Below are 57949 nucleotides of genomic sequence, written 5' to 3'. Positions count from 1 at the left end.
AGCTCAGGTCGTGATTCCAGGGTCCTGGGATCAAGTCCCACATTGGGCTCCCCATTGGGAGCCTGCTTCTCCCTCTGCCTACGTCTCTGCCTCTCTCTTTCTGTCTCTCATGAATAAATAATAAAATCTTTAAAAATTGGACAGAGGACCTGAATAGACATTGTTCAAAAAAAGACATACAGATAGCCCATAGGCACATGATGCTCAACATCACTTATCATCAGGGAAATACAGATTAAAACTACAAGGAGGTACTATCTCACACCTGCCAAAATGGATAAAATAAAAAACACAAGAAATAACCAGACTTAGCAAGGATATAGAGAAAAGGGAAGCTCCATGTACTATTGGTGGAAATATAAATTTGCGTAGCACCATGGAAAGCCTATGGAGATTCCTCAAAATTTTAAAATAGAAGTACCATATAATCCAGCAATTCCATTTTTGAGTATCTACCCCCTAAGATGAAAACATGAATTCAAAAAGATACACACACACACACACACACACACACACACACAATGGACTGTTACTCAGCCATGTAAATAAAACCTTGCTATTCACAACAGCATAGATGGACCTATAGAGTATCATGCTAAGTGAAATAAGTCAGACAGAGAAAAATAAATACCATAAGATTTCACTTATATGAGGAATCTAAAAAACAAAGCAAACAAACTAAACTAAACAGAAACAGACTCAGTTAAGCTGGGTCCTGGCAACTCCCACACAAACTCAATGTGTATGACTAAAATTCTTGGCCTTCTACTCACTTGTAGATACTCATTACCATTTCACCAAGGAGACCCACAAGACCTTGGACCTCAATTTGTGAAGATATTCTAATACCACATTTCCCTACCTTCAATCCCTTCCCTCCCCTTGGACCAGTAGTTAGTTTTTTGCATCTGAGGGGATGGGTTTTATTCTATGTAAGCACTTCCACTGAGCCTAGATTTTGAAAATACAAAGACATGTGCTTAACTGTTTAGCTTGTACATTTGAACAACTCCAAGCTACCACTGACATATACTATGGAGAGAGAACCCTCTTCAGAGTCATCGTGGATAATCTTACTCAACCCTGCAACAAATCAGCACAGCTGTGCCCACCTTGTTCTATTACATAGGAACCCCACAGCAAGAGTTGTTGTTCAAATATTATCTAGTATTTTAATCCTTAGCTAGATTTTCAACCATGGGCATCTACTCACTTAACCCTTCTAGCGGAATCTCTTTCCCATCCCTCAAAACGTAAGTTGATATCTTATCAAAATATGAAAATAAAAACATGGTCCCAACTTAAGTAATTCCTTCATTACCACACTATAAATCCCTTCAATTCACTGAATATTGCAACTGTAAAATAGTAAACACCATATACTGTTTCAGCAGAACAATTAGACCATAATCTTCCCATGCTAAGATGACTTATTACCTGACACCCAAGTCCCATCACATAATTATATGTCTTAATAATACCATGATTGATAGTCAGATTTCCCTCTTGTAGTCAACTTGAGAAAAATATGAATAAATATAGAAAATATCTATCTATCTTACAAGGGCTAAGATAGTCTTCATAGCCCAAGCTGATAAATAAAGAATCCTAGGAACGTACTTGCAGGTACAGCATCAAATGAGACCATAAAATTAATAGCTGTGCTCTTCCAGCATTGGAAAATCAAATAACATTGCTCTTTCCTTTGCACTTCTCTAGACTAAAATTAAGGCTTAGAAAGCACAAACCACAACCAATCAGCAGAAAGAGTGTGATATAGGACACTGAGCGTGAACAACATTGAGAGGAGGAGTACAGCACTGAGTCTCCAGGATGCACTCCCAGAAACCCCTGCAGAATTGGTCATCCAGGGGAAGCAGCCCAATCAGGAAAGTTAGGAACTGAAAAAGCAAGTGCCATTCAATACCCATTGGAGCTAGTGATCAGACTCAAACAAGGCTACAGAAAAAAGTCTCTCTACTACCAGATTTGCCAGCAGGGTGACTGCCTCCTTCTCATTTCTGCCTTCCAAACCTTACTGAGAAAGTCCAAATCATAAGGTCAACTGATTAAGGTTCTAGGCAGAAAGATGTCTCAGAAATGTACTTTTGGAATCTGCAGCCTCTGTAGTACAGGACAATGCAGTAAAAGGAGAGAAGATGTCCTCAGCCTTAACCTGCCACAGATTAAGTCATTAATTTAATCTACCTAATTTACCATATAGACCTGAAAACATTATTTTCCCAATAGTCTCAAACTGTATTCAATACTCCACAAAGTCTATCTTCCCTATGTCAACCTGGACCCATAACCACACCCACAGGTATAAACATGATAAATATAATAGCTAATAGTAACATGTACTTAATTCATTATTATTATCCCAATTTTAAAGTTGAAGACACTACGAAACAGAGAGCTGAAGTAATGTGTCCCAGATGACAAAGTTAAAAAGTGGCAGAGCAATCTGCCTCCAAAATTTGTGTAATCTCTATAAATGGAAACCACAGAAAAACCTGCAGTCCAGACTCTCCAGACAGGAGATGTATGAGGCATGCATAGGTTATGTACACACAACCAGGTATCCTTGAATTCAGATGTTCGGATATTTTACTAAGCTCAGTACCTTAATCTCTTGCCAAGAGGAACCCTAGATAGACAGTGCTTATCACTGTCCTTCCTCTTCACTCCCAGAAAGTGCTGGACCACAGAAGATGGATTGCTAAAAGAGAACATGAGGGGGGCATCTGGGTGGCTCAGTAGTTGAGCATCTGCCTTTGGCTTGGGTCACAATCCTGGAGTCCCAGGATCAAGTTCCGCATTAGGCTCCTTGTTGGGAAGCTTGCTTCTCCTTCTATGCATGTCTCTGCCTCTCTATGTCTCTCTTGAATAAATAGATAGAATCTAGAAAAAAAAAAAAAAGGAGAGAGAGAACATGAGGAGCTGAAGCACTGATTTCCTTGGACATATAGCCATATATCGTTGACAACACATGATCCACCATAAACAAGGACTCAGATATTTTTATTCATGTTCAGATTCTGTTTGAATAAGGATGGCCCTTTAGGAAGTTAGTTCTACCATGAGAGATAGAGGAGACATGAATTGTCCATGTAGAAGGGACAGCAAGAGAGCTCCAGTATGCCAGCAGAGAAAGAAGCCTTACTCATAGCTGACCTTGGACTCAGCACCAGAGCCTGCCTCACAGCTCACCAGCCTTAATCTCTGCCCGTTGGTCAGCAAAGGTCCCAAGCCCTTGGGCCAAGCCTTAAATTTCCCTTCATCCAGCAATCTTGCCTTTCCAGATTCCTGCCATTATCAGACTCTATCTTGACAACAATCTTCTTCCTTCCTTCTTTCTTTCTTTCTTTCTTTCTTTCTTTCTTTCTTTCTTTCTTTCTTTCTTTCTCTTTTAATTTTTTATTTAAATTTAATATACCAACATAGTATAACACCCAGTGCTCATCCCATCAAGTGCCCTCCTTAGTGTCTGTCACCCAGTTACCCCATTCGCTCCCCCCACATCCCCTTCGGCAACCCTTTGTTTGTTTCCCAGAGTTAGGAATCTCTCATGGTTTGTCTCTCTCTCTTAATTTAATCTGTGTTCACATTCTTGCCCTCCCAAACCTGCCACTGTCCCTCAAGGACTGGACATAGATACATATGAAACAGTTTTCTCCTGCTTCACAGTTTTCGGAGGATTAGTTTCATGTAGCTTCCATAACACAAAGACAGGCAAAGCGACCTTTTTGTGAGCAAAGAAATAGAACTCCCAAGAAAAATTTGGTCTTCAAGTGTTTGGGATAGTTTTACTCAAAAAATGTAATGTTACCATTTCAGGAAAGAAAAAAAAACAATCTTTAAGACTTTTCAAAGGCTCATTGGCCATCAAATAGTCCTTATAAAACTGGCTATAGTATAAATTAATCAAAATTACATACCTTTAATGTCCCTTAAAAATCTAGCATTTTATATTTTTTAAGGACCCACTGAACCTTCAAAGCTATCAGGGAAAGGAGAAATAAGAAGGTAAAGGATGAAGGATATAAGAATTTGGGGAGGAGTGAAGAGGACATTAGAAAGGGAGCAATTTATGGAGAAAGAATAATATAGGCACAGAATGGAGCAACTGAAGTGGAAGATAAGAGGAAAATGAAAGAGAATATGAAGAGGGTAATGATGGTGGCAGACAACAAGAAGGGAATAAACAACAAAAGATACTTGCTTACCTACAGAACACATATACACGTTGCTCATACACTCACACACAGTCCCACTTTGCTACTTTCGAAACTCGTTTATGCATTTCAGCTAGTGAATCTTCATCTAGCAAATAAATATAGCAGAAAAGGCTAGCCTGAAATTCAGAAAACCCAAAATCTAGCCTCCATTGTGCAAATGGCTAATTGTATGTGACTTTTAGCAAGTTGCCTAATCTTTTTTCATTTAATCTCTGTATCTAAGGGCATAGACTTAAACATTTCCAGGCATGGGAGTACTGGGTCCTTACGGACAAAGAGAGCAAGAAGACACTGAAAGAGAAAAAAATGAGAACCAATGTACAATAAATGAAGAATGAAGTTCATCTAATTGATTCAAAACCCTGGCCTTGTAGGCAAACTAGCTGGAGCCCCATGGTTAGGCCACCAGAGATGTGGTCCACGTTCCTGTTTCCACCAGGAGCCATCAGGCTGATGCTCCAGGGGGATCAGTATGAGAAGAGTACCTGCTACTCTCTTCCAAAAGAAGCCTTCAAAAAAATAAATAAATAAAAGAACAAGGGGTCAGAGGAGAGTCCTGAATGCCCTCTTTTCCCCCTAATGTCTTCTGAATGCCTTTCCGCAGTGCTCCAGCAGCCTTTTCTGTTAGCCTACCAACCTGGTTACAGCTGTCTCTAGCTATTCTGGGCTATTGTAGAGGTGATATTAGGTGATGATTGATTATTATAATTATCATGGTGATGATGATAATAATGATGGCAATTATATTCAATAACTATGATAAGTAGAAGGAAAAAAAGAAAAAGGAATGAAAATAAAAAGTATGAAAAAGAGAATAGTTACCATATTCTAGTAGCTGGGCTAATTACCTTGTTCCTTGATTCCTTCAATAAATGTTTATGGCATCCCTATGGTCTACTGTGCTTGCAATACAGTGCTGTCAGGGCAAACATGATTCTCCTCCATCAGAGAGCTCACAGGAGAGGAAAAATTACAAACAAACCTGTGTCCTAATACATCACAATTGGTGCCGTGACAAGGAAACACAAAGGTCATGTAGATGCACACAGCCCAAACATGGATGGTCTAGAAGTTTTCACATTTGTGTGTTGTAAACATGAACTGATGGGAAGGGGACACAACTGTGGAAGCAGGATAACCATTTACAGATTATCATGGAGAACAAGGAAAGAATGTTGACACTATGGACTAGGGTAGTAGAAGTGGGTAAAGGGAAGAGAGTGGATGAATTGACAAGGCTTAGTGGTTAATTAGGTCTGGAGAGAAAAGAGGAGGAAGAAATCACGAACAAATGCCCAGGTCATAGAGTGGATAGACATTTACTTAGCTGGAGGACACAAGAAGCAGAACAAGTTTAGGATAATGAGGTCAACCTTAGACACATTAATTTTACATGTATACATGTCACCTGGCTGTAAATAATCAGTGGACAGGTGAAGATATAGGACTGCTGTAGGGAATAGAAAAAGAGGTGCTATTAGGGAAACAGGATTTCTGAGTCACACTGAGGGCTCAGAGAAAATCAGAGATCGTGATAGTGGCCCTCATCTTTGCAGTAACACACATTATCTCTTCTAATTCTTTTTTCAACTGTGTATGGTATAAACCATTATTCTCCTTTTTCAGTGGTGAAAAACAAGTCTCAAAAATGTTTTTTGCCTAATTCTCAACTCTTGTCTAAGTTGATATGTAGGGATGCCTGGGTGGCTCAGTGGTTGAGTGTCTGCCTTTGGCTCAAGGCATGGTCCCAGAGTCCTGGGATTGAGTCCCACATGGGGCTTCCCACAGGGAGCCTGCTTCTCCCTCTCCCTATGTCTCTACCTCTCTCTCTTTGTGTCTTGCATGAATAAATAAATAAAATCTTTAAAAAAAAAATCAATGAAGTGTAAACATAAATCTGAGCCCAAAGCTTACACTCTGACCATACCATGCTGTTCTCAGCAAAGCGCTCATTTTTGTCCCTTCCCAGGGTAATTGTTCTAAGGATACAAAAATAATGATAATGAAATGTAGATCCCCCCCCCCCAAGAAAATCAGTCTAGTGGATGGAGAGAGACATAATGGCCATTAAAATGGAATGTGCTTGAGGCACCTGGGTGGCTCAGTGGGTTAAGCATCCAACTCTTCATTTTGGCTCAGATCCTGATCTCAGGGTCATGAGATGGAGCCCCACCTGGGGCTCCACATTTAGCAGGGAGTCTGCTTGAGATTTCTTTCCTTATCCCTCTGGCTGTCCGCTCCCTCTAAAAAAGTAAGTAAATTAAATTAAATTAAATTAAATTAAATTAAATTAAATTAAATGGGATGTGGTAAAAATACAATATGATCAGGTAGTATAAAATCTATAAGAACACAGAGGAGGGACTCCTGGGTGGCTCAGTGATGAGTGTCTGCCTTCAGCTCAGAGCATGATCCCAGCGTCCTAGGATCGAGTCCCACATCAAGCTCCCTGTGGGAAGCCTGCGTCTACCTGTGTCTCTGCCTCTCTCTGTGTCTCTCATGAATAAATAAAACCTTTAGAAAAAGAGAGAGAGAACACAGGAAGGGACAGTCAAGGGAGCAGAGAGAAAACTATAGCTGGGTTAGGGTATTTGAATCAACCTGAAGGAATGAATAATCCCCAAATATTCCTTGAATGATGATTTTTTTCCCACATTTACAAATGAGGTGAAAAGGCTAAACTAATAAACTCTTGCCAACCAAACACATGTCTTTCCACTAAAGTCCCCAACGGTTGCCTGCAAGTGCAGCCCAGATGGAGGCCTGTTTCAGGGCCTAACTCCATAGTCGTGACTGCTTTGCTCATTTTGAACAACATACACACATGTCACAAGTCAAACAGCTAATTTGCTAATGTCATTCTCTAACACTTCCTTTTTATAACACCCCTCTGTAAAAAAATGCTGTTCTGTAGACAGTAGGAGCTATTCCTGGTAAGAACATCTTCATATTGAGGGAACTTTTCCTCTGAACTTTCAATATCACCCTGTTAGAATAACCATCTCTTGCTTCAGACTGCAGTTCCCCCATGCTCCACATAAGTCTATTCATTACACGTTAATGATTGTCATTTATTACCCCCTTGTTCATTGCTAAAATTAGGAATAGCAAAGTAATAAGAATCTACTTGGAACATGCTCAAGAAATAAGTTCCACATTGTTTCAAAGTTCCTCTTCTGACTTTATTGTGTCTTTTAGGGATAATTTTTTTTTCTCTTGTATAGAAAGAAAAGTTGTCTCTCTTTGATCACTAACTTACATACATACATCCACTATTTTAGATTAGAGAAAAAGAATGACTGATTTATTTTTTTTTAAAAAAAAGATTTTATTTATTTATTTATGAAAGACACAGAAAGAGAGGCAGGGACACAGGCAGAGGGAGAAGCAGGCTCCATGCAGGGAGCCCAATGCAGGACTTGATCCTGGGTCTCCAGGATCACGCTCTGGACTGATGCTTAACTGTTGAGCACCCAGGCATCCCAAGAATGGCTGATTTAGAAGAATTTGTATGGTCAAATCCTATTGTTTTACAATTTTGAGGATAGTTTGTACAACACAGCCAGATTAATTTCCTACAGCACTACCTTTGTATCACATTCCTGCTTAAGTGGATCCCTACTGCTACCATATCTCATTGAAATTCTTCCTTGATTACCTTGATGGTACTATCCATCAGTGCCTCTCAAACTTGGTTCTAATATTCTCCGCACAAGTTCTGCTCTAGCCAGTGGCATTTCCTGACTGAGCCCATCTTCTCCTCTTTACCCTACACTTGCATATACATGACAAACTCACTTCCAGCTCTGAGTCTTACTCCCTTATGCAATCAGTGTTTATTAACTTTCTACTATGGGACTCCTAAATATTTAAGACAGGGCCTTCCCCCTGAATAGCTTACACCACTAATAGGGGAGATGGGGCATCCAGGTTAATAATTACCAGAGTATGACAGGCACTCGACAAAGGTATATGTAAAGGCTGCCTCAGGGTCTAAGTAGAGTTAGTGCCCTGGACACCCCTCACCTTCCTGCCTCGTGGTATTCTACTTCCAATATCTGGTTCAAATCCTACCTCACTCATGGTTTCACTAAACCGCATCTGTCTCCATCATTTTCTCTCTACTCCTAACTTAAATTATACTCCTAATCTTCAATAAAGAAATCTAATTCTGAATGATAAACTCTCTTATATGATCCTTAGTACTTTCATGTGGGTTGGCATCAATTCCCCATTTATATTGTAAACTTCAAGGGCAAGGTTTGTTTATTCCTATTTCTTTACTTATTTCTTTATACCTAGCAGAGCAGGTAATTATTAAAGACATTTATATTTTATTTAAGTTTATTGTATAATGTACTCATGTCATAAAGATTAGATTTCAATCATTTCTGAAAGAGTAATAGGAAAACTTAATAAATGGACTGAAATAATATTTTTAATAGGAAAAAATTGCAGTTTGCAAAGGGAAAATATATAGGTCATGTATGTCTAGTGCAAATAATCAATTGATTTGGTCCTTATTTTTTTTATTTGGTCCTTATTTTTAAAAGCTAATTATTCACATCATGGACACCTGGGTGGCTCTTTGGGTTAAGCATCAGACTCTTGATTTCAGCTCAGGTCATGATCTCAAGGTTGTGAGATCGAGCCCTGCATTGGGCTCTCGACTTAGCATGGAGCCTGCTTAAGATTCTCTCCCTCTGCCCCTCAAGCCCCTGCCATTCTCCTGCATGCTGTCTCTCAAATAAATAAGTAAGTAAATAAATAAAATAATCCACATCATTCATTCATTCAGCAATTGTGTACTGAGGATCTACCATGGGATAAGTGCTGGTATTTCCTTCATGAAGTGAGTCTACCTTGAAGAGCTTCTGATTTGGGAACTCTCCAAGAAGGACAAAATCCTGCAACTTTACCTTCAAGGGTTTCCTGATGCCACAGAACCATCACTTATTTGGAGCTAAACCTACAATAGGTCATTTTAAGAATTTCTAAACTAAGAATATGCAAGTGTGTGTGTGTGTGAGTGTGTGCAGTCCTTTGCAGTTTTTTCTCCTTTTATTTACTAGGTCATTGATACGTTATGTAACGTGACTGCCTCCTGGTCAGCTCCAGCATGGACCACAAACAATGGGGTGGCTGCAGAAAGCACAAATAAAACAGTGGTATGCCACACTCCATTATTTTGCACGAGATTTTTCATGATTTCCTCAAAAAAAAAAAAAAAAAAAAACATAGGAATTAGTGGTTCTGAACTATTTATGCCCATAGCATTCTACTCCAATTTGACCATACAAATAGCTTATTGTGGCACCTGCATTAGACAGCAACCTTTTTGAAAAGTTCCACATAGCATTTCCATCCACCTAAACCAAGGGTTGACACCCAAAACACCAAGGGAATGCACCAGACTCCCACCATAGTTCTCTACATTCCTTTGTGACCTTTGAGGATTTATTTCTCTTAAGAAAAAAAGAAAAATGATCTTTGTTTTCCACATAAGCCAAATTGCCAGAAAACTTCCAAGAAAAATTTGGAGGGAGGAAGGAAATTGGAGGTGTAGGGAGAAGGAACATAAACCTCCTTCCATCTTTTAAAATTCCAGTACTCAAGAGAAAGCAGAAGCTCAAAAGCAATTGGAAAAAATAATTCCTTTATAAGCAGCCAGGTAAAATCTTACTCTAATACAGTCGCAGAGAATACTGTGGTTATTCAAACAAAATAAAGCAACACAAAAATGTTTGACCCATGAAGTTCACTGTATGCATGATACCACCAGTCAATGAGTGCTAGGCATATCTTCCAGTTCTGCACTGTCATATTAAAGGGTCAGATCTGCAGAGAAATCTTGACAAAGAATTTCATTGACCTCACAATACATTTTATGTTTCTCCTCAGAAATGTTTAATGTCTGCAATTACATGTCAGCCACCTGAGAGCTTCAGAACACTACCCAACTGCAGTCATCTGAAAGGAAACCAGTCAGAAAAGAAAACTGGGACTTTACTGTCCTCTGGTGGATACCCAGACTAAAGACTATTTCTGAATTATCTTTAGAAGTTTTTTGAGAAGTACTGTGAATAGCTGCATGTGGCTGGAGGAGGTTCTTGTTACTTAAAACAAGCAAACAATGCTTAATCCATGCCATGTATACACGACCCTTTTGACAGCTTAAATAATCCAGTGCACATTCACCTACATCAGACTGGATTAATATTAAAATCAAGGAGTGATTTTTAAAATATTTTAGTTGTTCATTTTAAGAGCTCTTAATTCCAATGTTCACATTAAAAGCATTTTTTTGGTCAATGTGAAAGATGCTTATTGACATTTATTTCTAATACTAAATAATTACCACCACCATCTGTCGAAAGAAATGGAGACACCAGGATTAATTAAAAGAATGCTATTTCACAGGTCAACATTATACAAGCCATTAAGTACATTTGTGTATGTTGTTTACAGATTTGGTTTGTTTTTGAAACTAAAATTTCTTTAAATATTGTCTTTATGCTTAAATTTCAATGTGGCTGAAGACAACTCTGGAAAGAAGATATGCAGATGGCTAACAGACACATGAAAAGATGCTCAACATCAGTCATCATCAGAGAAATGCAAACCAAAACCACAATGAGATATTACTTCATACTTGTCAGAATGGCTAAAATCAAAAACACAAGAATCAACAAGTGTTGGCAACGATGTGGAGGAAAGGGAACCTTTGTGCACTGTTGGTGGGAATGCAAACTGGTGCAGCTATTGTGGAAAACAGTATGAAGTTTCCCCAAAAAATTAGAAATAGAATTACAATATGATCTAGTAATTCCACTACTGGGTATTTACCCAAAGAATATGAAAACACTAATTCAAAAAGATATATCCACCCCTATGTTTATTGCAGTGTCATTTATAATAGCCAAATTATGGAAGCGGCCCAAGTGGCCATTGATAGCCGAAAAGATAAAGAAGATATGGTGTGTGTATGTGTGTGTGTGTGTATATATATATATTATATATATATATATATACATTATATATATATAATGGAATATGAATAAGCCGCGAAAAAGAATAAGATCTTGACATTTGCAATGACATGGATGGATCTAGAGGGTACAGTGTGAAATAAGTAAAATAAGTCAGTCAAAGAAAGACAAATACCATATGATTTCACTCATATGTTGAATTTAAGAAACAAAACAAATGAAGAAGAAAAAAGGACAAACAACCATATTCTTAACTATAGAGAACAAACTCATGGTTACAGAGGGTAGAGGGGACAGATGGGTGAAATAGGATAAGGGGATTAAGAATACACTTATCTGGGGATCCCTGGGTGGCTCAGCAGTTTGGCATCTACCTTCAGCCCAGGGCGTGATCCTGGAAACCCAAGATCGAGTCCCACGCCGGGCTTCCTGCTTGGAGCCTGCTTCTCCTCTGTCTGTGTCTCTGCTTCTCTCTCTCTCTATCTGTGTCTCTCATGAATAAATAAATAAAATCTTTTTTAAAAAAAAGAATATACTTATCTTGATGAGCACTGAGGAATGTATAGAATTGCTGAATCACTATATTGTACACCTGAAACTAATAGTGTATATCATTTTTTTAATTCAATGGGGATGAATTATTTTGAAAATCATTTTGTGTCTGTAATCATGGCTATAAATTGACTGTGTCCTGGACACTCCAAATGCGGCCCAATGAAGACCTTCTATATTCAATAAACTGAAAAATCAGTATATTCCATTTCCAGCCATAATAACATCACTGTAAAGATGAGCCACTGATGTCTGTTTTTATCCAAACCTAGCCCATTTGGAAGACAAGGGAAACAATATTTACTGAGCCCCTTTTCTGCCCAAGTATTATCTCATGTAACCCCATAGCAATACTGTGAGGTACCCATTGCTATATACATTTCAGAGCTGAGAGAACAGACTCAAAGCCCACATACAAGGCAGCCTGGGTGGCTCAGTGGTTTAGCGCCGCCTTCAGCCCAGGGCCTGATCCTGGAGACCTGGGATCGAGTCCCACATTGGGCTTCCTGAGTGGAACCTGCTCTTCCTCTGCCTGTGTCTCTGCCTCTCTCCCTCTGTGTCTCTCAAGAATAAATAAATAAAATCTTTAAAAAAAAAAAAAAAAAAAAAAACAAAGCACACATACAGAAAGGACTGCTAGCATTTACCACTCCACCCTCCCAGCTCAGGCTTCAAAGACATGATCTCACCCCTACCTTAGACTCTCTCTCAACGAGACTTTTCTACACTTAATAGAGAAAGGAAAGTCAAGGAGAAAATATCTAGAGCTTCACCCTTGATGCTGCCACTGACATACGCATAACCTGGGATACATCATAACCTTTTTAAACCTCACTATCTACATCTGTACAAGGGGAATAGTATTAGTCCCATATCTTTCTCACTTCATAGTCATTTAAATGAAATGTTTTTACTAGCAAATTTTTTGTACTGAGAAGAACTTATTTCAATTAGTATTCTTTAAGGGGGCTGCTTAGGGCAAAGAGCTCTGACTCTGGAAGTAGACAGAACTGGGTGCGAACCCCAGCTCCACACCTCGCCCACCAAATAACACTGCTCAGCAGCAAGCCCAAGAATACTGGCTGCTAAAGAGATCAGTAACAACCCTCTGCCAGTGTTGTTCTGAGGATCAAATTAATGTGGTAAATGTTCAACATATACTCATTAATTTTTATCTCCCCAATATCTTTAACTTGATCGAAACTTCGTCTATCTGAAATTCTTAAATCCGGCTGGGAAAAGGGACTAGATTCTACTCAGAGTCCCTTCCAGTCCTGTACTTTTTTTTTTTTTTTTCAGTCCTGTACTTTTGAAACCATTATTATATAAGACTTTCTAAAGTGCTTAGGAAATAGGGAGGAATAAATAGGAGGCTTCCATGATCTCATCATGATTATAGGAAGTGAAAGAAACTTCAAGAACACCTAGTCCAGTTTCTTACTTTAGATACAAAAAACCTTGGCCCAGTCTATTTGCCCCAAGAAAGAGCCAAGACTAGAATCCTATCCCAGTGGGTTCCAAAAGACATCATGATGCTTCTCTGACCCTACCCGAGCCAAATCTTGCTGAAGCACACACTGCTGAACAAGCTGACTTATAATATGGGGTTGGTAGATCAATCCACCCCTCAAATCCTGAAAGGTAGTATAATAATCAGGCCTCAGCTGAGGTAATGCCTTAAATGAACATCATTAGAGATATTTTTTTTATATCTGGATAGAAATAAGCCTATAGTCTTAAACACAACTTTTAAAAATCTGCAGGATTTATGTTCTGTGTAGAGAATGTGAATACATTACCCAAAACTGCTGCTAAGCACATTAGTGTAAAACTAAATAAATAAATAAAACCGGAAGGTCAGAAGGAATTGTTGTTGGCAAAACTGAGAAAGAGATGGTGTTTAGCTACAGAAATGCCCCCATCTCTTGGCTTATCCTTGGCTCCATATCCCCCATCTTTGGAATGTTGAAGTATTGTTCACCCAGTCACATCATGCTTTGTAGAAGGCAACCTCATTATATTCTTTCCTGAATTCATTACAGAATTAAAAAGCCCTGCCCAGGATCTATAATAGAATATTACCACAATTTAGTCCTTGCCAACATTCAGCATCCGAAGCATCCTGTCTCCCAGAATATATTACAAAGATATTTCATCATAAACTTAGTTGTCTTTCAGAAATGAATACAAACAGCAAATAGCACCTTGTTTGATCTAATTAGGCTGGAAAGGAACTTTGATCTGTCTTCCAAATTTAATAATGGGTGACCCATCATGTGTCGATTCTGCTTCCTTCCCAGCAAGCACCCCCTACTCCCTCAGATTTCATAGGCTTCCCCATTACTCTTTGTGGTGTGTTGTTTACTTGGGTGATTAGTTTAGTAGAATCCCTGCCTGGAGAATGATTTTGGATTTACTAGGCCTGATTTATTTACGTGCCAATGCCGCAGCAGCAGTACCAGGCATTTGCATTGGAAAACAAAAATTATTACCATTACATCTTTGGTGTCATACCTGCACATACATATTAATTATGAATGAAGATACATTGCCTTTCAAAAACTGACAATATTTTTTTGGTAGTAGCCTATGTCCATGTGCTTTCTGAGAAAATGGTAATATAATATTTTTAGGAGTATTGACTTGTCAATATAGCACTGTACAACCCCAACATTCTCAAGTACTAACCAAACATATGTTTAAAAGAAATATTCCACCACAGAGAGTAATACATAAACACAAATCTAAACTTTCCTTTTATCTACCTCAGTTAACATACATTTTAGGTGTATCTCTCCTTAAATTATAAACCCAGAAGTCAGGTCTGCTGGAGAAGTTCATAATCAGCCAGGGAACATTCCTATATTACTTATAACTTAATGACATATGCATTTGTATAGTTGTCTACATTAGACAAAGACTTGTTTTCAAGCTTCTGGTAATCCCTAGAAGTAGGAAAATATGGGTAGGCCAATCCAAGATTTTATAAAAAGAGACTTACAATACCCCAGTGTCCCCAAGATCCATTCAAAATATCACCTTAGAGAAGAGGCCCTTTTAATAAAATAGTCACTCAACTCTTTGGATGAGATCCCAAGGAAGATCTTTCAAACATCAAATTATACTGCACAGCAAATTTGCAGAGTTGAAATACATTTATGTCTTGTATCATCTCTTGGTAAAACAGAAAGGCAGGGAATTTGACTTTTGACTATCTTTCAGTAAGAAAGCAAGCTATTCTTTCTCCTTCACTTATTTTTAAACCCACTAAGCTTTTACTGGTAGTAGAAACATGGAAATAGTCTAGGAAAGAAATTCTAAAAAGTAGAACTGCATCATTCATTTTAAAATATTTTTCTGAAATTGTGAATGTTCCTTCCCTAAAAATTAGGTTGAATTAACAAGGGGTGCTCTTTAGGGCTGATTTGCCTCTCCTCTGCATGTTCCTGCAATTCAGGGGACTCTCACCAGCTAGATAATTATGACTTGCATTTTATAGCAAGAGCCCCAACATCTCTACTTTGTAGGGAAGAGAGAAAATTTGAGAGATCAGCTGAAGCAGAAGAACCAGACATTTCCCTGAGATTTATCTATAAAAACCAAGTTCTCTGTTTGAAATATATCATATTGATTAACGTATAATACATTATCATTGATCAAGTATTAGCTGCTTATCATTTTATATTATCTTATAATAAGGTATAACTTGAAATATTTTTTAAAAATTATTTAGAGATGGATAAGTATAGTTCCTACTCTCCAATTATTCTCAACACTAGTTTTGCTTCTCAGACCTTTCATAGAATTATTTGGTATATTTAGTCATTAGTCATGATAAGCCATATTTTCCCATAACAGCAAATTAACCCCCCAAATTATCAGGGTCTTAACACAGTAAAGATGTATTTCTCACTCAAGTCCAATACAGGTCAGAGGGCCTCTGCTTGACCTAGTTATTCAGGAAGCCAGGTGATGGACACTCACATCTCAGCATGTGGTCTCACTACCAAGACAGAGAAGAGAAAACATGAACTCAGTCTAAGCTTCATCCCAGAACTCACATAAATGACTTTACAACATTCAGCCTCAGCCAGTACAAATGACATGGCTCCAACCTAAGTAGAATGGAAGCTGTGAACTGTAAGTGAGCAAATTGATATTCAAAGAGTATCCCAGCATACCTGGAATCCTTTTCCTGAAAGTCAGAGACTCTCACACTCTACTCACTCAAAATTAGGTTTGGTACTCTTCACTTTAGACAGATGAAAACTGTCTTGAAACATGATAGCTCTTCCTTGTACGTGCCTCCTGCTTTTATAATCAAAAGCCATTGGTCAAATTGATTCTTGTTTTTCAAAGACAAGTCCAGTGTATCATTTAATTTCTCATTAAAAAGGCACTAATGATAATAGCAAGAGCTCTTGCTTAAAATAAACAGCAGAATCAGAACATAGCTCTAGCCTTTATTAGCTAAGATGCTTAACTTTCTGTACTTCTGTTATTTCAGCTTATTATGGGGATTGTTCTATTATTTAATTCCTTTTTAAAGATTTACTTATTATTTTAGAGCAAGAGCTCACTTGAGTGTGGAGAGGAGGGGCAGAGGGAGAGGGAGAGAGAGAATCTCAAGCAGACTCAGCTGCTGAGCACAGAGCCCGAAGTGGGTTCAATCTCACCACCCTGAGATCATGACCTGAGCCAATATCAAGAGTTGGATGCTTAACAACCAAAGGACCCACGTTGGTGCCTAAATGATAACTTACTTAACAAAAGAATAGATATCCTAACACATCTCAGTATGTGCCATAACACCTAGCATATCACCCTGCCCAGGTGTTCGGTTGATTTACAGGTACATCAGGAGTCTTTTTTTCACATTGGGTATATCATATATTCATTCTCATCAGCATAGATCTGGCATTGACTTTTACAGAAAACTGCAAGTTGTAACCAAATTTTTGACAGGTAAGTTTCAGTATTTCTGATTCTGTCAAGTGAGCTTCTGGCTCAGGTGAACTCTCCCTTAGCTTAGGGCATGAGGCTTTGATTAAGATGTTGATTTGTGAGGTCTCCCACATTAACACTCTCAGAGAATAACTTTGGTGCATCTGATCTTCTTTTTATAAAGAAGATAAAATGTTCCACTCATTGCACATCATATATTTTCTCTTAAAAGCTAAGCCAATCTTCATTTTCTGACCTAATCACTTCTAGCTTTCTCCTCTTGGCTTTTAGACATTATTTAGTCTGACCTTACCCTAGTTCTCTAACCTCATGTGGACTAAGGCTTGCAAAGACTAGTATTAAAGAATAACATATTTTGGACTAAACACAGCTGTCTTTACAGAGGAAATAGTTACAGGAAATTGAGAATGTTTTAAAACATTGCACACATTGCCCTCCTTCACATTCAGCCTTGAATCTAGACAGGTTTGTAACTACCTAGACTAAAGGAGAATGGCAGAAGTAACTCTGGCTAACTCCCAAAATGGGTTCTACAAGGTAATGCAACTTCTGCTCATACACTGGAACATTCATGCTTGAAGTACTGAACCACCACGCAAGGGCAACTATCCTAAAGCCATTAAGATGTTATGGAAAGGCCACATGTAGGAGGAAACCAAGCCACATGGAAAGGCCATTTGTAGTGCTCAGTAGCTCCAGTCTTTGCATTGTCCCAGCCCCAGATCTGACGTGTGAATGAAGAAGGCTTCAGCTGATTCCATTCAACCGTCTCTTTAGTCTTTCCAGCTGAAGAGGAGATGTTATGGAATACAGACAAGTCATCCACACTGTCCAGTCTGAGTGCTTGACCTAAATAATCAATTAACGTAATAAAATGGTTGTTCTAAGTCTTAAAGATTTGAGGTAATTTGCTATGCAGCACTAAGAACTGAATGAAGTATATGCCTACAGCTCCTACACTAGTTTTCTAAGGATGCTGTTAAAAAAAAAAAAAAAAAAAAAAAGTACCACATACTGCATGGTTTAAACCCATGTCTCACAGTTCTGGAAGTTTAGAAGTCCAATATCAAGGTATCAGCAGGATTGTTTCCTTGAGTGTCAAGAAAGGATCTGTCCCAGGCCTCTCACCTTGGCTTACAGGTGACTGTCTCCTCCTTGTGCTTTTCTTTTTTTTAAGATTCATTTTTTGTTCATTTATTTGAGAGAGCAAGAGAGCAGAAGAGAGCATGAGTAGGGGGAGGGGCAGAGGCAGAGGGAGAAGCAGGCTCTCCGCTGAGCAGGAAGCTCCAAGTGGGGCTCAATCCTAGGATCCCGGGATCATGAACTGAGCCAAAAGTAGATATTTAACTGACTGAGCCACCCAGGTGCTCCTCCTCCCTGTGTCTTTACATTATTTTTCCTCTGTGCCTGTCTTTGCTCAAATATTCCCTTTATAAGTGGACAGTAGCCATATTGTATTAGGGCCCAACCTAAAAACCTCATTTTAACTTGATTACCTTTTGACAGAGCATTAAACATCTCTGTCTTATGTCTCCAGATAGTCACATTCTGTCTCCAAGTACAGTCACAGTCTGAGGTAAGTAGAGGTTAAAATTGTAACACATGAATTATTGGAGTATATAATTCAACCCATGACAGGTCCAAAGGCAATTTACATATGGCTTTATATTGAGAGGCATTTACATATGGTATCTCTGAGGTAGGGAAAGAAATTGCTTAAAAAGATTATTGGGCAAAGTTCCATCTTTTTATGCACATAAATATGGTGTGTGTGTGTGTGTGTGTGTTTTGAGACATGAATGGATTTTTTAAAGATTTTATTTATTTATTCATGAGAGAGAGAGAGGCAGAGACATAGGCAGAGGGAGAAGCAAGCTCCCAGTGGAGAGCCTGATGAGGGACTTAATTCCAGGACCTGAGTCAAAGGCAGATGATCAACCACTGAGCCACCCAGCCACCCAAAACATGGATGGATCTTGAGGGAATTATGCTAAGTAAAATAATGAGACAAAGAAAGAAAAATACTGTGCAATATTACTTGTATGTGGGATCTAAAAAAAAACAAATTTTCAGAAAAAGAATAGAATGGTGGCTACTAAGGGCTGACACACAAGGAGAAGTGGGGAGATACTAGTCAAAGGGTATAAACTTCCAGTTTTAAGATGAATAAATTCTGGGGAATATAATGTACAGCATGGTGACTATACTTAACAATACTATGTTATATACTTGAAGTTTCTGAGAGAATAGACCTTAAATATTCTTATCATATGCACACACATACACACACACACAAATGGTAATCATGTGAGATAATAAAGGTGTTAACTAACCCTACGGTAGTAATCATTTCACAATATATACATATATCAAATCATCACATTGTATACCTTAAACATACACAATATTATATGTCAATTATATGTCATTATATTTTGGGTGATGGGGGGGGTGAGAGGAAAAGCAATCAGATTCAAGTTCTAGGCATGAAAAACATAGTAATAAAGATGAAGAATATGTCAGATCCAAGAGCTCAGAGAAAACTAAGCTGGAATAAATAACAAAACACATGTGTATGCACAAATGCATGCACACCTAGGCACCTCATACTCAAACTATGAAAACAAAACACAAATAGGAAATCCTAAAGACAAGAAAAAAGGGAGAAATACTTTCAATTGGGAGACAACTCTCCATTTGTCTCTTGTTTCTAAATGTCTCACAAAGGGAGGCACTGATTGCCTATTGTTACAGACTATCTGTATAATTGTATACAAAACAACTTAAGACAGAAATGCTGTCTCCTGCTATAGCAAAGAGCAGGTTTGCTTCCAGTCATAGAAGATACAGTGTCTCTCTCCATAACAAAGGTCAAACAGGCTTACTCCTCATTATAAAAGATTTGGTTCCCCTAAATTAAGGTTTCCTCTCCTGAGGTCCCTCTGGGACCATTTGCCTTGTCATTGTAGGACTTGGGGGCAAGTGGAACACATGCAAATATACTGGTATTCATGCTACTTTCTGTGCCATGAGTAATAAAATTCTTTGTTTCTCCCTCAGGAGTCTTGTATCATCTGCCAGCTTCGATGAACCTGTAGTGAGCTAAACTTGTAGCCTGCAAGTAGAGTAAAATCCTGGACCCTTTACTGTTCCTTACAGTATGAAAAAATTATAGTAGACTTCTCATCAGAAAACATGCAACACAAAATACAATGGGGTACTGCTTAAAAGTGCTGAAAGAAAAAACTGTCAACCCATTGCTCTATTCTAAGGATGTCTTTCAAAAAATTAAGGAGAAATAGACTTTCTCAGATAAGCAAAACTGAAAAGACTCATTGCCAACAAATCTGCACTATAAGAAATAGTTTTTAAGGATTTATTTATTTATTTATTTATTTGAGAAAGAGAGCATGAGCAGGAGGGTCGGGGGGAGAGAATTTCAAGAATACTTCACACTAAGTGCAGAGCCCCACTCAGCTCAATTTCATGACCCTGAGATCACGACCTGAGCCAAAACCAAGAACTGGACACTTAACTGACTATGCCACCCAGGCACACTGGAGCATAAGAAATATTAAAAGAGTTCTTCAGAAGGAAAGAACATGATAGCAGACAGAAACTTGTATTTACACAAAACCATAAAGTATGTTAGAAATGGAATGAATAAATATTGGATCTCCTGGACACCAATACCTGCCCCAGTCATCCCTAAATTTGTCTTTTCCCTTTGGAGACTAAGTAGACAGTCACCCCAAGGGGGTGGGGGGAAGGGACAAGTCCTACAACCATGTCAGGAAACCCAGAAAAAATGTGCACAAATGGTATTGAGACCAACCACATCATAACAACATTGGATACCTTTACGATAGTGCACGGAAGATTCAGAGTTGAAGTAATTCCCATCTGGAGGTGTTGATGAATATATCAGTTCCCAGGGCTACAGCTTCTGCAAAAGGAATTCAGGCTCTGCCTAAGGACTTGAGCAGCATTCCTTTGGCTAAAACATAGAATAAGAGAAAAGGGAAAAAGCAGATATTCTGTGAGAGGAACTTCATCTTGGGAACTTCTAACGCTTCATAGAAACAAGAAGTGGACTTCACAATGGAAGGAGTTCCACTTAGTTTGTAGGGTGGCAGCAAACTTGGGAGTTTATCATGTTCACTTAGACTACATGCCATTTGGATTATGCTGATGTCTGGTGAGTTTCATTGGATAACATGTCTACGGCTGCCACTTTGTGCTCACCAATATCTAGTTCTCTTCTTTCTAGGCACATGGAAGACTATGCTTCCCAGACTCCTACAGTTACACAGGGTCACAAGAAAACTTCTAGCCAATGAAATAGCAGCAGAAATGGTATGTGTCACTTCCAAGCTGAAACCATGAAAAATTTCTAACAACCCGTTAGCTTCTTTTTATCTTCATCCAAGAATGTGGAGGTCTTGTATGGAGTTGGTAGACAAGATTAAAGCGGTCTGAACTGCTGAGCCATCACAAGGACCACGCTTGCCCTGGTAAGTTGCCTGGTCATATAAATTTTTTGTGTGTCAAGCCACTTGGGGAAAAAAATTAACACAGGAAATTAACAACTTTCTGAAGTTTGCTTTTACCTAAACCTCTCTCCATAGTTTTAAAATAGTTTCTAAGATACAAAAGGAAAGAAAAACAGAAGGCAAGGATTAAAAAACCACCTTGAGTAGAAATAGTTCTGAATTCTTGTTCAGTTTTTTTTTTTTTTTTCAGATATGTCAGCAAGCATGAGGCCATCTTTGGTTCTGATACAACTGTCATTGATCATGTTCATGAGTGTAGCTATGATACCAGGTCTAACCTGTATATCCTCACTTGTTTTCTATGTCAGAAGAACACAATAGTGAAAAGCGATGTTCTTAACGTGATGAAAATCTCTCCAATTCACAATCAGTTGAAAATGCTACGGGCCCACTGCCAGAGAGCATTCTTATGCTGGATCTTTTTCTCAGCACCCTAAATTAACCAGCTGGAATTCCCTTTTAAGTGCCAACCTATTCAGCCTTTCAAAATGCAGTTTTTCTTTTAGTGGGAGATCTGCCTCTCGTCATAGAGATGGAACAATGCATTCTTGACTTCTCCCACAAAGCAGACTTTTTTGAAACAATAAACTCAAAGGAAGGTAAAGACAGATCCCAGAGCACTTGTTTCAGGCAGGATATATGGACCCTGCCCATAGATCAAGGCAGACTCCTAGAGCACTGACTGTCACCTCACAAACGCTTCAGCAGTAACAGCCAGGCGTGCCTGCCTCATAAGTAATTCTTCAGGGCAAAATAAGTCAAGAGAGAAAGAGCTCTTGTAAATGACTAATTGAACTAATTAAGTCTACTGATGAAGAAGAGCTCCCTGGTCCAGAAGCAAAACACTTGGCACGATGTTTCAAAAATGAAGAAATGCATATTCTTCTGGTATATCTCAAATTCTTGTTTGGGAAAATACAACGCACTACTCAACATCATTGTAATGCCGAGATACCCAACATTAAAAAGAAGGACAGGCATATATAACACTATAAAACATACATTTCAAAAAGATTAAGTGATGTAAGAGAAGTTTTTTCATTTATTTGTTCAAAAAACATTTATTGCACATTTATTTTATGCCAGGCTTTGAACTGACCTAATTTACACAAGGGATAATATTTTGAGATATCAATACTTTGTCCTCCTTGCATTTTTCCCTTTTCCCAATATAACAGAGTACGTATCCTGCAGAGTGTGGCTACCGAGTCAAACTATCATGCTTCATTCCATAGCTGTCCCCCTACCAGCTATGTGACTTTAACAAGCTAATCTTTGCGTTTAAATTCCCTCATCTATACAATGAAGGATGATGAAAGAGTCAATATATGTAAAGTATTTAGAACGGTGTTTGTAAGACAATAGTAGCTCAGTACTACCCATTATTATTTGCTATTTTTATTTCCTTATCCCAAATTCAAACTGGTAGCTATTCCTTGTCTCAGAAGTATATGGCAGAGAATGGTGTAAATGTCCCCAAAAATCACTCTGAGGGCCTAAAGGAATCAATATCTTAGCATACTGTGAGGAGGCTCTGAGTGCTTAGCTTGCCGCTGGTCTGAACCCCTCCCTGGAGGAGCTTCGTCACATAGTTCCATTCCTGATTAGTACAACAGCCCTACATTCCTCTAGGGCAGCAGAGCTTGCTCCTGATTTTTGTCAATCTGCTCTCAGAAAACCTTCCCTCAGGGGCACAGCTTGTCATTCACGCTATCTCCTCTCTGGGCAACCGGAACCAGGCCTATGTCCTGCTGCTCCCTGGATCAAGTCCCATCAAGTGCTTGATGGCCTCAGCTACTTCTGGTGCAGAGTAGGTTTTGACCTGTTCCATAAAAATCAAGGTTTTGACCCACTTCCTATTATGTCCCTACGATGAACCAAATGTTTGTGTCTTCTCGAAATTCATATGTTGAAATCCTGACCCCCAATGTGATGGTACTGGGAGATAGGGTCTTTGGGAAGTGATTAGGCCTTGGAATTGGAGCTCGAAAATGGGATTAGTGCCTTTATAAAAGAGGCCCCAGAGAGCAATCTTCCCCTTCAGCCACAGGGGAATACAGTGAGAAGACAGCCATCTACAAATCAGAAATTGCGCCCCACTCCCCTCCCCCAGACACTGGACCTGCTAGCACCTTGTCTTGGACCTCCCAGCTTGTTATAGCACCCTAGACAGACTAAGACACTCACTTTGGCTTCTTTTCGCTTCTTTTCACATTAAAGGAAAGTCTCTTCGCCTCCCAGTAGTACGCTAGAGCCAGTTTGCACTCGCTGGGAGAATAGACCGTGCTAATCTCTTCCTAATTCTGTTCAGTAATGAGATGTTGGGAGCTTGAAAGTAGCCATAGTAGGCATATTTATGTACACCTCAGAGATTCTGCAAGTCCTGCAGATCAGGACTTTTTATTTTTCCGGAAAGCTGGTTTACCAGCATACCACTGTCTTTGCCTCAGACACAGAATTCCTGCATCTTCCCTGACTCTTAAAGACCCTACTGTAGGCCATACCTCGGCCTCTCAGTTAGGAAGAAAGGTTGAACAATATTCTCCTAAATTGGTCTCTCATGTAATTTCAGATTCTCCTCCACACTGCTGCCAAAGTAATCTTTCTAAAACACAAATCTCATCTGATATGCAAAGTTTAAACTTTAACATGACATTCAAAGTCCTTCTAATCAGGCACCAATTTTTCTTTTACCTGCTTTTATCTTAATATATATTCATCTCATTTCCTTCCACTTTCCTCCAGATCCCAAATATGCTAAAGCACTTATTATTCCCTAAAGATTCCACACACTTTCAGACTCTCCTGCCTCTAATCTATACTGTTGCCTTAGCCTGGAACATCCTCTCTTTGCTTGAATGCACCCTCTGCTCCAAAGCTTTCCTTGCAATAGTGGGCAGAATGACAACTTTGTTTCTCTTCTCTCATTCCTCTATTGAGCACTAGTTCCATTAATTCCAGATGGCTATACTCATGTTTTAATTTCCTTGCTGTGTTACACTCCCAAAGGGTCAACTGGGTGACCCATCTTTGTATCTACTAGACAAAGTAAGTACCCAGCAAAATATTGGTGCTCAAACATTTTTGAATGACTTAATGAAGATCTAGAAGAGGCACCAAAGGACAACCATGACAACAAAAGTTCTGTCTTCCTCTTCCCCTCCTGAACGATTCACCCCAAAAGCCATTAGGTGGGGCTGGGCAAGAAAGAAGTCTATGCCATTTATGAGAGGAGGGGAGGGAATGCAGCTGAAATGCCCAGAGCAGGGTGCCAGGGGCTGAGCAAGGGAAAGAGGGTATCCAAGAGGTAGGGCAAGAGGGAAACCTGGTATACTTTTAGATTTCAAGTGAGGTATAAAGGACATTCACACTGAGATGTGCTAAAAGATCAAAAGCCAAATTAAGGGGCTTCCAGGAGCAAAAGCCAGTGGGGGGAATGAAACATCAAATAATGGTAGCAATGGATTCTAGTCCATGGAATAATGTAGAAAAACATAAATCCATATGGATATAAACAAGTATATAAATTAATTCAAGTTTGCTGAGGAATGCAATACTTTCACAGATTCAAAGTACTTCCCACAAAGTACTTGTTAATTACAAAGGGAAAATGAGCAACTTTAGAAGACTAGTAGACACTTATATTAATCAAGTGAACAAACATTATCAGAAACATTATCAGAGGGACACCTGGGTGGCTCAGCGGTTGAGCGTCTGCCTTTGGTTCAGGGCATGATCCCAGGTCTGGGATCGAGTCTCACATCAGGCTTCCTGCATGGAGCCTGCTCCTCCCTCTGTCTGTGTATCTGCCTCTCTTTCTCTCTCTCTCTCTCTCTCAAATAAATAAATAAAATCTTTAAAAAAAAAAAACATTATCAGAAATGGGACAAATAGAAACTGTGCTTCCCTGGGTAGAATGCAATGAGAAGAATGAAGTCACTTGTTTGATATTTCTGCCAAAGATGCATGTCTTGAATGTAATCATGGGGAAACATCACACAAATCCAAATTGATGGACATTCTACAAAATAACTGGCTTGTAATCTTCAAAAGTGTCAAGATGATGGAGGTTAAGGAAAGAAAGAGGAACAACTTTTCCAGACTTAACGAAACAAATATACATGACAGCTGAAAACAACATTTGATTCTGCACTGGATCCTTTTGCTGTAAAGAGTAATATTACCAGGACAATTGGCAAACTTAAATGGTGTCTGCATTTTATATGGTGGTAATGTAGCAGTGATGATTTTCTAATTTTGATGGTTATATTGAGGACATCTAGGAAAATGCTCTTATTTTTTGGAAATATATCATAGAATATTTAAAAGATATAGGGCATCATATCAGTAATTTGCTTTCAAGAGAATCAGGGAAAACGTTCTTTACATTGTGCTTATAACTTTCCTGTAAATTCTAGAATAAAAGCAATAAGACTGTGTTTATACATAAATTATTCCTTGACATTGATAATGCATCATTACTGGAAAACCAGCCAGCCACATTGGTTCTATGTGCACACTATTTGTACTAAGTATCAGAAATAAGACATTTTGATTTTCTTTCTCTTTTGGTATATTTGAAGCATATCATTAGCTGTAAAAAATATATATATACTTTTTACTTAATAAATACTCTTTCTTAAAACTTCTATATATGAGTGTTGAATTTTTCTAGTAAAAAAATTATATTTTGGTTTTGTTTCAGTGCTTTTTTTAAAAAATTGATGGTAGCAGAAAATATTAATGTCTTTAAAACCCTGACTTTCTTGCTGTATCCACATTTGCTTTCCGTGTTTTTGTGTAATTGATAAAATTAGTTTAGACACTCTTGCTTGTGGTGTTTTGAAATAGAAATGGAATACGTCAAAGCAGTCAACCACAAACATACACACCTACCCTCAGAGGGGCCAAATGCAGCTAAAAGGTTATCAGACATCAGGCAGGGACAGATGAGGTTTACCAACTCATTTGCCCAGCCAGTCACCTTCCTACGAAACAACATGCCCCCCTCTGTTTGAATCACTCTATTTCCTTGATTCTAAGATCATGTTTTTTATACTTATTTCTGAAATAAAAATTAATTCTGCAATCTCTGTCAAAACAAATTTGCCATCTGCAAGGTACTAGTTATTATTGTAACTAATGTAACTAGTGTTATAACTAGTGTTGTAATTTGTTATGGCCTCTACACGTATGAACTTAGCTAGATCTCTTGATCTAGAATTTTTAGAGCTATGAAAGGTTATTATGAATCCATGAAGAATTGCCTCTGAAGGTCTAAACACCTGCCTATCAGACGCATCGGGTTGTTTACCTTTCAGAGACTTTTCAGAAATTCATAAATCAAGTAAGGAAAAAGTGAAACAACAAATTTAGACATAGTATTCTTCAATGTGTCTCAAAGGTATAGTAGCCAGTCATTCTCCTAGTGCTAAGGAGGTCCAGAGCAGGAGTATGGGTTATAGGAAACCATCTGTCATTATTATATTATGCATCACTGTGAACACTAAAAATGATTCAGGAGAAATGCTAGATTCTGAAAATGACAAAGATTTAGACTCAAACTTCAGGAAATAAAATAAATTTGTATAAGTAAACACATGCTATTGTCAGTTTTAAAAATAGTCTACATTTAATGCATTTTAATCTTATAAAAGTTGTATATATTGGCATCATGGAATTTTTATTGGCATCATGGAATTTTTAAAAAATAAAGGCACCAGTTCCATAGACAATGTTCCCTGACATAGTGCAAATAGTATTATGCAAATAGCTCAATACAATCACTGGATGTATTTCTGTCGGTTCACAATCACCTTTTCCCTTCTGAATTCTTTTCCAACTGTGGCAACAGAAGACCAAAACCTAGTAATGTTCTGGACACATAGATAGTTCTCCATAAATATTTGCTAATTAAACAAATAAACTAATTAATTGAGTTGAATCAGTTCATCCACATAAAAAAGAATGCATATTGATGCCTAAGAAAGTTTATATTAGCTCTGCCCTCTACTGCTTCTAACTCGAAAGATTTTCCAAGTCTCATTTTCATTTCTATTTATGTGACCTTTAAACTCCTTACTATGGGACTTTTTGTAGTTCTATGAAAAAAAAAATGCATCTTATAGATCATATTCAACTACAAAAGAAACTTGTCAGAGAATTTTATTCTTAAAATAACAAAACACCTGTCTGTTTTGAAAGCTAACCTATAAACCTATTCCTTTTTAGATTATATTTCATTATGCTGTTTTGATTAGAACTCGGTTTTACTATGCCCTAGGGTGCCAGCATGAAGAGTTAGGTTGAAATAAAATTCTGATTCATGGACTAATGAAAATCTTGATACTTCACTTCCAACATGACCTTTATCTTCACTCCAGTGCTCTTATTCAAGGAGTTAAAAGTCATAACTGGCTCAGGGAATACCTATGTTCCCTCTGTCTTCCATCTCCTAGATGCCACTGTTTATAAGTATACAGCAGATGCATATGAATAAATATGAATTAGACACAAAAAAAGGGTCATCTTTGATCTCTCCAACTTGATCTACTCTCTTCTTCAACAGCAAAAGATGCCCAATATCAGCATACAGTCACCACTTGCCTTTCGTGATTTCTCTAGCAATAGACTTTCTCTCTGATAAGTGTGACTGGCAGTTGAATCTAACAAGAAAGGTTTTGGCCTTTATTCTCTTCTGCTGATAAAATCGTATAAACTTGAAATAAACAATGGCTTGGGCCATGTGGACATGATACACAACTGCAGACTTCTCTAAAAAAACAACTTTATCTGACCCACGTCACTTGGCATTTTGAACATAATTCTTTGGTTAAGAAATACTAAGACTGGGCAGCCTGGGTGGCTCAGCAATTTAGTGCCACCTTCAGCTCAGGGCATGATCCTGGGGACCCGGGATCGAGCCCCACGTCAGTCTCCCTGCATGGAACTTGCTTCTCCCTCTCCCTGTGTCTCTGCCTCTCTCTCTCTCTCTCTCTCTCTCTCTCTCTCTCTCTCTGCATGTGTCTCTTGTGAATAAGTAAAATCTTAAAAAAAAAAAAGAAATACTAAGCCTATGTAGAATTCTTAGATGTTTACTTCATAGTAAAATCATGTAAAATCAATAAGCATTAAAAACCTAATAGGAGTTTATATCCAAAATATATAAAGAACTTACACAACTCAACACCAAAAAAATAATAATAATCTGATTTTAAAATACCCAGAGGGCCTGAATAGACATTTTTCCAAAGAAAACATACAGATAACCAACAGACTCATGAAAAGATGTTTAACATTAACAATCATCAGAGAAATGCAAATTAAAACCACGATGGAATACCACCTCACATCTATTAGAATAGCTAAAATTAACAACACAGGAAGCAACAATGCTGGTGCAAATGCTGGTTCCCCAGAAAGGGGAACCCTCTTACATTGTTGGTGGGAATGCTTTCTGGTGTGGTCACTCTGGAAAACAGTATGGAGTTTCTCCAAAAAGTTAAAAATAGAGCTAACCCATGATCCAGCAATTGCACTACTAGGTATTTATCCAAAGGATACAGAAATACTGACTCTAAGGGCACATGCACCCTGATTTTTATAGCAGCATATCAACAATAGCTGAATTATGTAAAGAGCCCAAGTGTTCATCAATGACAAATGGATAAAGATGATGTGGTATATATGTGTATATATACATATATATAATGGAATATATATATAAGGGACTATTACTCAGCCATCAAAAAGAATGAAGTCTTGGGGTACCTGAATGGCTCAGTTGGTTAAGCTACCTACTTTTGATTCTGCTCAGGTCATGGTCTCAGGGTTGCGAGATCAAGCCCCACGTTGGGCTCTGCACTGGGCATAGAGCCTGCTTAAATTCTCTCTCTCCTCTCCCTCTGCCCCATCCCATTCCTCTTTCTATCTTAAAAAAAAAAAGTAAAAGAAATCTGACCATTTACAGTGACATGGATGAAGCTAGAGTACATTATGCTAAGCAAAGAAGTCAATCAGAGAAAGACAAATACCATATGATTTCACTTATATGTGGAATTTAAGAAACAGATGAACATAGGGGAAGGGAAAAAAAGGGGGGGAGGCAAACCATAAGACACTCATAACTGTAGAGAACAAATTGAGAGTTGCTGAGGGGGAGGTGGGTAGGGAAGGGGCTAAATGGTGATGGGCATTCAGGAGGGCACTTATGATGAGCACTGAGTGTTTTACGTAAGAGACGAATCACTAAATTCTACTCCTGAAACCAATATTACACTATATGTTAACTGACATTTAAATAAAAACTTTTTAAAAATAAAATAAAATAACAAATGAGTAAACAAACAAATAAAAAGCAGAAACAGACCCGCTAAATATATAAAACAAATTGCTAGTTGCCATCCGGAAAGTGTAGAGGAGGCTAGGTAAAAATGGTAGAGAGAAGTAGGAGATACAGGTTTCCAGTTACATGATGAATATGTCACAGGGATAAAAGGTATAGCATAGGGAATATAATCAATGGTATAGTAATAGCACTGTACTTAGTACAATACATGGACTTGCCAAATTACTATGTTGTACACCTGAAACTAATGTAACATTTTGTATCAACTATGAAAGAATTAGAAAGAATCCGTAAAATATGAGAAAGAAAAAATCCAAAAAAATGAGCAAGGTAAGAAAAAAACGGACCATCTAAATACTACATTATGTTAAGAGGTGAATAGAACACAAGATATGTAATCAGAAATTCTGTTCTTGAATTGAAGTACTGATTTCATTTCAAGTTAACTAGCTGTGTAAACTTTGGCAAGACATTTGACTTCTTTACTCAAAAAATGGGAAAAAAATGGAGAAAAGATAATCATACAAATAATAATAATAACATAATTATTACACTTATCTCACAACATTATTTGGGAAATCAAAGATAATTTTTGTGCAATAATTTGTAAATAAGAACGATGTAAATGAAATCATCAAAGTAACACTAAACAACACAGTAACTAAGAAATCATCATGTTTGCCAACCCCACAAGTATACTGTTTCTTCCAAGAATTCTACATACTAGGAACTTTTACATGATACAATCCCCAGTGTCCTTATTGCAGGGAATGCCTGTGGTACAAGGAGCCATTCTCCTTATAACAAATTCATCATTCTAGGTGGTAAGATACACAGCCCAACATAGTCAAGCATAACACCATAATTAGGTAACTTGAAACTGACCTATATCTAGTGCCATAATTTTGTTAGGTTCTTTTAGGATGGTCCCTAGTTCAACGTAAATTTTAAAATATGGAGGAGATAAGCACACACACACAATTTGTGGGAAATGTAAACCAACAAATGGTAAATTGGCTATGAGTTGTGTTTGGATCTTGTCCAAAGACCCAAAGGTGAACAAGCACACACACACACAAGCTTGACCTACATAATTTAAGACTAAGTTTGAGGGTTGCCTGGTGAGATTGTGAACTCCCAGTCCTTGGAAATGTTCAAGCAGAAACTAAATAACCCTCTGTAAGAAATATTATGGGAAAGAGTCTCATTTCCAGTCACCCTCTATGACTCAGTGGCTTAGCTGGTTTGATTGGTTTAACTATCCATGCAACTAATAAATTGAATAATGCTTATGTAAATTTAATTGAAAAATATTTCAAGATTCTTTCTCTCAGACCATGTCTATTATTATTTCCATAATCTAAGTACAGGTTCTGCTTAAATATTCCAAAAAACAATAGTTTAAAAATTTTATATCCAACATTTAAAAATATGTAGGATGAAAAAAAAAATATATGTAGGATGTAATCATTCTCATCCATTTCTAGTTGAAATATAATAAAGGGAAATTAAGAGCCTTAAAAAATAGGGCTGCCTGGATGGCTCAGTAGGTTTTGGCTCAGGTCATGACCTCAGGGTCATGGTATGGAACCACAGGTCAGGATTCATGCTCAGTGTGGGGTTTAAATTTCTCCCTCTCTCACACTCTCTGCCACTCCCTCTGCTTGAGCATGTGTTCTGTCTCTCTCTCTCTCAAATTAATTAATTAATTAATTAGTTATTTAATTAATTAAACCTTTTTTAAAAAAGAGCCTAACTTAAAAAATAATCATCCCTATAGCTCAGTAGTTCCAGTAATTCTTCTTATAGAAATTTATCCTATGAATCACTAAATTCTACCCCTGAAACCAATGCTACACTATATGTTAACAAAGTTGAATTTAAATATATAGGAAAAGAGAAAAAAAAAGAGGGAAACTGAAGGAGTAAGGAGAAGCTGAGGAAGATGATACTTTGCTTCCCATATGAACCCTCAGCTATCTCTTTGCACTTTGTGTGGCTCTTGTCCATTCAGGAAAAACTTTGATTTTTTTTTTTCTTTTGTTCATAGTTGTTGATAATTATAAGTTGAACTCTTAGCTTTTTATTCCCTGGTGCGTGACCCTGAGCAAGTCACATAATCTCTTTAGCCTCAGTTTCCTCATCAATAAGTGAGCATAATGCTAGAAGCTAGGAGCCAGAGTCAACTCAATGAGATAAGGCATATAAGGAAACACAATAGCAACCAGGCCAGTAATATGGTAACCTCGCAATAAATGTTCATTATCATAAAAAAAAATAGAAATTTATCCTACAAATGGTCAAAGGCATATACAAAGATTTATATATAAAGATACTTAATTAGAAGTTTTGTATAGTAGTCAAAACTTTAAAATAACCTTAATATCCAGTTTATTCATATTCACATAATATTCTGTAATCCATTAAAAATCATATTTTATGAAACTCTATTACTTAAAAGCAATGTTTGTGACATATTAAATTTTAAAAGCAATTTTAAAATTAACATAAACTGATATCAATTTTGTTTCAGGGGTTTTTTGTTTTATATAAATATATATAATAATATTTCTTTTTTGCTTTATATATATGTGTGTGTGTAGGCCATAAGAAATGTATCGAAATATTAATGGTATTAGCTATCTCTGGGTAATAGAATTATGCACAATTTTTACTTTCTTCCTCATGTTTTCTAGAAAGTTCCCATTTTTATATAATAAACAAGTAATACTCTGTAGTCAGGAAATCATAAATGATATTTTACTTTTTTTTAAAGATCTTATTTATTTATCATGATAGAGAGAGGCAGAGACACAGGCAGAGGGAGAAGCAGGCTCCATACAGGGATCCTGATATAAGACTTGATCGGAGACCCCAGGATGACGCCCTGGGCCGAAGGCAGGCGCTTAAACCGCTGATCCACCCTGGCTGCCCCAGATATTTTCCTTTTAAAGCTCTTCACAGCATCACTTGCCATCAGGGAAATACAAATCAAAACCACAATGAGATACCACCTCACACCAGTGAGAATGGGGAAAATTAACAAGGCAGGAAACAACAAATGTTGGAGAAGATGTGGAGAAAGGGGAACCCTCTTGCACTGTCTGTGGGAATGTGAACTGCTGCAGCCACTCTGGAAAACTGTGTGGAGGTTCCTCAAAGAGTTAAAAATAGACCTGCTCTACGACCCAGCAATTGCACTGCTGGGGATTTACCCCAAAGATACAGATGCAGTGAAACGCCGGGACACCTGCACCCCGATGTTTATAGCAGCAATGGCCACGATAGCCAAACTGTGGAAGGAGCCTCGGTGTCCATCAAAAGATGAATGGATAAAGAAGATGTGTTCTATGTATACAATGGAATATTACTAAGCCATTAGAAATGACAAATACCCACTATTTGCTTCGACATGGATGGAACTGGAGGGTATTATGCTGAGTGAAGTAAGGCAATGGGAGAAGGACAAACATTATATGGTTTCATTCATTTAGGGAATATAAAAAATAGTGAAAGGGAATAAAGGGGAAAGGAGAAAAAATGAGTGGGAAATACCAGAAAGGGAGACAGAACATGAGAGACTCCTAACTCTGGGAAACGAACTAGGGGTGGTGGACGAGGAGGTGGGCGGGGGGTGGGGATGACTGGGTGACGGGCACTGGGGGGGGCACTTGATGGGATGAGCACTGGGTGTTATTCTGTATGTTGGCTAATTGAACAACAATAAAAAATAAATTTATAAAAAATAAATAAAAAAATAAATCCCTTCAACTAAGCCCTTCTGAATCCCATAGACATCATTCAATTCAACAAACATATTTTGAGGATAAAGTTGAGCTAAATTTTTGAAAGTGTTCTTTTGCCATCTTGATCATTACCATCAAAATAAGGTACAACTGATGGAGATTTTTAAAAGTTTTTATTTATATACTTTGATAAACTACTTAAATGTAATTATTGCTGATGGCAGAGTTGCTCTGTGTAATTTCTATACACTATTTAAAGATTCATACTATACAACATAAAAGATACTTGAGGTCTTAATTGCCACTGTATACTAAATACTCAATATTTCCTAAGGAAAGAATAAAGAGTGGGAGGAAGAAGTAAATGTAGTATTTTTATTAAGATGGGTATAATCCATCTTACACTATTTCTATGAAAACATAGATTTGACTTCTATCATGTCAGCTTATGTCATATTTTTCCAGAATATATTCAATAGAACAAGACACAAACTGAGAAGTGGTTTTCCAAAGCCTCAGAGTGAAGCAGTGACAGGAGAAGTTCATAGATATGATCTAAAACTATACCTTGGCTCTGTGCTAGATGTGGAAATGGAGGCATTTCGTGACATCTTGACTTTTCCCAGAACCATTTTGAAAGAAGGCAAGTACAGGAGCAAAAATGTAGCTGAATCCTTAGTTCTGAGATCTCATGTTGGCTGGCCCATTCCACTCTACAACCTGGCTTCGCATTTTCCTCCCGCTGTGTTACTTATTTCTACATGCCAGTTGGCCTGAAGCTGTTGATGATTGGTTACACAAGACTGGCATTGTGTTCTGGAGAAACGAAATACCAAATTACATAGATTTAGCAAATACATGTGGAACGCAAAAGAAAAGTAGGACAGAATTTGGTATAGGCAGCCCTTTGTTAAATAAACTCAACCAACTTGGTTTCAGGTGATTATGTACAGAGTTGAAAGGTTTGGGAAGCCTCAGTAAACTCAGAAACTTTGTTGAAAAAAATTAAGTAGATGTTTTCTAAATAACAATAGAATGTCCATAAAAGTACCATAACATTTCTGAAGAAATGTCCTATATTGAGTCTTACCACTGGGGCCCAAGCTAAAAACCATCAGCCAAACTCAATGGAAATAAAAGGCTGACAGATGGTTTGGGGAAAATATACACCAGCAGTCAACATATTCTCTCTCAGTATGGTTTACCTAAGTGATCTGAATATTTTCTTTAAGAGGCAAGAAGCAAGTTAGTATGGTATTCCTTTTTATAAGAAGAAGGGATGGTTTCTATCAGAGCTGATAGTAGTTAATGGGATGAATGAAGATAGCATAGAAAACACGAAAAGCTGGCCTTCTGAATGCACCATTAAAAGTGAAAAGCCTCACTGCTATATGCAATTGGTTTTGAAATTCTCATGACTGGAAGTCAGAAATGTTAGAAGTTAATATACCGTTCAGGGATAAAGTGCACTTCTGATGTTCAGAGAGGATGTTTTCAAGGTGAAACCGAAGCCTATAAACAAACAAAAAAGCTACATCAGCTGTATTAGAAATCTTATCCATATAAATTCTTCATTGCTTGAAATGTCAGACTGAAAGCAAAGCCACATGTTGCTTGCTTCATTGCCTGTTGTGGCAGCTTTTAAATCCCTGCCTTCCTAGGAAGTGACCTCATAAGAAAATCTTATAACACTGTCATGTGGGGAAATCCTCATAACATTTGGGTTAATGCGCTTACACTGTAGGAGAGGTCTCCAAGAACATTTAATAATCAGAAAGTCCTAAGGGGACTCAATGTTAGCCAGGTCACAGAAGGATTTCTCTCAGTGCACATCTGGGACACTCTGTGGCATATTCTGTAGCAGGCCACGTGGCTTAATAGTTAAAATATAGGGCTGAAAGTTACGAGAGTTTGGGGATCATATAGCAACTGAGCTATTGACCGACGAGCTGACCCTAGACAAGTCATGACCTTGTGGTTCTTCAGTCAGCTTAGCTGTAAAATTGGGCACAAAGGCTGGACTTTACCAAAACCAGATGTTGTTCTCCAATTCTTTCTTCAACTAATATCTTTTTCTAGTGTGGCTGTCAAGTCTCAATTTTTTTCATATATAGAAAGGCAACGGCATACTATAGCCTACGCTCTCAATAAGATCCAGTCCACACCTTAGTGCTCTCCTACCTGGCCAAGTTGATGTCTGTCAAAGTTGGAGCAGGCTATACACACTCAGGACTTATAGTCCAAAGTAAGTTATAATTAGAATCATTTCTATGTATCCCTAAGAAAGTCTCTAGAAAGGATGTAAATCACAGAAAATCCACAAATCACAGCATATAGATACACATTGTCCCTTTGAAGCTTACCACTATTCTAAGTTGTGGATCCATCACCAAGACAGGTGATAAATACCAGCTTCATCCTCTTAAATACAACAGAACCTCTTTTAAGTGGCTTGAATCCAATTCCCTTGATTAACCAATGTCCTCCATTTCCTCTGTAAAACATGCTGATCAATGCCAATTTCTGGTTTCAGAACACTCTGGTATGCCTATTCCCTTCTCCTATCCCAAATACTGTTGGGTTACCATGAGCCCACTGAGTTTGTACCCAAACCCTTTGTGCTAGTTGCAGTTATACTACCTAAATTTAGGAATTATTGTTGAAATTAATAAGGAGTGTAAAAAGAAAATTATTGTTTCTATTAAAAACTGGGGTGACTGTTTTGGAATAGCTGAATACAGATGAGCTACTTTTTTAGCATAGTTATAAAATTAGATAAAACTCCATAGGGATTCTGCGTTCAGGTTGCTCTGTAAGTATCTTTAAGTTCTCACCCCATTTTAAAGAAAGAAATACTACATGGTGGTACTTTCTAGAATAAAGACAGTCAAGATTCCAACCAGCCAACTGACAATTAAAGAAAAGGCCTTGGGGTGCCTGAGTGGCTCTTTTGGTTAAGCATCTGACTCTTGATTTCGGCTCAGGTCATGATCTCAGAGTCCTTAGATCAAACCTTGAGTTGGGCTCTGCACTCAGCAGAAAGACTGCTTGAGGCTTGAGATTCTCTCTCTCCATCTCCCTTTGCCCCTCCCCCAGTTAATGTGTACACATGTGCTCTCTTCCTCTTTCTCAATTAAATAAATAAATCTTTAGGAAAAGAAAAAAGAAAAGGCCTTGGATCTATATCAAAAGACTGGCAAATATATATGTATACCTTTTAAGTTCAAATAATATTTATATATGGCAGGTATTTATATGCATAAATATGTATATGGAGATAGATACACATTCCAAATGTCAAATAACTTGACTATATTGGTTAATCAATAAATGATCAATCCTAATCTAATCAGGTAATTTCTGAAATATTTTATTGTTCCTTGATTCCTATTCTCCAAACTGGTTAGAGGACAGTTCTGTTTTCTGACTTCCTTTCCTTTCAAGGGTCACAAACTGCTAATGGCTCATGCTGATCTCAACTGGGCTATGAAGTGAGGGCTTCAGGCAACAGAAGCACACTCCTCTTCCCTGGAGCCAGATGGCAGGGAGACTTTCCATGGGGCCCTAAGCCAGACAGAAGGCAGCCCTGCCACAGGGTGAAGCTTCATTTAATACAGCAACTCCCCTTTGCTCAACACTCACACTGCCCTGGCAAGTTAAGCCAAAGCCCAATCACACCAGGTTTCTGCTGCAGGGAAAGAAGTCACAGCACATTCCAACTGGACCAAACACCCATAATCTCCCCTTCATTGACTCAAAGCAATCAAGGGCCAACTGTAACATTCATAACTAGATGGTTGAGTTTCCTGTCCCTGGCAATTGGAACCATGTATTTCACTAGAAAATGCAGTTGACTCCAAAACCCAAGACTTATCCATCTTTACACTTACCCAGAAATATAAATAAACAAAAGAATCATGTATTTTACTAATCTCTTTGAAAACTATTGACTCTTAGCTGCTGGTGGGTAAATGCTCATTTTTTGTCAACAGTGGCAGAAAAGAAAAGGATGGGCAATATTTTTGTTGCTACAAAACTCAGACTGAAGCATTTTTAGAAAGAAATGGATTGCCTCCTGATTTTGGTGGTTCTGTTGGAACTTCTAAGGCAGTTAGACATGAGAAGTTAACAGTCACTCCCCACAGATGACCCAAGATGAAGGAATATTGTGGATAGCAACAAAAAAACAAGGCACTTACGAGCCAAAACACCATTCACAGGCTCTTGCCACTGCCCTAGAAACATATAGAAGAAGTAACTGTAGGACTGCTCCCATCCAATGCTATTATGCCAGCTTCTGAGTGACATTAAAATATAGCACAAAATTTGGAACTAAAGGAAAAAACACATATTTGAAAAACATTGACATTTACAGGTAGTTACATTTTTAGTTACTCTCTGAGCATTTGATCATGTGCCAGCTGGGAAAATCTAGACCCAGAGAACCAAAGTTACTGTAATAGAAGCCACAATGATATTATCACTAAGAATGGCAGCAACATGGGGTGGCCGGGATAATCATACCTGAGAAACTCAGCAATCTCCTGGAAAATGCTTCATTTGTTTTTCTTTAGACATAGTCATTGACTCTTTCTGGCTGTCTGAGGTGCAACTCTAGCCCAGGTATTTCTTGTGATGCAAGACTGTTTAACCAGAACCTGGAGCATTCGCCCAGCAGACATTTTTTCACAGTAGGAAGCAATTAAAATGGGCTTCAGTCATATTCTTTACAGAGAAGAATTTGGTTTGATAAATTTTGCTATGCTCTATATGAAATGAAGTACACCTCTTAAATTATCTGGGAGTCTGATCTATTACAAATATGAGGAGGTTAAACTCTTTTGGCCCACAGTCTTTGAAAAAAAGTAATAGTAACTCCCCAAAACTGGGGATGTAGGAAATGCAGGAAATGTAAATTTCCTACATAAATTGTATAGAGAGTTTGAGACCACTGGGTCTCAGTTCAGTCTCAGCAAAAATAGTTCCCCTGTTCCGCTGTCCACCAGGCTGAGATTCTGAACACACACAGGTGTCTAATTCTAACATGGGCTGCCATTACAGTAGGTCAGTCAATATGCCTTAACAAGTCACCTTATGCCAGGAGAACCAATTCTATGTGGATGTCATTTGTGCATTTGAAAACCCTAGGGATTGCTGGATAATAATGCATCATTACCCACTGCATATACTAGCGTATATAGTTGGGACTTTTGATAAGCTTCTCAGCCTTGGTTTTCTCTATATAACTAAAGAGCTTCGTCTGTTAGAGAGTCTCAAACTTTAGAGTGAATAAAAATCACTCTATGCATTCTTCTCTATGCATGCAGACACAGTAGGTCTAGAATGAAACCAGGTCTCACGTGCTTAAAAAAAAATCCTCTAGGTGATTCTGACCCTGATGGGCTGTAAACCACACCTGTTGACACAGAAACCAAGGTTCCTAGGCACACCTGGGTTCTAAGTAGCCAACATACTAGTCAGTCTCTAGCAAATGGAGAACTAAGCTCAGGAAATATCTTTTTGCACCAGAGTAAACTGAGGTAAGGACAAATTTTCTTGAAAATCCTTATTATCAGTGGTATCAATATGATTATGGCATTTACTGAGCAGCTTAAACACCTTTATACATGCAGACTATGAAGGTCACATGGCACTACCCTTCAAATCTAGGGAAAAATAAGATACTTAGTGTCAATTAAAGAGCCAAATTTCATTAAGACAATTATGGTACAGGGGATCCCTGAGTGGCGCAGCAGTTTGGTGCCTGCCTTTGGCCCAGGGCGCGATCCTGGAGACCCGGGATCGAATCCCACGTCGGGCTCCCGGTGCATGGAGCCTGCTTCTCCCTCTGCCTGTGTCTCTGCCTCTCTCTCTCTCACTGTGTGCCTATCATAAATAAATAAAAATTTTAAAAAAAAGACAATTATGGTACATACTTCACTCTCTATGTCTTATAAAATCCTTTGCATAGAAAAAGATTATGGACCAACCTACCACAGCATTACCTACTTCCAGTTACTGCATTCTCTGCTATATTAAGTTGCCCTGGTTAAAGTTCTACTCTTGATTGCCTAGTGCTATATCCAGCAACAAATTATGTCTTATAGGACATTCAGACTGATATGAGCTCAGAAGGCACCTGTATGAAGCTTTTCAAAAGAACAGTAATAAGTTTTACTAGATGTGACAAACCTTATAAAAGTTAAATAATGTCACACTTTATAAGCATTTCATTTAATACATCTGAACACATGGAGGGCATTGAGGATGATATTTAATTTTTTCCATATGTGGATTTAATACCACACAAAAGTTTCAGTCCCAGATTGCTAATTTTCCACCATGTGGTAGCCATTTAGTTGAATTTTTTAAAACACTTACCAAATTACAGAGTAGAGTTTCAGAGGCAACAGCTCTGAGTAGGTTTAGGGTGCATGGTGTCCCTCTGGCTTAGTCCTGGGTCTCATGAAGAAGCAGTAAATCTTGACAGTATTTTTATGACAGCACTCACTGGTTTTTATAGGAATGAAATGTGAGTTTGCAAAACCACATGCTAATGTGCTTCTAAAAATAGATTTGATTACTGTGACTCCTTCGATTCTGACCATTTTTAACCACCTACAGAAATACAAGCCAGCATCTAAATTCAGCCCTTTTAGAACATCCATGGATTACAAGGGTTTCAAAGAAATCCTTACCAGCAATTTTAAAAAGTGAGCTGAATCCAGAGTCTTAATTGCTCATTCTTGAAAAGTGACCTCAGATATGTCATTTAATCTTTTCTGTGCTTGAGTGTATTTATATCCTTAATCAGTATGGTAACATCTGCCTTCATTTTCATGCCATAGGAAAGAGTTAGACAGTGAAGTTAGAGGAAAAATACCTCCCAATACCAACCAAGGCTTATCTTCTGTAACCACAAACAGGGAACTTGGATCTTCTAGAGTAGGAAAGGCCAAGAGTCCACTCATTTTTGTCTTATTCTAAAACAGTTTTGAGTAACTAAATCAACTTCATGAAGAAATTCTTAGAGACAAAACCCCATGGCAGGGTGTGGGGGTCAGTAAGTGAAGACACAAATCATTCGCTACCAGCGACACCATCTAATGTGATAAATGCACATGAAGGTACTGTGAAAACATTAAAGCTCCAGCCAAATGTTAGTAATTATTATCAATCCAGTGAGGCTGACCAGAAACCTGGAACCACTAGTAGAGTCTCCATCTGGATTCTGTGGTCAGAAACAAAGATACGGCACTATACACCTATTTGATGATTCATGTCTATCTGGTCCAGAAGAAAAACTACCCTTTCAAAATCATCAACTCCTGGGGAAACATATTTTATCTCCCAGAACCAATTATAGTTAATTCTCCTGAGTTCAAATGGTTTGGGACCAAATCTATTTCACACATAACTGAATACTCTGGACAACTTACCCAGGAAAACTCAAAATATATACATGGAACTCTCTACGGAGCCTTGTAACACAGGCGTGGGCAACAGGCATAGCAATCCAATTTCAGGCTTGCGAAATTAGTGGGAACAGCCATAAGAGCAGGATAAGGGGTTGGGAGGGGGGTTGTCCAGTGAGAAAGACTGCCTGCCAGGATTCTGGAATGATCTCTGCCATCCCTCTTCCGAAGAGTATGTAATGGAATCAAAAGTCATATACCCTTCTATTCAAGCAAAGAAAATGTAACATCTTCATTTCTATAACTAATTGAGTCTTTCAAAACCTCCATCATACCAGGTTACCAAACTCCTCAGTATTTCTAAAATATCAATAAAGAATGCAGTCAAAATCTCATTTGCTCTTAGTAATATCATTTGTGTTTTCAAAATATAGCAAATTTATTAATTACATTTTTCCCTGCAAGTGCTAATAATAAAAGACTGTATAGGAAAAATAAAAAATTATCCTCAAGAGCAGATTTGGGGGCTTAATTATCTAGATGATGTCTTCAAATATGTACCTCATTATGATACAGTCACTTGAATTTATGGATACTCTTGGTGTAAGGCAAATTAGTCATTTGTCTTTTGTAAATGTAGATAAACATCATTTTGACCATAGCTCTTAACTAAAATTTCAAGTAAAAGGCCTTTTAAATCCGGTTTAATCCCACCACAAATTACCCTCCTAACATGCCTAGTGCTCATGTCTTTATATCTTATACTATTCTGCACTGAAAGAAACCAAGGCTCCTTAAAGAAATGGCTGATTTCAGGGCTAGAGTGGAGTGGATACAAGATGAGCCTGGGACATCTTGTTATGCTGAAAAGTAAGAAAGTGCTTTTTTAAAAAATGATGGGATCATCACAAGGACACAGAAGGCAGCTGGAAGAGGCTCCAGTGGGCCTAATCTGGGAACATTTAAACACTAAAATAATTAAGGACAGTAATGAATTATAGACCATTGAAAATACAGAGTTAGTAAGTCCAAACAAATAATTAAAAAAAATAAATCAGTGGGGAGGAAAGAGGGCTCTTGCTTATACTAGAACACTGAGTGTTGATTGGTAAATGTGGAGGAAGTGGTAAATGTAGAAAATCATAATTTTGCGGCCATAATATTAAGCTTTAGCTAAGGCATGAGTCACCGGTAGATGCCAAATCTCTGGGCAATTTTTCATGAGCACTAGAATATTTTCATGGTCTCCCCAGATAGCTTATTAGTTGCAAATGATGTGTGTGTGGAGGGTCAGTATAGGAATAAATTGTAGAATGCCTTGACCAGATTATCAAAATTAATATCAGTATCAAGGGGCAGATGGATATCATGTGTCTCTAGAAGAGAACACACATCACTTCTGCCCTGGAATTCATAACCTGAATGGAACCATGAGGAGCCATCAGATAAATCCAAAATAAGGAACATTCTCTTTTTTAAAAAGGGACCGTATTCTTCAAAACATCAATGTCATAAAAGGCAAAAACAGGCTGTGGAATGTTCCTTCCAGGTTAGAGACTAAAGAGACATGACAATCTGTTCTTAAACTGGATCATGTACTGCAGGGGAAAAGGGCAATAAAAAACATTATGGGGTCAACTGAAAACATTGGAATATGGATAATAAATTAGATAAAATTATTTTTTAAGATTTTTTCTATTTATTCATGAGACACAGAGAGAGAGAGAGAGGCAGAGACATAGGCAGAGGGAGAAGCAGGCTCTCTGCAGGGAGCCTAATGTGGGACTTGGACCCAGAACCCCGGGATCACGCCCTAAGCCAGAACAGATGCTCAACCACTGAGCCACCCAGGTTTCTCTAGATAAAATTATTGTAACAATATTAAATAGAAAAGTTGATAAATGGACAGTATTCAAAAGAATATCTTTATTATTTAGAAATGCACACTGAAGATTTTAGAGCCATGATAAATGCCATTTACTCTCAAACTATATCATACAAAAAAGAAAAATTCATTAAAAGGTACATATACACACAGAAAGGGGGAAAAGAGAGAAAGCAAATGAGAAAGCAAATGGAATAAGATGTTAACAGCAGGTTAATCTGGATAAAGGGTATACTGCTGCCCAATGTACTAATCTTATTTTTTTAAGGCTTTATTCATTTATTCATGAGAGACACAGAGAGAGAGAGAGACAGAGACACAGGCAGAGGGAGAAGCAGGCTCCATGCAAGGAGCCCGATGTGGGACTCGATCCAGGGTCTCCAGGATCACGCCTTGGGCTGAAAGCGCGCTAAACCGCTGAGCCACCCGGGCTGCCCTTCTATTCTTATTCTTGTCACATTTCCTTAAGTTTGAAACTTTTCAGATTGAAAGTTTTAAAATCCCTCTCCTTACTTTACATGAATTGTACACTTCGGTGGCTTTATCATGACCTATGCTTTCAGGAAAAAAAAAATCAGACTGCTCCATGGATAAATAAGATAAACTTAAGATGCTTTTAGATAATCTTTAACAAGAAACAAAAATAATAATAAAGTTAAGGGAAATTATTTGAAAAACAAACCACAGATTTAGATCTAAAAGTGTAAGGCTTAGTTTGATCAAGAAAAAAAGTTAACACATAATGGCAAAAGAGTTAAAACCTAAGATAAAGGTGAAAAATGTAAAACTCATAGACTGTGTAAATGCATAAATAGTTCTTGGACTAAGCTTGCATTTCTCTGCCATGTGGATTAGAACATAAAAGTACTATATTCCTGCTTAAATGATCAAGGTCCCTTTGGAAATCTGTGACAAAACCCCGTGAGACTTTTCCAGATAAAAGTCAGCATTCACCCATTGTCATTTTCACAACCAGAATCATCCTCCTAGAACTGGGGAGGTGTCTCTGCAAGCAACAACTCTCTAACCCTATAACTTCACCCTCGAGAGCTTTCTTGGCACCTTATCGCCCATGAATTATCATCAACCCAGCACACTCTAATCATCCATTTAAGATGCAAAAATCTACTTTACTATAGCGTGAAGATTGTAGAGGTAGAAGCTCTCCGCAGGCAGGTAAACTGCAGATACACAGAATCCTTATCTGATGACGTAACTTTTAACTTGATTCACTCTAATACTCAACCTACAAGGGCCCTTCTGGGAATGGAAGGTGCCTTTTGAATAGAAGTAATCCTACAGCACCTTTCATGATTCTGTAGGTTTTTGGGTTCAACTGGGTGGTTTTTTTCATTCCATGTAATAGCAGTGAGGACTACCATCATCTGGGTATCAGGGGTGGAATATCCAAAATGGCTCATTCATATGGATGACACTGGTACTGGCTATCAGCTCTCAGCTCATCTGGGGCATCCACCAGAGCATTTTGATTCTCCTCTTCATGGCCTCTCCATACAGCTTGGGCTTGTAATATGACAACCGGTTTCCAAGAGTGAGAGTTTCAAGAGCAAGCATTCTGTGGGTCAAAGCAGTCACAAGGCCAGATTGGATTCAAGTGGAATGTGAAACACATTCTGACTTTTGATGTCAAGAACAGCAAACACATTCCAAGAAAGGAGGACTGTTGGGGACCATCTCAGGAGATTAGCCATCATTCTGTACAACCAATACCCGGCAAGCCTCTGACATCCATTTCCTGGTATGCTCTGACCTTTCTTGCTGGATTCACAGTGGGATCAGGTTCAGTCCAAACTCCAAATCACCTGATCCTCTACCTCATTTTTCTGGCGATCCTGGCATTCTGCATCCAAAAGCCCTACAGAGTAGTCATGGTCTACTTACTTTTAAATAGGTGTTTTAAAATAACTCTTTCCTGGGTGCCTGATTGGCTCAGTCGGTAGAGCATGTGACTCTTGATCTTGGGGTCATGAGTTCAAGCTCCACATTGGGCATAGAGTTTACTTAGCAGATAAATAAATAAATCTCTCTAAAAACTGTTCTTTGAATTGATCGCCCTTGTACAGTTTAGCTGTCCAAGTGCCAGTCTTATTCTTCCCCATGGTCTTCTCATCAGCCAGTCATTATAAATTAGTATGTCAAAAACTCACATTTATATGGCACAATATCACATCTATAACATGATTTGTGCCTTCAGTGAAACAGTTGTACTTCAAAGGCAGACATCATTAGTAAATGGTGGAATTTCATTACACAACTAAAACCCCTTTTTGCCAGTAAATAATAAAACACTCACTAGCAGTACTTCAGAGCTGGTCTTAACCTCTTATAAAATACAAATGATAAGGCAGAAAAGGAGGAAAATATGTTTCTAATCTGTGTTAAATCAAGACTATACTTTCAGGGATCATTTCTATAGGGTGTTAAATCTATTCCCACTGTGAGTGAATCACTTTTCTTTAGATTTACAAGAGTTTTCCTATAAATGCATGACACTGCCTTTGAATAATTGCTGCCTAATAAATAGCTCTAAATTTCTCCATTCTTTATCAGTGAGAGACAAAATTCTCAGCAAAGAGATCCATTTGTAGATGGTAGCCATTCTCAGCATGAATGTGTGAGGACACAGCCAGCCCTGTGCCAAGGTCATAACTGAATTAGTGTGGCAGGGACCCTACAGGCCAGCCTACAGACGGTGCTGCAAGGAAAAATGAAACCCTCCTATGAAGCACTCTTTCCAGGGAAGGGGATAATCCCCCAATATAGCCATGCCAGTCACGAGGAGTGCTCAGAGGCTCAGAGAAAAACTTGATATCTATGACTTTAAGCAACATCTGCTCGTGACCACCAGACACAATAAACTGTAAAAGATGATTTCAAAATTCAAGACTTAAGAAGGTGATAGCAACTACAAGAGGGATTTTTCTTCTATAGAGACCAAATGTAAAAAGAGTTACAGACAATAGAGAAATTAGAAATCATATTGCTTAAAGTCAAAAGACACCAGTAAAAGTATGATGAACATAGTATTATAATAATGGTCAACAACACAAATGGACATTGGCTATGTTGTCATGCATTCTGTCTTGTTGAATTTTCATATATCCACTCTCCTTCAAATAAGACTGGCTTTGTGTACTAATTTTATTTTATTTTTACTTTTTTAAAGATTTTTATTTATTCATGAGAGGCAGAGACACAGGCAGAGGGAGAAGCAGGCTCCATGCAGGGAGCCCGGTACAGGACTCGATCCTGGGTCTCCAGGATCACGCCCTGGGCCGAAGGCAGGTGCTAAACCACTGAGCCACCCAGGGATCCCCTATTTTTAAAGCATTTTCACATTTCCTCATGCCACTCTGAGAGGGGATCAGGGCAGGAATTATTATTCTTAGAATCAGCTTCTAAAATGAGTTGCTGTTGGAACTGTCCCTTAAAGAGCCACATCTAAGCAATTCAGCAAGGAAGTGAATAATACACTTATTGAATTTGTTTTTTCACTATGCTTTATTATACACTCAGAATATAAAACAAAACAATACTAAAAAAACAGGGAAAAAAGGCATTTTGGAACAAATTAAAACATATTTGCTTCATGTGAACACTAAAAATTAAACCCCCTCCCATGTTCAAAGAAAAATTTTCCATTTAAGAATAGGGTTGACCCTTGAACAACACAGGGGTTAGGGGTCCTGACCCTTGCACAGCCAAATATCTGAGTATAACTCTTGACTCCTCAAACACTTAATTATTTGGATCAGAAGCTTACTAAAAACATAAACAGTCAATTAACATTTTATATGTTATACATATTATGTACTGTATTCTTCTGATAAACTAGAAAAAAAGAAAATATTATTAAGAAAATCCTAAGGAAGAGAAAATACCTCTAAAGTATTATACTGTATTTATTGAAAGAGAAATCTGCATATAAGCACAGTTCAAATCCATGTTGTTCAAGAGTCAATTGTAGTATCTTTTTAAGTAAATGTTATAATAAATTGAACAGTACAAGATGTCATCATTACCATTTAATTACTTTTGTGAGATAAAATGTCCTAACTAGACATCAAGAAATAATTCATTGTTGAGAGAAGCAAGAAACAGACTCAACTAGAGAGAACTGATGGTTACCAGAGGGCAGGGGGTGGGAGGATGGGTGAAATAGGTGATGGCGATATTAAGGAGTGACTTGTCCTGATGGGCACCAAGTGATGTATAGAGCTGCTGAGTCACTAAACCGTACAACTGAAATTAATATAACACTGTATGTTAACTATACTGGAATTAACATTTTTAAAAATAATTTATTGCCCACTTCTCAGTGATAAGCAAACAATTACATTTGGTGATAAGATTAAGTGAGATGACTTAATCATTTATTAAAAATGCTAGCGTCACAATCTGAATAATGTATTTAGAGGGGGATAATGCACTTTTAATTTCTAAATTAATCTTTACAAAGAATTCAGAGCCCCCTGTGGTGGGCAACTTGGATTTATGCTAATGATCTGAAGGACAGCTGCCACCAGCCCAATGAAGATAAGCAGAGAGAAGAAAAGCGGTCCAACATTATCAGTATAATGCATCTACAGGGTGCCAAAATTGATTGATTTTGCTTGAATCAAGGCAACCTGAATATACCAGCAGGACCCAAAATTGCTTTAAATTATGGTCTCACCGAAATGATCCAGGTTTGCCAGCAAAGTAGAAATGAATTCATCAGGGTTTTGTTGCAGCAGCCACACAGTGTGAAAACAGAGCCAACCTTCTCCCGTTAGCCTGCAAAATTTCATGGGCTTAACTTTTGTGTTTCCAAACTCAACTTCTATACCCTGCATATAGGCATTTTACATTTTAGTTGTCACTCCCTATTCCCTAAAAGCAGGGAAGCAACTTTGTGAGTAGTAAAACTATGAGAATAAACTGGAAAAAACATTTTGGATAAAATGCTGGTAACATTTAAAGCAAATTGCTCTGGTATGAATTCACCCCTGTACTAGTGCCATCTCATAGAACACAGAGTAGATGGTCGGTGAAGTTGATGGGATATTGATTCTAGCAGGAAAATAAAAGGCTATAAAACAAAAGATGATTAACATGAAATCGTTGAGTGAAGCAGAGTCTTAATAGACTGGGAGTTGTTAAATAAAACAGAGAGTGGGTAAAAGAACCAAGCTCTCAGATCGCTTATAATGAAATTCCTTTTCATTACATATTAAAATTCTCCTGTGTGTTTTTACTTTCCTATATATTATCAATTCATATTCACCCACTGAAAAACACCTGAAATTAACATGTGGGCAAAAGTAACCAAATCTGGGACACATCATCAATCAGAGGGGAGGCAATTCAGAAAGTAAAGGCATTTAGGACCTTAGAAACCTATAAATACTGTCAGAAAATAAAGTTTTACTTTATTTCTTTCATTTCACAAAGCCCCACTAACGTTTTGCTACTATATCATGTACAACTTTTTTTTTAGAAACATTGCTGCAATGCAGTTTTACGAGTTGATTTGTTGTTTAAAATATGCAGTGTTCAATGAACAGATATATTTCTAAAGTATTCTTCAAGTTTTTCAGTCAAAGTCACTCTACCAAGGAAACACACTGCGCATGTCTTTCCCTCACAGGATACACACACCACCACCACCACCACCAATTCCAAAAATATTATTACCAGAGAAGTTTCCTTTGTTTGGAAAATCATGCGTCACTGAAGCATTAATGGTTTCCTTTCATTAAAAAAAAGAAAGAAAGAAAGAAAAAAAAAGAAGCAGCTTTTCTGAATGAAAGTCCAAAGGATAAGGAGAATAAGAGTTGCCTATATCTGGTCAGCTACTGGGGATCAGTGGGAAAAAGAGCAACCTTAGCTCTCCATGTGCCAACTTTCACAAGCAGAAACATTGAATCTAGATTGAGCAAATTCATGTTCCTGCTTACAGGAGAACTTTTTTCTGGAAGACCTCAGGGGCCTTCCAGTACATTCACATAAAAAGTGAAAACATGAAAATGTTAAAACAAGATTTGCATTTAGGATTTTGCAGAGCTTGGTAGAGCTTCAACAGAATTATTGATAAAGATTAACAGAAGCCTTGTAAAAGCTTCTAACCATTTCCATACTCCACAAAATATCAAAGACTGCAAACACTGATATTAGCAAGATTTGATGAAAAGTCTAATTTTCCAAGGCAAGTAGATCTAAATAAGCACTCAGTACAAGTTGCCCCAAGGTTTTTCCTTTACCTACATTTCATCTGAGCTTTCCCTTGGCCACTGAAGAAGTGACTTGAAACAACAAACCCAATTCTTTGTACACAAGGCTCTCTGACTTAATTTAGAGCTGCTAGATTTAGCAAATAAAAATATAGGGTGCCTAGATAAATTTGAACTTCAAAATATAAGGAATACTTTTTAGTATAGGTATATCCCATGCAATTTTTGGTACATACTTATAATTTCAAAGATTATTTGTTGTTTACCTGATACTCAAATATAATGGAGTAAATATTTTATCTGGCAAACTTATTCTGTACTCTCTTAAAATTGTATTTTATTGTATGCATTGTATTGTAAAACATACACCATCATTAAGGGAACTATGACAGCTGTCAGGGAAGAAAAACAGGAAAAGTCCCAATTTGTGAATGAGAAAATGTACATGAAAGTCATTTATAACTTTATAAAGTGTAACACTGATAGCTCTGAATGGATCGTGGCAGGGAAGAGGAAAGGATTAGAATCATTGAAGAGTATTTTCCCTCAGATTGAAACCACGACACTGTACAAATATTGTGTAGTACTTTGTGCTACAAGTACTTTGTGTAGTACAGTGGTTTCAAGCGCAATCTCTGGAGTGAAAGTGGCCTAAGTGTGAACCTTAGCTCTGCCACTTTCTAGCTGCTTTATCTTAGACCAGACACTTAACCTCCCTAAGCCTCCTCTTTTTCATATTTAACATGAGAGTGACAATACCCACCTCATAAGGCAAAGGGTAAGCACTAAAAGAAGTGCAGCCTCTTTTTCAAGCACTTAGAACATTACCTGACATGCAGTAAGTCCTTGTTAATAAAAGGTTATTATTATTCTTATCATACCGTGCAAATTGTTTTTTACCATACCCATTAACCAAAGATAAAGCTGCCTGGCAATAATAGTCACAAAAGATCTTCTATACTGGGTTCTCTGTGAATAGTTTGTTCAGTTACAAATGAGAAGAGCTAGCAGTCACTTATAATCTTCAGACTATCTGGCTCTGCATGAACATTGAATATGAAAAAATTCAGGAGCCCAGGAAAAGTCAAGGTCCTCTTCGAGCCATTTAGCCTTTCTTACACTGACTCAGCTGAGAAGACCTTTGGGCTGAATTCCTTTCTCACTCCAATGGACAGAAGCAATGAGTCCATCAGGTTTCCAACTATAGAGCTCTCTCTAAAATTCCATTCTAGAATCTGCTCTGTGTGGTATTTGAGTGTGACATTCCAACAGATTCTAAAATGGTTCCGTGTGGTCTGGTTCTGCTCTTGGAAGTCAACATTCCTCATACCGGATCTACCTGTCTCTTTTTTTTTTTCCCACATAATAATAGAATTGGCCAAAGAGCCCTCCCTACCACAGCTAAGGAGCTGCATGACTGGGGAGAAGTTATCCCGTGGCTCCGAGGCAGTCAGTGTCTGTAGGCCAGCCTCTCTGATCATCTACCCCCAAGGCTAACACGGCATTTTCAGGCTTATTACCTTATTAGAACCAATAGTACAGCTGCTTCCCTGAAGGAAATTATAGGAAAGCCCAATTTATAAAATGTGTTTCCTTTCAAAGTCTGCGGCTTATGGGCAGCAAGGAGTTAGCAGAAGCAAATTATAATGCAATTTTTTTTTTTTTTTTATAATGCAATTTCAAACTCACCTTGAATCTGGAGCTTCTCTTAAGGATTTCTACCTTTCTGGCATGCTTGAGGAAGCGAAGGACTACTTGTAAAAGTCTTTGCTACCTACAGGGACAGCAGATGTCAGCACTGTTAGAATTGATACATGCTGTGGGTGCTTTGCTCCCTGTTGCCTGACACCACTTGGATATCTCACACCTGATCACTTTTAAACCTTTAATAGACACCTAGAATTATACCACTGAATAACAAGTAGATAAGGGCACAGCCTCTTGAATTTTCTTACAGAAAGAGAAAATGAATTCCTAGGACTCAGGATTCTGCTTTTCAAAGGCACTCCCATCTGCCAAGCTAATTAGCAGAGAACACCTCCCTGTGGACCAGATGTACATTCTTTGTTTGTATTACATTCTTAAGATGTTCTTTCAGACAACATGCTTTCTCCTGATACTTAGGTAGAGAAGGCAATAAATAACTAGATGGCAGACAAGTTGCACGCACAGCTAAGTGGTACGTGCCCGGTCATCCTACACATTCCTCTTGAAAATGCTCCCTCCCTACACCTTCCACTAGCCCCACATTCAATAGGGAAACAATGGAGAGAATAATTCTTATCCTCTCAATGATATAGTTAGTCCTGCCTTTACTCAGCAAACCTGCATGTAACATCTGGGGAACCAATCCATCACTCCTTCAAGTACACACAGGAGGTAATAATAAATACATCCAGTTTTTAATTACTATTCTTTAATAAATTTTGATTGTCTTCAAAAATCAAGATAAGGGCTTTCTAATACAAATTATAAAAATAATTTCAGAATGCTGAGAAGGCAGTCAACAAATACTGAGTTCCTAATATTTGCCAGGCACAGTGCTAGACAATAGATGTGAGCTATAAACAAGATGATCAGAATCCCTGCTCACGTAAAGTGTGTGGTCTACCTGTTGGCTTTTCAGATTTTTTAGGCATATGAAAAAAAAATCAAACCACCTGCAGGATCTTTTATTTCCAAGTAATTGAGATTCAGAACTGCTTAATATTTGAGAATATTTTCTAGTTACTTTCTTATAGTTCATGTATTACTCCTTTTAGATCAATATTTAGAATATAAAAGAATACTTCTCCACCAGAGATGTGCAGTGAGCCATTCTAAATGTAACAGAATATCCCTGAAAATAAGCAGAGGCAATATAAGTAACTGTCCTTAACCCCTCTGATCAGAAATACAGGTCTGTATAAAAAAAAAAAGTGATAGATGGTAAAATCTCCAGAAAGAAGGCACACATCTAGGACACTCGTGTTAAAAATATAGACTTGGAAGTACTGTGATGTACTTTATGAGGCCAGCCTCAAAATAGAAATTTTAGGCATGGCACAGATATATAACATAGCTACCAGTTCTCTGGGTTCTACATTTGATGGTATTAAAAGAAAAAATATATATAGCCTTCCAAAGACCATTGGAAAAAGGACATTGTCTGGAAGGTACATGTCTCAGAGCTTCCTCATAGCTGACTCTTCAAAGCAAATTTGTCCATCCAGTTTACCAACTTTTAACACTAGAACTAACTCAGAGCAACAAGCCTTCACCTGAATTTATCAGTAATGAGCACGCCGCATCAGGATATCGAAATGCAGTGATCTGCGTCACCATATTTATCCTAGAAGAGATAATAGGGAGTCTTGGGCCTACGAGATAGACTTTGATTTTTTATTTCACATTAACAACATTCAATCATCTATTTAGAAAATATTTAAACCCTTAGGATGGGCTATGCACTATGCTGGACACTGGGAATGCAGCTCCTAACAAAACAATGTACCCAAGATCCCTGCTCTGCTCTGTGCACCAACAATTATGGTAAGGGCTGGGACAGAGAAGTATGAAAAATTGTACCTTGGTAGAGCCAGTCAATTAGAAAATAGCCCTTCAGCATGGAACCTGACTTAAACATGAACATAGTGGGCAATTGCTAGAATCATCTATTCTTTGCTCACATATTACTGAGAGTCTATCTACCAGGAGGCACATCCTAGAGGGTATGATCTAAGGGGCAGCCTGAAACCAGTTAGCTTATAAATCCTGGGCCTAACCCCAGTGCATGAAGGTGTCTGGCTATATTTCCCAACATTTGGCCTCCATTAGCCACCTCCAGCCACACACATCAGCGCTCATATACCCAACCACCTGCAAATCAGAAAAACATTGTTCTCACTCAGTCCCCCTAAACCATTTTAAAATCTTATACATTTGTCTCCAGCATCAGCCTCGATCAAATTGCTAACTAGGCAACATGGATTGCACTTTCCCATATTTTCCTTTGTCTGCTAGTCTGCCCCAGCTGTGCCCCACTCTGCTGCTCTCAAGCTGGATGCCCAGCCTCAGCACATCTATATTACTTATACGCATCCTTTTCTGTTAACCTCTCTCCCTCATTTCCCTTCCTCCTTTCATTCCCCTAGAAACCTGCCCAAAATAACAGTTAATTTAGACAAAATTAAAGAATTGTGCTTGACTTCTCCAGGTCATATATTTTCATTCATCAAATGCATCTCAGAAAGCAAGCAACCCTTCTCCTGTGTTCCACAGGTATTGCCTGTTTTAGCACACCACAGACAGTAGGAGTTTTCTCTGGAGGCACTTGGGTGCCTCAGTTGGTTAAGCATCCAACTCTTGGTTTTGGCTCAGGTCATAATCTCAGAGTCATGAGATCAAGCCCCGCATTGGGCTCTGTGGTCAGCCAGAGTTGGCTTGAGATTCTCTCTCTGTCTCTCTCCCCCTCTGCCCCTCCCTTCATGCTCTTTCTCTAAAATAAATAAATAAATAAATAAATAAATAAATAAATAAATAAATAAATAAATAAAATCTTTTTTAAAAAAAAAAAGTTTTCTTTGAAGACTAGAAGAGAAAGTAAGTTGGAACAGAGGCAGTCTGGTTAGCAGTTAGGGGGAGCCATTCTAGAAGCAGGAGATTTGGGCCAGAATCTCTCCATTGCTCACGAATTTTGTCTGTTTAATTTCTCTATGCTTAGTTTCTCCTCTGTGAAGTGTGAACCACAAAACTTAACCCAGAAGGTTTTTATAAATATTTAGTGAGTAAGTCAAAGACAAACACCCTGATAACTGAGGGAAGAGCAGCTGGGAGGATGGGCAAAATGAGTGAAAGGGAGTGTAAGACATAGGCTTCCAGTTAGGAAATGAAAAAGTCACAGAAATCAAAGGTAGAATAGGGAACATAGTCACTGATATTGTAATAGCATTGCATAGTGACAGATGGTAGCTATACTCGTGGGGAGCATAGCATAACACGTAGCAGTGTGTTGAACCACTATGTTGTACCCCTGAAACCACCGTAACATTGTGTCAACTAAATACAAATATAAATAAGTAAATATGTAAATAAATGTGAGCAAGTACATATAAGACACTGAAAACAATGCATGGTATGTAGTAATAATACAATAAATGCCAGCTCTTATCTTACTACTGGCAAGATTCACTATATAATTTGTGGCACCCAGTGAAAAATGAAAATGCAGGGCCCTTGGTTCAAAAATGAATTTAAGACATCAACAGCAAAGTTTTAAATCAAGTGCAGGATCCTTCTAAGCATAGAATCCTGTGCAAATGTATAGGTCACACAACTACTAAGTCAGCCCTGACTATCACGCCTAGGGCAAAACCTCATTGCTGACCCTTAGATCTAGGAACTTTTGTAGGTTATCATTTAGAAAAAGCCCTAGAAACCCAAATTTCTTTGCCTTTGGGAGAGGGGATACTGGCAAGAAAAATAACTAGCACTTCCAAAATACAAATAAAGTAGCCTAGTGCTAAAAAAAAAAAAGAAAGAAAAAGAAGAAAGAAAAGAAGAAAAAGAGAAAGAAGAAAGAAAGAAAGAAAGAAAGAAAGAAAGAAAGAAAGAAAGAAAGAAAGAAAGAAAAGAAAAGAAAATTAAAAATCCCAAAGTAGGTTTTGCAAATGGCAATCACTTGAACAAGTTTGGGATGAAAGATCTGGGACAAAAATAATTTCTTCCAGTATTTTATGAAAACTGTTGTTCAGTGGTAAAATACTACCATAAATCTATGTTGGTCATTCACTGCAAACTCTTACAAACAAAAGCTTTTGCTAAATAAAAGGAACACTAGAACAACAAAGTATGTAATAAGAAGTTTGAATTTCTTCTGAGAGTTTAAAAAACTGCAGCTCTTTAAATTCATTTCTTTCTAAAGCCATATCCTTTACTGTTTAATTTTGTGGTTTAAATTGCCTGTCAAACCATAAGAAAATAGAGCTCAGATCCAGAGCTGAATAAACCAGTTTTACTTTCACATGCAATTATAGTTTTTTAATCTTTTTCTCCAGTTCATTTCCAACATCTTTTTATTTTATCACTTGTAATCAATTTTCTGCAATTTACTATACAAATGTTATTAAATGCCTTCCATTTATTTTAAAGATCTAAATTCTGATGAAATAAGACTGTATGATCAATGTAGATAGCAACCGTTATGCATTCCCAGATCCCTGGCTGTAAATCACGATATGACAGTATTTACCTGGAGGCTGAATCATCCTAACTAGTCCACTTTGTTTACTACCAGATCTCAAAATCATCATAAATCATCTTTCTTTCTTCTTTTTTCTTCCATTTCACATCTCAGGGAAAACATATTCATTTTCCAAACTCATCATTTCCAGCAGTGTTCATTTTCAACCTTAATTTCCTGGCCAAACCTATTCATTCAGATGCCTTTTTTGGAGGTGGTATTTGTGTGAATACACTACATTAGAGCTAGAAATTTTTTTAGAACTCTTCTCATCTGCTATGTAACCTCTGAGAAAAGGTTAATATATCCTTATATATTCTTTAGTTTCAAATCTCTTCCTATTCCATGAGCTTAAAATCATATCAAGGTAATTTTAGATCATTGGAACTATGGCTCTGTGCCAAGCCCCTCAGCTCTCTCCTATTTTGGTTGACAATGATGATGTTTTATTAATTTTCAGTCTCCAGAAATAAAAGTAGCACACTTAAAAATTTTTAAATATGCCTTTTACAGTTTCCAAAAATTACATTTTGAAAAATTCACTTCTGGAAAAAAATTATTTAACAATACAATTAGTTCAGAAATTTAATTGTCCCTTGGTTTGGGAAAATCCTTTTAGCAAGCTACTTTTATCAAGAGGCTATTTTTATTAATAATAGAAGGAACACACCTTTAACTTCTTGAGTGCTATTCCCTTGGATTTTGGAGAAGTAATAATCAGGAGATGGTTTTAAAATCTTCCACTGCAATGTCCTTCTTTTTCCCACATAATTTCGAACGGTAGTGACAGAGACAGGACTCTCCATTAAGAGAACTGAGCCCTGCCAATATTCATATATAACACCTGTTTCCTCTTCTATGCAGTGGTATCACATTGGCTGTGAGACGATTTGTATTCTTGAATCCCAGGCCACAACTACAGCAAAATGAATGGTGGTCCAGAGTCAGGCAGTAGGGATCTCATGACTTGGAGGAACATTGACCAAGTAAGTAACTAAGGAATGTTGACCCACAAATCTGCTTGCTTTCCCAAATATACAACAGAAGAGAAAAGATAGTTTGGGGATTAGAGTTGTTATATGAGCATCTCCCACCACAACTCAGGACTCACTGTGAAAAGGGCCACATCTTAATCATCCTTAACTCCTAGCCTTTCTAGGCCCAGGCTCCATCCCAGAATGAAAGGTATAACTGATCAAAGCAGCCAAGTTGGAAAATAGCCAAGTTGATCAAAGAAGCTAAGCCACATTGCTTCCCGAGTTACCAGTAGCTATGAAATGGTGGAGCATTAAAAGTTTAGACAGTTGCAGGCATGGAGGTATTTCCTCATCATATATGGGAAGTGCTGGAACATTTTCTGGTGGGGCAACCTTTTTCAGTTCAGCATTGATCTTGATCTTACCCCTCCCATCAACATCCCATTGAACTGCAGCAGACTCTGTTAGACTGCTAAGAGAGACCCAAACAGATAGCCTTGCTCAGGATAATTTCAAGATAGAGCGGTCAACTGTATTTTGTATAATACATTAAGTGAAAGCATCCTCCCTAGAAATATTTGATGAAATATGTCACTTTTTATGCTGAGCCAAAGAACCCAGACACAAGTGAGTACATAGAGCATGATTCCATTCATATGAAATTTGGGAACAAGAAAAGCTAATGTATAGTGATGGAAGTGACTGTGGGGGCTGGATGATGACTGGGAAGGGGAGACATTGGCAAGGGGCAAGAGGGAACTTTCTGGGGTGACATAAATGTTTTATGTCTTGGTTATGTTGCATGCATTTATCAAAACACACCAAACTCTACCCCTAAAATTTATGCCTTTTAGGATACCAGGGTGGTTCAGTCGGTTCAGCATCTAACTCTGATTTGGGCTTAGGTCATGATCTCAGGGTCATGGGATCAAGTCCTATACTGGGCTCTGTGCTCAACATGAAGTCGACTTGAGATTCTCTCTCTCTCTCCCCCTCTTCTACTTGCTCTCGTTCTCCCTTAAATAATAAATGAATCTTTTTTAAAAAGTCTTTCATTTTTTATAATCTATATCTTCACTAATTTGATCAAAAGTAGCTGTCTTTATTTAAATATAAACCTTGAGAGCTTTCAGAAAACCATAAAATCTCTACAATTGGTATCTAATGCGAGGATACACATAGGTGCACAATCGCTCAACATGGCACAAACAGAAGTCATACTATAACACATAATCTAGATGACAAACTGTCTTTGCCAGTCCTGGCTCTGGTTTTCATGAATTCCAAAGACTGAGGAATTCAACTTAATACCATATCCATAATGCAGAGTATATTTATTTCGTTTATTTAGTATATTATTAGGTTGATATATTATAAATTTATGCTTATGTTTCCTGTATTAAAAAGTACCTATAGTTTTCCTTATATATTTTAGGATATAGAGTAAGAACCCTTTAAAATATAGAGTAAGAACTTACGTTATAGATGTCTAGACTAGATGAATTCAACTGACAATGGCAATAATACTCTGACAGCCAGACTGGGTAGATCTGACCAAGCAGTCCTTAAAGACAGATATCTTAAGAGGTCTTGCTTCTAATGGAGGATGATGTGTTTGACTTCTGGGACAAGCCCAACGTATAAACTGCATGAATGGGACCCACATTTTTCTAGGTAGAAAAAGGTTTTGTTTGTGTTTGTCATTTTCTTTTAAATATGTCAATTTAGTTCAAGCTATGGACTGTTCTTCACTGAGAATGGGGCACAAGGAATCTTTCAGATGTAGAAGAGTTCAGTTGAAAATCATTGAGCTAAAGGATCATCCA

General features: G+C 37.9%; 3 long non-coding RNA genes across 3 annotated transcripts in view; 1 reads left to right on the top strand and 2 right to left on the bottom strand.

Annotated features, from left to right (window-relative positions):
- The window catches only part of LOC112675189 (uncharacterized), a 7720-nt gene extending 2526 nt beyond the window's left edge, over positions 1–5194 (bottom strand). The window contains exons 1-2 of the long non-coding RNA XR_003145804.2: positions 5090–5194; positions 2627–2904 (exon numbers count right to left, since the gene is read on the bottom strand). This is a non-coding gene — a long non-coding RNA (uncharacterized LOC112675189). The remainder of the gene's footprint in view (positions 1–2626; positions 2905–5089) is intronic.
- Positions 5195–15626: 10432 nt separating this feature from the next.
- On the bottom strand, positions 15627–50123 carry LOC125752672 (uncharacterized). Its single transcript, XR_007402748.1, has 3 exons — positions 47390–50123; positions 20606–20744; positions 15627–15785 (listed from the first exon to the last, which is right to left on the bottom strand). It is a non-coding gene; the product is annotated as an uncharacterized LOC125752672 (long non-coding RNA).
- Positions 20864–22273, top strand: LOC112675171 (uncharacterized). The gene is made up of 3 exons (XR_003145791.2): positions 20864–20945; positions 21018–21261; positions 21491–22273. It is a non-coding gene; the product is annotated as an uncharacterized LOC112675171 (long non-coding RNA).
- Positions 50124–57949: the final 7826 nt, after the last annotated feature.

Source organism: Canis lupus, chromosome 16, assembly GCF_003254725.2.
Source record: "Canis lupus dingo isolate Sandy chromosome 16, ASM325472v2, whole genome shotgun sequence".
In the NCBI taxonomy this organism is placed as follows: domain Eukaryota; kingdom Metazoa; phylum Chordata; class Mammalia; order Carnivora; family Canidae; genus Canis; species Canis lupus.
Note: the sequence above shows the minus strand (reverse complement) of the source record. Positions and strands in the feature narration are given on the sequence as shown.